Source organism: Panicum virgatum, chromosome 2N (assembly GCF_016808335.1).
Source record: "Panicum virgatum strain AP13 chromosome 2N, P.virgatum_v5, whole genome shotgun sequence".
Taxonomy (NCBI): Eukaryota; Viridiplantae; Streptophyta; class Magnoliopsida; order Poales; family Poaceae; genus Panicum; species Panicum virgatum.
Window position 1 is genome coordinate 57,181,308 of NC_053146.1, and position 72,089 is coordinate 57,253,396.

A 72,089-nucleotide genomic window follows, 5' to 3' on the forward strand; every position below is an offset into this window, starting at 1 on the left:
AGCGACACCGGTGTTCTCGCGCCCGAGAGCGCCGCTGCACCGCCGTTCTCTGTTCTCCCTCGCCGGAGGAACAAGGATATGATGTGGAGCTCACCCACGGGGACCTAGGGCGGCCTCCCTAGCTCGCTCTAGTGGTGGCTCCGCCTCTGATTTTAAGAATGACATTAAAGCTATGGAAAGAATTAATGGAGAAAAGTGGGAAAACTCATCTCCTTTACCATATTACCTCCTACATCGGTTATCTTGCAATAAGTTCTAACAGCTCAGCGATTGTAGCATTTTCCTATAAATGAAAAGTTACAACCAAAAATTTCAAATTCGGGTCGATATTTTCTATAAGAAAATGTGAAGTTTTATTTACATCTGGATCTGGTCCGTGCCTTCAAAGGGCCGCCAAGATAGTTCTGACTGAAACAACACCCTTCATTCCCACATGAGCATCGATATTCACACCAACAGCTTCACAACTTGGTATTGTGATAACCGGCGCGCCTAATGATCTTGGCTTGACTGTATAGCTTCCTCGTATAATCTCAACCAAATTTGGTTCATGAAGACTAAAAACGAGCGGTTTTCCCCTACAATTTATGAAGGGAACAAAAATTAAATAACTTAGGCGAATGCACTAGTAAGAAAATGGTTATTTCAATTCTTTGAAGTTCCATTACGTTATCTCTCCGGGAAATGTTCCTGGACATACCACGATTGGCTCATCCATATCGAAGAAGGTTAGTAAAAACAATTTGTTTCCATATCTCGTTGGTTCATCAGTTAACAAGATAGGTTCAATCTGTCTGTGCACACCGTCTGACTGAAGCAATGCAAGGTCCCGATCCGCATCAACAAATAGCAGTCTAGCATTAGTTTTACCACCACAAGACTCGGAGAAATAAGTTGGAACCACGACATTCACGGCAAGTGTCTTCACAACATGCTGACTTGTCCTAATAAGCTTGGTGCCTCCATCAGAGTGAACAATAAAACCATTCCCCTTATAGCTGAGTTTACTAATACATTAGAGGATGGAACATTGGAGAAGGCTACATGTCTTCACAAGACACAAATCTAGGGAGAGATATGTGAAGAACTTTTAAAGTGGAAGGCAAGAGGTTTCAAAAAGTGGACTACAACTAACCAAAACGAAGAGAAACACTGTGGGCATGGAAATTTAAAAAATGCGGCATCTATACTGAAGTACATGCCTTGGAGTTGATATCTCTAATTCTCAATAATTTTCGCGCACATGTAGGAAGACCAACTCTATATGGAGACCTTCAACTAGACCCACATTACACCAACAAGACCTTCACCTAGAGACCAATATGAGAGACCAACACTATATGGAGACTCAACTCTTTTATTCACCATAATTAATACAACACAAGACTCTTGCATTCTTTATATGACTACCCTACCCTGATACTACTACACTACATGGCAACCTTGCCTTCTTCTACTTGAAACCTTTGATGCCATGGTATGGCAAGAGGGGACGGGAACACCCCTATTTATAGGACTTTATGGCTCACATGGTCTTGCCATGTGTCCATCTTCTATACACTTCTTTGAAAAAATATCTCTATAATTTTCTTCATGCTTATCGAACCATACAAATATCTAGTTTCTGGAGTATTCCACATTTTACCATGAAGCATGACAAATATGGTTCATGCATATTATGTAATCTTCTAGAAGCTTCTCACAAGCATGCATTGTCATTTTCATCATCTTTATTTATTCATGATCAAAAGCAAAGTAACTTGATTGATAGGCCTTTTTATTTAGTGGTGAAATGAGTGAAGAAGTGTGTCTGTTGTGAAATAGCTAATATATATATGTAAGAGTTACCTTAATGTTTTATACTCCACATGATGGTCTCATACTTATATACAAGCGCCCCAATGCACCCAATACACCTCCACAAATGATAACAACATAATTTAAAATATGACATTTCTTAGACTTTGGAGCAATTTCAAACCTTAATAACCTAAGTGCTCCCTTTTATAGCTATGATATAAGAATATATTCCTTAGCAGTGTGAGCACTTAAGCATATTATAAAATAATTTTAAAATAGCAAAAGAAGTTAGAAATGGTTGAGACCTGGGATATATAGCAAATGTAGAAATTTGTAAATGCATGTGTAAAAGTTTTCTAATGAAATGAAGTCGTAACAAAGCAATTGATTCCTTATGTTTTACTTTTCCTTGATATTACTATTATGATCTTTTACAAAGAAAATACTATTGAATTATCATTATAGAGTGAAGAGCTCTTGAATTAGATAGAAAATCCGTATTTCCATCATAAAAATAACAAATATTTCACCAGCCAAATCAAGTTAACGCAGCAACGCCGCGCCCTCCAGATTTTCTAGTGTGCTATGGAAAAAGCACCAAGCTATGATTCCATAGGAGGTCATGGACCCATGTAGCTTCTATGTGCAGTAGCTTCGGGCTTGCAATATATTTGCTTGTAGTGTTGATGTGCTTAAGATTTTTTTTATAGAAAGGACCGAAGTCCCAGCCTTTGCTTAAAGGCATGCAGGACCGGGGTTCGAGCTCCGGCCGGCTGGCTATAGCCAATGTTCCAAAAGACGCTAGGCTCTGACCCATCGCCTAGAGCCTAGGTGTGCCTATGGAGGATTAGGCATTTCAAGACATTTTTCTAGGTGGCACGATGCATTACATATAATTTACCGTATACTCTAAAAGAAAAGGAAAAATAAAGAACTAGTGGGCCTTGAATTGAAAAGAAAGACTTAAAGCAGCCCAGGTGTTGGCTTGGACCCATCACTTCACCAGATTGAAATATCCTCATGGTTTTATTTGCTTCGATGCCAGGTGTTGCATTTTCTTTATCAGTGTTAGGAACCTGAATAAGTCAACGCAGAAGATGAGAAATGGGTTTTTATGTATTGCATTGCACTTTGGACTTTGGCTTCTATGTTTTCTAAAAAGTATGCCCATCACAACTGGTGCTGTAATTTGACTGGAATCGGCAATTAACTTACGTGAATTAATGCTATGCAGGAAATAAGATTTTTTTAAAAAAATCTGAATTATATAATTGTCGCTAATCTCACAATGAAAAGGAAATGGAAGAAAGAAATTTAAGTGCTGTTAAACATTCATAACATTAGGAATGTCAGGTTAACATCTTGAGCTACATCAATTATGTTAGGAAAAAGTCTAGATTACTCCCCTCAGGTATCATCAAACTTCATATAGACCCCTAAACTATATATTGATTCAATTTACCCCTAAATTATGTCATTTGGTCCAATATACCCCTTCATAAGGTTTATCTCTTTTATGATACAAAATTATAGAAATATTAATAAATAAAAATAATAATATATTTTTGACATACATTGTGATGCCCACTATAACCCTGCAAAATTATAAATTAAGATTCCACTTGCATGTGGAGAAATAAAAAGCATAAATTGTATTAGAAGGTAAATTGAACCAAATGAGATAGTTTAGGGGTCAAATTGAATCAAGACATAATTAAATGGGCTATCAAGACTTTGGCCATTCTTGAGGGGAGTAGTTTGGACTTTTTCCTTTGTTACTAGTATGATTAAAGCTAAGTCCCACATATTCTAACTTGAAGCAAAAGGAGAAATGACACATCTACACGCTTTATGGCTTAGAGATTAAGAGTGTTATAAATGGATCTGATAAGACTGCTAAAGATATTAGGGAGAAAATAACAACAATTTCAGTTAGCCTGTTAATCTTCAATGTTTTCAACAGATCCTCTAAATATGGATGGCATCCATCCACTAAAATACCGTCAAAAGATATCAGCTAACTTCATAAGAAAGCAAGCATAAGCAAAGCGGCTATAATTTGTAAGGATAGGTTAGAACTCCACTAAGAAACCTTACTAGTAGTCATCAATCACAATAGAGTTTTTCTGCTCACTTTGGTCTGGAACGATTCATTGGTACAAGCTTCTTAAGAATCTCATTTTGCGCATCCAGCGCTACCTGGAACAATCAAAGTATCATAACAACGTTTGCAGAGTGAATTTTTCTGGAAAACCACTGAAAAACTCTAAACACTACCTGGGAGGCTATCAGAATCGGGAAGGGTGAACATGACTTTGTAACCTTGAGGCTTGAGCATGCATAGTTAAACGGGTTATCCAGACTTTGGCTATACTTTGAGGGGAGTGGTTTGGACTTTGGACTTTGGACTTTTTTTCTTTGTTACTAGTATGATTAAAGCTAAGTCCCACATATCAGAAACTTAAAGCAAAATGAGAAATGACACATCTACACGCTTTATTGTTTAGAGATTATGAGTGTTACAAATGGATCTGATAAGACTGGGGAGAAAATAACAACAATTTCAGTTAGCCTGTTGATCTTCAATGTTTTACACAAACCCTCTGAGTATGGATGGCATCCATCCACAAAAATAGTGTCAAAAGATATCAGCTACCTTCATAAGAAAGCATGCAGAGGCACTGAGGCACAACAGCTATAATTTGTCAAGGATAGGTTAGAACTCTACTAAGCAAATTTACTAGTAGTCATCAATCAAAACAAATGATCCAAGCAAGAAATACAGAAAGTGCAAACTAGCACGCGGTTTTTCTGCTCACTTTTTGGTCTGAAACGATTCATTGGTACAGGCTCCTTAAGAATCTCATTTAGCGCATCCAGCGCTACCTGCAACAATCCAAGTATCGTAACAACATTTGCAGAGAAAATTTGTCCAGAAAACCACTGAAAAACGCTAAACACTTACCTGGGAGTCTATCAGAATTGGGAAGGCATCAATGAACATGACTTTGTAACCTTGAGGCTTGAGCATAGTCCGGATCGGTCGGTCTAGTTTACGAAACTGTAAGAAATTCAGCAAGACAAGCATTCTCTGTAATTGCAGAGACAAACGACAAAGTGTGACATCAGATTCTGAATCGACTGAACCTTCTTTGAAGCGCACTAGCCGGCTGGGCTTTCTTAGGTAATCGGAAAACCACCCTGCTGCTTCAGCTTCGTGGTACGCAGAGCCGGAGCCGGACCAGTCCCATACAGCTACACTGTCGATCGAGGCGTGCTCGGCAGCAAGCTGGATCTTCAGAGGGTCGATTCCTGGCGCTCTGATAGCTGCAAAAATGAAGTGCTCGAATAAGCATAAGTGCTATACTTAATTTTGTCCTCTAGGAGTCGCTCCTGAAGCAAAGAGAGTCTGGCGCCGGCTGCCAATCCTCCTCGGCGACGAAGGCCTCCTGCGGCATGTCGGCCTCGACGAGCGCGAGGCTGGGTTCCACCCTCTGCGTCACTGCCCGGCCCTTGGCGTTCACCTCACGCCGCTGCCCACCAGAGAGCTCGGCACCGCGCAATGTCCAGGCAGAGGCAGGGGAACGTGAAAGCTCGAGGAGGGCGGAAGAGCCTCCCTGCATGCAGCTATCTGCATATAATCGTAGCCGTGAATGTCCGATCCGATGGCTAGGAATACCCCAGGTGGACGGTATTTGAAATTCTGGTGGACGCCGGAATACCGTCCAACTCCGACGCCATCCTGACCTCCCCCGTCCCCGTGGACGCTCACGGCCGGCAAGCTGCCGCGGTGCCTCCTGGGCAGTTTCCATCGAGATTCTGGTCCGTCGGATGCGCGCGCATCGGCGTGGAGCCGCGCGTGGCGTCGCGCTCGCGCAGGAACCCCCTGTGCGGCGGCGTTAGCTCGCCGGCCCGCCGGAACGTCCACGCCAGACGGCACGGCCGTGCATGGCGTATACTCCCTAAGAGCGGCGGAACCCTCCTCCGGAATGGCCGGCGAGCTGCGCGCGTCGTAGCTCGTTCGTCGTGGGAGGCCGTCGCCGTGGAAAGTGTTGCTGGGCGGCGAGGAGCAGCGGGATATGTTCACCCGGGCCTAGGTCGTCGACGGGCTCACGCGGGACGTGTTCCAGCTCGCCTGGGATAGTGTGATACGGCCGCTGCAGCCGGGCGCGGCGGCGGCTGCCTGCCGGGGACGCGTGGCAGAAGCGGCCCGAGTTTCAGGCCAGGTGTGCGGTAGCTGCGCGACCTCAACCTGGAGGCTGCGCATGTCGGCGTCGAGTCACCCAGAGAGCACGACACGGGAGGAATCCATCGAGGTCGCCGTGGCGAGCTCCAGCGCGGCCGGCATGAAGGCGGCAGCGCGGCGGGCGGCGACCGGTGCGGGGCGTGGGCGGCCAGCACGCGTCGAGGCGCGGAAAGGTAGCGCTCGTCAATCTCGGCCGGTCAAGCTCGATCCAACGGTCAATATGGAACCAAGGGGCGGACGGTATTTTGTTTACCGTCCACCCCTGGTACTCCACCGCCCGCCTCGCTGCCATCATCGGCGGCAACCACGCCGCCGTCACCTCAGTCACGTGATACCGCGCAGAGGCAGGTGGTGCGCGAGGCTTCCGAGCTTCCGCCGGACTTGTCTCGCGCTCCTCTAACCTCTATACAGCCCGTCCCGCCTGGAACAGGAAGACGACCATGCTCGCCAATGCTGTCGCGCGCCAGCGACACCCCGGCGGGATCCGTTCGCGTCAACGGCGTGGAGGACGAGGACAAGCACATCGGCGAGAGGCACATCCGGGTGCATGATGTGTTCCGAGGCTCCAGGGAGACAGCGCCTGCGCCCGACATTGGAGGGTGTGATGCACTGATGCGCATCGCTGAGAGTCATTATTCATGAACAAATCCAGGGCAGTGGCTTCGAGGATCACGAACAAACTCCGATGAGATCGAGGGGGAGAGGTTGGTGGAGGTGGAGTGCGATTAGCGTGTTTGTCCTCTCCTCGACGGGGATAAGGCGCCGCCAATCATCGCCATCAATGAACGCCTACGCCATGGCGAACGCGGGATGGCGGCGCGGCGGACAACTTGCCTGCGCACCCCGCGGTCATGGGCTCGTAGCAACGAGCCGCGAGGGCACGCTGGATCGCGTGAGCTCCGGCTGCCGGCCGGAAAGGACGGCAGCAGAAGCGGCTCGGGTTCCGGGGGTACGCGGCGAGGATGAGCTTATTGGATAGATATTTAGGCCCAGGTAGAGAACTCCAGATTGGAAAAAGGGATGAGAGTGCACGGCCTGCGATCAGAGTAACAAGTGAAACTAGGAGCACCTCATCGTGGTTCTTGACCCTTTGGAACAGCAATCTCTCTCCTGAGAGCTAAGCGCCATCGCAGAGCTCGGCGCCGCGTAATGTCCAGGCAGGGCAAGAGAAACGCGAGAGCTCGAGGAAGGCGCGGAAGAGCCTGCAGCTATCCACATCTAATCGCGACCGTGTATACCCGATCCGACGGCTAGGAATACCCCAGGGGTGGACGGTATCTCAAATACCGTCCACCCCGGGCCTGGACGAGGAACGAAGTACCGTCCACTCCAGACGCTGTCTTGACCTCCCTCTGGACGCTCACGGCCGGTGAGCTGCCGCGGTGCCTCCTGCGCAGTTTCCATCGAGATTCTGGTCCGTCGGCGTTAGCTCGCACAGGAACCATGCGCGGCGGCGTTAGCTCGCCGGCCCGCCGGAACGTCCACGCCAGGTCGTGCGCCTGGCGTATACGCCCTCGGTGCCCGGCGGGGTGGAACCCTCGTCCGGAATAGCCACGGAGCTGCGCGCGTTACAGTTGATTCATGGAGAAAGACCGTTGCCGCGGACAGATGGACGGCAAGGAGAAGAGAAGCATTGCATTGGTAGTTGGTCACCCGGACGCTGTGTAGAGCATAGAAATTATTCCCTTGATGAACTACAAGTCTACAACAGAGTTTGAAGAAGACGGTAAGGAAACGAAACAAAAGGTAACACTCCATCTCCAGATCCAGATGCACTAGCAGGCAAGGCACAAATCAAAGCACATTGTAAAGTAAAACAAAGCATCGAACTAGGAGTAATTGGCTAGAGATGGAACCGACTCGAGAAACATATGCAGGGCACAGATCATATATTGCAGGGGATTTCGGAGGGGCTTCGTCCATGGCGGAAGTTTCCAAGTGTCCTGTTCCTGTCCCGCCGCCCGCATCGCGGAGAAGCCGAGATCCTGGCCTGTCGCTGACACAAACCAACCTCCGCATAGAGTTGCATAATATTCCAACAAGGCGAAGTAAATTCCTGATCGAGGGGGGCACTTGTGCTGACGGCAGGAGCGGGAGACGGGGAGAGGATCAGGCCCTCCACCACCCACAGGACGCGGGGAAGCTGCTAGAAGACGTCGGGATCCAGGCCGGGCAGCACCGTGCACGTACAGGCGGGAGGGGGGCACTAGTATGATTAAAGCTAAGTCCCACATATCAGAAACTTAAAGCAAAATGAGAAATGACACATCTACACGCTTTATTGTTTAGAGATTAGGAGTGTTACAAATGGATCTGATAAGACTGGGGAGAAAATAACAACAATTTCAGTTAGCCTGTTGATCTTCAATGTTTTACACAAACCCTCTGAGTATGGATGGCATCCATCCACTAAAATAGTGTCAAAAGATATCAGCTAGCTTCATAAGAAAGCATGCAGAGGCGCTGAGGCACAACAGCTATAATTTGTCAAGGATAGGTTAGAACTCTACTAAGCAAATTTACTAGTAGTCATCTGTCGGTACCATGTAGCAGGGATACCCACTCTTACTGCGGCAAAACAGGACCCGCGTAGTTATCCGTAACTGTGCGGAAAGGACGGAGTAGCCAGACCCCACGGGACAGGCTCTTCTCTCACCAGGCCAACGGCCGGGACCCGATCCCCGCCTGGGGATGGGTCCAGAGACGCCACGTGTCTCTAAGGAAGGGAAACTCCGAGCTGACAGCCGAGGCCTCGGACCCTCCCATAAGGGTCTGGGACCTCCTGCGTCCGTCCGGACCCCCCTTACCGCATGGAGGTCCGAAGCAGCCACGTGTCCCGGAGGCACGGGCTCGAGCGCGAGTCTTCCGCTGGGAGGCTCGCCCACCCACCGCATTTAATGCGGTGAGTTGAGACGTACTCTGTCGCCGTGGCACGCGGGACAACCTTTGTCAGGTCTCACTGTACACCGCGTATTACCAAGGTGCACAGTGCAGCCGCCTGTGCCGCACCCGCGCAGAGCCCGTCTGCGGCATTAAATGGATACGACGGCACGGTATTTTTCCATCATGCCGCCTACGCCGCAAGCTACACAGCCCGCGTAGCTACATGGCAGGCGACACCATCGGCTACGTCTGGCATCGTCCCCGACAAGACAGCGCCTGGACATGATAAGCGAGAGATCTCCTTTGCCTGCGACACCATAATGTATGAACAGTATGTTATTTTATACTACTTCGTTGGGCCCACCTGTCGGGGACCCAACAGCCATGTACGCGCCTCCCTTGAGATATAAAAGGGAGGCGCTCGCTGTGCACGGGGGACTCTCCAGACACACAAGCTCTCGCGAACTCTCTCTCGAGGGAAGGCAATACAACACACAGTGGACGTAGGGTATTACGCTCCGGCGGCCCGAACCACTCTAATCCCGCTGTGTTCATCGTGTTCTTGAGAGAGATCTAACTAGGACTAGCTAACCCCCGAGTACACACCCTCTGGGCTAGGGCGGGTGCCTTCCGCCACCCGGCTGTGGTTGCAGCACCACGACATTTGGCGCGCCAGGTAGGGGAACTTTTAGCTGGTCGCAGTTCATCTCTTCTTCGCCCCCATGGTTCGTGTGGACGACGTGGAGATGACGGAGGGTGTGGCGTCCTCCACGCCACACGCCCCTCGTGTTCCTGCTCCAGGGGCAACTGTGCCTGTGGAGCAGCCACCGTCGGCGGCGACGCGCGCTGCTCGCCGGCAAGAGTCAGGGCGCCCATCAAGGGCCCCCTCATAGGCTGCGAGCGGCGGAGCACTGGCAGCGGCTAGGGAGTTGCTTCGCAACCCCCCAGCTGAGGCAGCCTCACCAGACGCCCTGAGGCAGTGGCGGGACGACGTTGACCGTCTCCTCCACCTGGCTCAGGCCTCCCCTAGTTCTGCAAGGACTGGGCAATGACCTCCGCCCGGCAACGCGGTGGTACCTTACCGCCAGCGTCAGGGCAGTGCGCCGGCGTCCGTGCGCTCCCCCACCGTGAGGGGTGCACGAACAGAAGACCTGCGGGCGGAGCTCAACCGCCGGCGCGCGGGAGAGGATGCCCGCATCTCCGTCGAGAGGGCGCGAGAGCGCCGTCTCAACATTGTGGGCCGCAACCTCAATGCCGACTTGGATGTGGTGGCACCCAAGCCCCCGGTGAACGCCCGGATACAGCCAGGCGCACCAGTAACCCGGACTTGGCTCATGAACCTCACGCCTGGGACGATCCAGTCCTAGGAAGAGTTCTGTGCGAGGTTCACATCGAACTTCGCCAGTGCATACCAGCAGCATGGTGTGGAGGCACACCTTCACGCCGTGAGGCAAAAACCCGGGGAAACGCTCCGGGCCTTCATCTCGCGCTTCACCAAGGTACGGGGTACCATTCCTCGTATCTCAGATGCATCTATTATCACTGCTTTCCGCCAAGGGGTACGTGACGAGAAGATGCTCGAGAAGCTGGCGACGCACGAGGTGGAAAGCGTCACTACGCTTTTCTTCCTGGCAGACAAGTGTGCCAGGGCCGCTGAGGGCCGTGCATGGCACTCAGCCCCCAAGACGGAGACGCCAAGGCTGGCGGCTCCGGTGCTACCGCTCAGGGCGGTGGCAAGAAGAAGAAGAACAAGAACCGGAGTCGTGGGGAACCGCATTCTGGCGGACCAGTCGTTGCAGCAGCAGCGCCAGCGGCGGCGCCGGCTGCGGCAGCAGCGGCTGGGGGCCAGAATGCACATGGCAAATGCCCTCGCCCGCAAGGTGGAAGCGGAGGTTCATGCCCAGTGCATCCCACCGCTCGCCACAGCGCCGCTGACTGCCGCGAGATCCAGAAGCTCGCGAAGCGAGTCAGTGGGCGGCATGAGCAGTCCTCCAAAGACGGTTCACCCCCTCCTCGCCAGCGGGCCGGCAAGGAGAAGGCCTCCGACAGCGGGGCCGCGGCCGGGGAGAAGGAGCTGGGGTACCAATCCCCCGCTCGAGAGCTGAAGGGCGTCTACCACGACGACGACTCCGATTCCGACAACGGCGACCGCCGCAAGAAGCTGTACGTAATGTACGGCGGAAGCTGCGAGCTTGTCTCCCGGCGGGACGTGAAGACCCTTCGCCGAGAGGTCCTTTCGGTGAAGCCGGGGGTCCCGAAGGCGGCGCCGCACCAAAGGTGGATGAACACCACCATCTCTTTCGGGCCATCCGACTGCTCGGAAAATATGGCTGGAGCTGGTGTACTACCTCTAGTCACCGCTCCTGTCATATCCAATGTGAGGCTCTACCACGTGCTGATCGACGGTGGGGCAGGCCTCAACGTCATCAGCTATGCAGTGTTCAAGCAGCTGCAGATCCCGGAGTCCAATCTGACTCCCTCTCGCCCATTCTCTGGGGTGGGCCCACATCCAGTGTTCCCTCTGGGGAGCATCACATTGCCGGTCACGTTCGGGACCGAGGAAAACTTCCGCACAGAGAGCATTCTGTTCGATGTTGCGGAAGTGAACCTCCCGTTCAACGCCATCATTGGCCGACCGGCACTCTACCGCTTCAGGGCCATTGCTCATTGCGGGTATTTGGTCTTGAAGATGTCTTCCCCTGCCGGAGTCCTCACCGTACAGGGCGACCGCACCGCTGCCGTCGCTGCAGTTGAGAGACTGCATGCTCTAGCGGCAGAGGCTGCACGTTCCGAGGAGGATCCATCCACCTCGCAATCCAAGGCGCCTGCAAAGGCTCCCAAGGTCCAACCGTCCGATCCGGACCATGTTCCCGTGAAGACGGTGCAGATTGGAGCGGACTCCACCAGGACTACCCGCATCGCGGGGAACCTGGAGGAGAAATAGGAAGACGCGCTCATCGCTTTCCTCCAGGCAAATGTAGATGTGTTCGCCTGGGAACCGTCACAGATGCCCGGGATCCCCAGGAAAGTGATCGAGCACAATCTGAGGATCTACCTCGACGCCATGCCGGTGCGCCAGAAGCCTCGGAAGCAGTCTGTGGAGCGGCAGAACTTCATCCGCAAAGAAGTCTGCAAGCTCCTTCACGCTGGCTTCATCGAGGAGGTCCACCACCCAGAGTGGTTGGCCAATCCGGTCGTCGTCCCAAAGGCCAATGGGAAGCTTCGGATGTGCATCGACTACACCAGCCTCAACAAGGCATGTCCTAGAGACCCCTATCCTCTTCCACGTATCGATCAGATCATGGGCTCCACCTCCGGGTGTGACCTTTTGTCTTTCCTAGATGCATACTCTGGTTTCCACCAGATTCAGATATCTAGAGAGGATAGGAAGCATACTGCCTTTGTAACAGTAGATGGGCTTTATTGCTACATTGTCATGCCATATGGTCTAAGGAATGCCTTACCCACATTTGTACGAGCTATGAACAAAACCTTTTGTAATCTAATTAGAGATATTGTTGTGGTTTATGTCGATGACATTGTGGTCAAGACTAAGGTAGGGTCAACACTAGTGGACGACCTGTCCCTCGTCTTCGACCGGCTCCGCGCCACGCGCACGAAGCTGAACCCCGAGAAGTGCATCTTCGGCGTCTCAGCAGGGAAGCTGCTGGGTTTCCTGGTCTCACATCGAGGCATCGAGGCAAACCCAGCCAAGATCAAGGCGATCGAAGCAATGAGGCCTCCTGGCCGCATCAAGGACGTCCAGAAGCTTACTGGATCTCTCGCTGCTCTTAGCCGCTTCATATCGAGGCTGGCTGAGAGGCCCCTCCCCTTCTTCAAACTATTGAGGAGGTCCGGTCCATTTTCTTGGACCGAAGAGGCTGAACAGGCCTTCCAGGAACTGAAGCAGCACCTCACCTCGCTGCCAGTATTGGTGGCTCCAGAACCCGGTGAGCCGTTGTTTCTGTATCTTGCTGCGTCTGCGGAGGCAGTCAGCATGGTGTTGGTTGCCGAAAGGACGGAGCAAGCTCGCCAGGGGAACACCAGGGTCTCCCCGGCCAAGGATGGTGAGCCGGACCCCGGACACAGGGGCCCGTCAGCCTCACCCCAGCTTGAAGGTCCAGATCCCGCACAAGCGGGTCCGGAGGAGCCTCGTCCCAGTGGGAACCCAGAACTGCTGGGGGCCTAAGGACCTGATGTGGTGGATAAGGGCGAGCCGGACCCGGTAACTAGGGCCCGGACCGTCCAAAAGCCAGTCTACTACGTCAGCGAAGTCCTCCACGAGGCGAAGGCCAGGTATCTTGAGACGCATAAGCTTATCTATGCAATACTTATTGCATCCAGGAAACTGCGCCACTACTTTCAGGCACACCGAGTTGTCGTAGTGACCTCTTACCCGTTAAGAGCGATCCTGCACAACTCCAACGCCACAGGCAATATCGCCAAATGGGTGGCAGAGCTGGCTGAGTTCCAACTAGACTTCCAGCCACGCCATGCAGTCAAGAGCCAGATCCTGGCTGATTTCATAGCGGAGTGGACTCCTTTCCCAAGCAGTTCTGGGGGTCCGGTCGTCAACACGGGACCCCCGGGGCCGGAAATCAGGACACCAGTCTTCACCGAGCCCGACTGGACACTCTTCTTCGACGGGTCCGCCCGCGAGAAGTGGGCCGGAGCTGGTGTGGTCCTCATCGACCCAAACGGAGATCAGCTGAAGTACATGGTGCACCTTGAGTTCAAGGCCACCAACAACATGGCGGAGTACGAAGCTCTGATCTTTGGCCTGACGCAAGCCCTCTCATTGGGGGTCCGGCAGCTTCTGGTGAAAGGGGACTCCCAGCTAATCATCAAGCAAGTCCGAGGGGATTGCAACTGCAACAATCCCCAGCTCGCGGCATACCTCATACACGTGAGGAAGCTCGAGAAGGACTTCGACGCCTTGGAACTGCAACATGTTCCCCGCAAACTCAACTCAGCAGCAGATGATCTCTCCGCAAGAGCATCTACCTGGGCATCCGTGCCCGAGGGCGTCTTTGAAAGACGGCTGCTGAGACCTACCGCCCAGCCTGCCGAACTGGGCGAAGGGGATCAAGCTAGCACCTCGAAGCTAGCAATCCCGGCGGCATTCCACCTATGGTGCCCAACCTGGGCTGTGTGCTCTGTTGAGGATCCTGGTGACCTTGTAGAGCTACTCCCACCTACTCAGGAAGCTTCCGATGCATGGATCTCCGAGATCCGGGGCTACCTGAAAGATAACATCCTCCCTGATGATGATGTGTCCGCTCAGCGCATAGTCCGATTGGCTAAACGCTACGCGGTGGTAGAAGGGGATCTCTACCGCCGTGGCGCCAATGGTGTCCTCATGCGGTGCATTTCCCAGGGAGAGGGCCGCAAGTTGCTCGCGGAGATCCATGGAGGCGAGTGTGGAAGTCATTCCTCCTCTCGCACGCTTGTTGGCAAGGCCTTTCGGCATGGCTTCTACTGGCCAACAGCACTCCAGGATGCGGCTAAGTTGGTAAGGTCCTGCAAAGCATGCCAATTCCATGCAAAGCAAATACACACACCGGCTCAAGCTCTGCAGATGATTCCGCCCTCATGGCCATTCGCTGTGTGGGGTGTAGATATCCTGGGGCCATTCCCCCGGGCTGTCGGCGGGTACCGGTTCCTCTATGTCGCCATCGACAAGTTCACCAAGTGGCCGGAGGTTACCCCTGTGGTGAATATCACTAAGAAATCAGCAGTCGCATTCCTTAGGTCCATTGTGTGCAGATTTGGCGTCCCAAACCGCATCATCGCGGACAACGGGACCCAATTCAAAAGCAGACTCTTCCAAGAGTACTGTGAGGACATCGGCATCCAGCTATGCTTTGCGTCCGTAGCACATCCCCGCAGCAATGGACAGGTTGAGAGAGCGAATGCAGAGATCCTCAGGGGACTCAAGACCCGCACCTACAACTGCTTGAAGAAGCATGGTGCCAAATGGGTTGACGAGCTTCCGTGCGTACTATGGGGCAACCGGACCACACCCAGCCGAGCCACCGGGGAGACTCCGTTTTTCCTGGTCTACGGGGCTGAAGCATGCCTTCCCCCAGAAATTCGCCTGGGCTCACCACGGGTCCAGGCCTTTGACGAATCCATGCAGGAGCAGCTGCGGCGTGACGACGTGGACTTCGTTGACGAGCAAAGGTGGCGAGCAGCAATCCGAAATGCACGCTACAACCAGGCGCTCCGGCGCTATCATCAACGGTTCGTGCACAGTAGGGAGCTCCGGGCTGGCGACCTCGTCCTCAGACGGATCCTGAGTCGAGCAGGGCTCCACAAACTTTCCCCCAGCTGGGAGGGGCCCTTCAGGGTTACAGAGGTGTGCCGGCCCGGATGCGTTCGCCTCGCCACAGAAGATGGTGTGCCGCTGCCCAACCCATGGAACATAGAGCATCTGCGTAAGTGTTGGCGCTCCTTAAGTATCCATTTTATCCCCTGTTTAACTTTGATAATGGCATGAATTTAATATCAAAATCACTAACCATCCTAACCTCGGCCCAATTATTGGTCGTTTTCACGTTTGCACATATATTTTGGAGGTACTTCGTTTTTGTAGCTTTTTGACCAATTTTGGAGCATGAAATGGCAAGGCCCACGATCACGCGATGACACGAAGAATGACGAAGGCCAAAGCCCGAACAAAGGATCGAAGGCCATGATGATTGGAGGCCCATTCATGCACATCCACACTCCAATGAAGCCCAAAAGACAAAGCCCACAAGATAAGATTGAGATACTTCGGAGCTAAGCAAAACAAAGAGATATTTAAGGAAGGATTTTCCATCCTATCCTTCTCCTCGAAGAAATCTCGAAGATAACGACGTCTAAAGGGGTGCAATCGTGAAAGACATAAACTCTAGAAGATTCCAGGAGACTTGGGGAGAAAGTTGAGCACCAGCAGACGAAGGAAAGACCCCGGCCGGCCGGCCTAGGCTCATTGGGCCGGCCGGCCCAGGCCTTTTTTAGGTCGGTTCGACCTCCCCTTTGACCGAGGGTTCCCTGAGGCTATTTAAAGACCCCTCCCCAAGGTTCACGCAGAGAGCAATTCGGGAGACGACGCCAAGGAGCAGAGAAGATAGAGGGACACCTCTCGGAGAGCCGAGGGTCGTGCTAGTTGTCTAGGGTTTGCCCTAGCCGACGTGGGAACCTTGCAAGGAAGACCACGTCGGAGTTCTGGAGCTAGGATCATCAAGATCAAGGTAGGGCCCCGGTTGTGATCTTGTGATGTACTATCATTCATGGTGAAGTTATTTGTGTTTCCGAATGTTTAGCGACCATGTTCTCCTCTTTCGATTTCATTCTTTTCTTTGGGTTCGCTTCATCTTAGATCTATTATCGAGATAGATCACTTAGCATGATCTTGTAGTCATGGTGGCTAGAGGTTCATGGCGGAACTACCAAAGTGAGTTTGACTTGCTTCAGGGTATCCCGTTGAAAAGGGGGGCGTCGTGACAGGCCGTCTCCACAGAGTAGGTTGGGTATCGAGGGATCGGATTGGAGATTTTGAGTTTAAAGAGGCTTTTCATTGAGATTCACATCTATCTTACTTCACTTTATCTAGCTGGAACTACAACATATGCATGATCTAGATGATCTAGATTGGTTATCTCTAACTTTCTCCTGCTACCTTCGGTGTTTGTCGTGTTTTTAATAGATTAGATTCGTTTTCACCATCTCACACAAAGGAATCTCTATGTTAGTAGATTGTTTCTTGTCTCTTTGGTTCCGTGGATTGATAAACCTTGGGGGAATACTCTGAGGGAAAAGCTACACGAAACCGTGCGCTTGCGGTATATAAATCGGGGGCGCTAAGGAGCGTCAACAAGCTTTTCTGGTGCCGTTGCCGGGGAACCATCGATTTAAGATCCAATCTTACTTGCATTCGTAAATATTTTCTTGATTTTTCTTTTTGATTTTTTTAGATCTCTTATTTTTCTGAGCTAACTAAAAAAACGGATCTATTCCACGAAAATCAATCTAATCTAGAGTTTTCTTTATTTTGCTTTATTTTTCTTTTATGTTTTAGATCTTGTATATTCATCTTTTAGATCTCGTATATATTTTTTTCTTTTTCACTAACCCCTAACAGGAGATGGACGGGAGTCTCTCCAACAAACCCGAAAATTTTGTGGATGATGCAGAAAAAATTTATAGGCAAAGGAGACGAGAAGCACGATCAAGGAAGCCGGAACTAGTAGATCCAAAAGTTGAAGCCGGCGATTCATCGTCTTCACCTCAAGAAACTCCACCAACAAGTCCAAAGGAGGCGTCACTTCACCGAGGGATGGCGCTACCAGAGCCGGAGCGTACGATCGGAGAGCTATGCACTCCGGACGTTCGGGACTTGCCGATCCAAAATCTCGACAACATCGGAGTTTCGTTCGAGATCAAGACTTCAATCATAAGGATGGTGCAAAGCTCGCCCTTCACAGGAAAAGAAGACGCTAATCTACATCTTCAAGCGTTCCTCCAACTATGCCGCACCTTCGACATGCAAGGGATGACTCAAGATCAAATAAGAGCGAGGCTCTTTCCGTTCTCTCTACTTGGGAGAGCGCTGCAATGGTTTCATTCTCTACCACCGCACATGGTGCAAAATTGGGAGTCCTTGATGAAAGAGTTCATGATGGAGTTCTACTCGCCGGGCAAGTCCCAGATTCTGCGCAACAAGATTGCAACATTCGCGCAAGCCCCGACGGAGACTATTGCGGAAGCCTATGAGCGCTTCAACGACTACATCCGCGCCGTACCTCATCACAAGTTTTCAAGGGAGGATGTGGTCCAGAAGTTCTATCAAGGCCTCACTACTGTATCAAGGGGGATCATTGACGCATCGGCCGGAGGTTCTATCATTGAGCTCACGCCTACTCAAGTTTTCAAACTATTCAAGAAGGTGGCGGACAATGACGCATGGGCATCATCGGGGCGCCTGCAACCACTCCAAGCCGTGGGCGCCGCGAAGAGTGTATTACAAGTGGAACGCGAAGAAGTGCTAGAAGGGAAGATCGACTCGCTCATGAGAAGGTTGGAGAAGATGGAAGTGGAAAAGAGAGAAGCCCAAGCTATCAATTTGAAGGCGGCCGAAGCAAGGTCTATATGTGAAGAATGTGGAGAGTACGGCCATGTGCAAAAGAATTGCCCGGAGGAAGCCAAGATGCTCGATTACATGAAGAAGGGAGAATGGATTCCGCCGACCAACTTCCGCTACGGGCAAGGTAGACCCCAATTTAATGCAAGCTCTTCCATTCAAAACTCGGTGCCTCTTCGTATACAATTGAAGGAGTTTATGGAGGAGCAAGGCAAGATCAACAAGGACACCGTCACCAAGTTCAAGGCTATGGACAAGATCTTGGAGAACATTGATGGCAAGGTGACGGAGGTCGGGAGCTCTAACCTTCAAGTACTCAACATGATGAAGATGCTAGAAACACAAGTAGCCTAGCTCGCCAGACGCCTATCTAGCAACGAAGGAAAATTGCCCGGGCAACCTCAAAGTCCGGAGACGGCTAAGGCAATTCAAACTCGCTCGGGAAAGGAGACCGAAGAACCCGAACATGCAGCGGGAGCAAGGAAGCCTAAGCCAAGAGTTGAAGTGGAGACCATCATCAAGGAGAAGGCACCTACTCCTATGCCAGAGATAGTCACCGAAGAGCCGGAGTTTGAGCTAGATGATATAGACACCAAGATTCTACCGCCAAGGCCACGATACCGGAAAGGTAAACACGAAGATGTGCAATTCAACAAATTTGTTGAGATGGTACGCAGGTTGAGCATCAATATGCCGCTCTTGGACGCTCTACAAGTTCCGACGTATTCTCGCTACTTCAAAGACATCATGGGAAACAAGCGCGAGATACCGCCAAGCACTGTCAAGCTAACTGAGGAATGTAGCGCGGCAATCGCTAATGAAGCTCCAGAAAAGAAGAGGGACCCCGAATGTCCTACCATCCCGTGTTCCATTGGATCTCTTATGTTCGAAAGAGCACTTTGTGATCTCGGTGCAAGTGTGAGCGTCATGCCAAAGAATGTGTTCGAGAAGCTATGCTTACCGGAGCTGGAACCCACCGCCATGTGCCTAGAGTTAGCGGACAATTCTGTTCGCTATCCTTTGGGAATCGCCGAAGACGTGCCCGTGAAGATTGGAGAACACTTAGTCCCCGTTGACTTTGTGATTCTCGATATGGGAGAAGGGAGCAAGGCGCCTCTCATACTTGGGAGGCCTTTCCTCAAGACCGCAAGGGCAAACATCGACGTTGGCAAGGGGGAGATAAAGTTCGACATCAATGGCACCACAAGCGAATTCAAGTTTCGTCCACGCCTCGAGGTATGCAACATGATCAATGTTAAATATGTTCCGCCTCACCGCCATGTCACAGAGGAGAAGCCAAAGAAAGAAGAGGAGCCGAGCAAGAAGGAAGCGAAGAAGGAGATAGAAGTCGTCGCGTCCATCGCGACAAAGAAGATCGTTGCACCTGTCAAGAAGAAAGCTAAAAGCCCGCCTGTGAAGACCAAAAAGACGACTAACGTAGAAGACAAACCCGCACCAAGGATTGTGCGGAAGTGGGTACCCAAGACTGCAGCGCCATCATCGAGCGTTGGTCCGAAGTGAAGAAGAAGAAAGTCTAGCTATAGACTATAAACGAAGCGCTTTGCGGGAGGCAACCCGTTCGTCAAGTCAAGAATAAGCTGCCGGGAGGACAACCCGCGAAAGGTTTAGGTAAGTGAGTCAAGAATTTTGCTACCCAGGAACATGATATACTTTTGAACAATTGGTAGTTCGGTCAAACAATTCGATTTGGATTTTATTCGCTCGGTCATTCCAATGTTATTTCTTATTTTAAACCAATGACATGAGCCATCCTATGATTTATTTGCCTCTTCTTGAGAAATCCACATCCAAAATTCCATACCTATTTTTGGCGACCGTCCTCTCCATGACGGCCGGACCAAGTTGAGTTAAAACACACGAGTAGAGCCGCGCTATGTTACTTAAATTCTTGATGCGTAGGTTCACACAAACATAGAGAGAATTTTCAGTTTCATTACCATAGGACTAGAATTTTCCTAACCTTAATTATTCTCTTTTTTTCAAAATTCTCTCTCTCATTTTGGCAAAAATTAGAACCTAAACCCAAGACCCACGGTTGAATTCGAGATTGTTCGCTATCAATTCATGAAAGTGAACGGTTCCGGTGCAACCAAAATTAATGTAATCGGGAAATATTTTTCGACTTACAAATGTAAAGATGTTTCAATTCCCCTCTAATTATTCATTTAAACTCATTGCATGCTTTGAGTCAATTTTTGAAATTTCGAAGTTAGAGGAGGATTAAACATCTAAGCATCATTTGGAAAGGGTTTATGTGTTTGATTAACATCCATTGATCAAAGTGAGTTCACGGGAAAGAGTTGTGCTCTCTACCTACCACCACATGCAAATGATTCAATGGAGGGGGTAGCCATGCATGGGAAGGACAAGTGATTTTCAGCAAAGATGGCACCATGTGATGAATGATTAAGCATGGGACAAGGTGAATGACACAAAGTGGAGAAATAATGTTGCAAGTGGACATCAAAGGCAAAGAAGGAGTGGTTCACATGATTTGGGTGGTGCAAAGCATACAAGATGTACTGGACAGAAGCAAATAATTGCACCAGAAAGCCACCAGAGAAAATTGAAGTGGAGAAGAGGGAAAAACACCCTAGGTCGGCCGGCCCCAAGGCCCTAGGCCGGCCGGCCTGGCCCCTATTTATGCCCTCTGGTGCTCCCCTTTGGCAGGTATACTCCTCACTCATTTCCTTGCTTATGTTCTTCAAGTTCTTTGCCCAGAAACATCAGTTAGAGCCCTAAAAAATTCGTCCACCAAAATCTACTCCAAAAATCTCAGAAAATTCACTACAATTCCTAGTTTGCTCCACTCTTCGATATATTGTTCTCCCGCCAGCAAGAAACCCCCGGTGTGTTTGTTTTTGAGTGTGTGCAGCAAGGAGTCACCATGAGTGGCCTCATGAAGTTCATCGCCGGGAGGAGAAGGACACGTTTATCAACATCCGACGCATCGGCAAGTTCTTCGCGGAGGCACTCGGTCTCTGAGTCTCCGCGGAGCATGGAGGAAGACAACCCCGCACCGAGGAGCGACATGTTGCTCCTTGGTGGGATGAGAGACCCGAGAAGCTCCTCCATGAGATTCACCGAAGGGATGCCACCTCCTCCACGACGTTCGACAAGGTCATCCGCACCACCACCATACAAGCCCAAGAATTCAGAATATGGGTTTATTATATTGTCGAAGGAAGAAGAAGAAAGGCTCAAGTTCATGAAGGGAAGACTACGAGCAAATTATGATTTTGATGATGAAGCATTGGTGAAGCTGGGATTTCATCATGACATCTATGAGCTATTGGAGAACATCGGTTGGAAGTTATTTTCCGATGGTGTCACGGTTGATATGCAAGAAGAAGTGGCTCTTGAGATGTTCATGACACTAGAAAAATCAACGGAAATGGTGGATGGTGAAGAAGTTTCATGTCTGAAATTTAGGCTCAAGAATGAAGAGAAAGTAATCACCTATGGTGAAATAGGAAGCTTGCTCGGATTCAAAAATAATGCATATGAAATGGTGCAAGTTGAAGATGGAGAGCTTGATGAATTTTGGACAAAAATAGCAAAAGATGTCAACCGCCAAAGAAAGAATATAAGTAATGTTACCCTCCAAATATTCCACTCTTGGTTGAGCAAAAGAATTCTCGAGAGGATGAGAGAATCAAAGGTCACCGACCAGGAATTAAGTTGGATGTATGCTGCATTGGTGAAGAAGCAAGTAATTGATCCCACCAACATCATGGTTGAAAGTTGGCTTTGTGAAGCATCATCCGGCACGGGAGAAGTTGGTTCGGGATGTTATCTCACAATGATAGCCCGAGCAATGAATCCGAGGTTACGAGTGATCCAAAAATTTTATGTCCCGGGAAGAGATATTGGAATTGATCATTTGAGGCAAGGCCATTATATCAGAGGAGATGAAAAGAAGGGATTTACTATTTCTGAGATGGATATTTCCCTCCCCGATCAAAGACTGAAATTATTTGCAAGAGGGAGGACTGATTGGCGAGTTGAAAATATTGGAAAAAAGGTGAAGAAATCAAAAAGAGGAAGGTTAATTGAAGTGACATCGGCACAACAAGAAGACTTGGAAGTAAATCTTCCACCGCCAAGTTCTGCTTATTGGGGAAATGAATTTCAAGGTGCATCAAGTGGACAGGGATACCCGCAAGGATGGACAAGTCAATGGGAAGGAAGCCAAGAACAAGCATGGGGGCACGCTGCGGCGGCACCCCCACCATTTAGCAACTACGGATGCCCACCCTTGTCATATCAAGGAGAGATGCCCGACCCGTCATTTGGAGCACAATATTTTGACCTCCCTCAACCAGAACAAGGAATGAGAATTATGGGTGCTTATGCGAGAAGAAATATGGAAGATATAGATGCCATTCGGAGGCATACAACCCAACTAGAAGATGGAACTGCAGGAATTGCATATCAAATGGGACTTCTAGGTCTGGCGCCACCGGAACAATTTAATGGAGGAGCATTTCAGCAGTATTATGATCAAGGATACAACGCAAGAGCCAATCAAGGAGATTGATCGACGGCATGACCAAGAATAAAATGCTCGCACGTGTGGTTTGGATTTTCTATTTCTTTTCATTTATTTTCAGCATGTGTGCAAGCTTGTGTGTGCGTAGCGATTTTCTGTTTTATTTATTTCAGCATGTGTGCAATTTGTTTTCTTTTGTCTTCATCACCATGATAAATAAATGCATCACCCACGCTTTAATGTTATGGTTAGTAATGATGATAGAAAGTTTGTGCCATGTTAAAATATGATGATCGTTGCCGCTTTGTCTACTTTCTTGTGCTTGATTTATGCATGATTAAACTAATGCTCTCTTTAATATGATCTGAAAATTAATTAAATGCCGGCTAATTCAATTGTGGAGGTTATGATAAATTAGGACCCATATCTTTTATTCTTGCTCTCTTACTTAAGCTTGTCAAGGAAAATTTAATTTGGATTTAATTTTAAGCTAACCTTGTCAATGATACCTTTTGCATTTGCTCTACCCTTCTACAAGCTTAAATGATATATCATAAAAACCATAGAGCAAGAATTATTTTCAGGTGAATTAATTCAGGATTTATCTTCTTTGGTACGAGACTAAGAAGTTGACCATTCCGTATTTTTGCGTACCTATCTTTTGCTAGCCACTCTATCCATGCATTGTGAGTTTCTATACCGGGAACATCGCAAACCTCGCTGGATATCCACCCTTAACCAAAAACATCTTTTTGTGAAACACCTCCTTGACCACAACCTATATATTGAGTATATATATTTATTTCGACGGCAAAACAGTGGAATCAAGAGCAAAATTCAGTAAAACATAAGCTTGGGAAGCATCAAAGAATTCGCAGAAGAAAAATCCGAAGAAGTGGAGGCCTACAGGCAGTAGGCCGGCCGGCTCAACACCCCTAGGCCGGCCGGCCTGCCCCTTTTCCTCCTTTGTTGGCTTCAATCTTTCACGAGGAGATGCTCCCCTGAATTCCAAAGTTATGTCCAGAGAATTGATAAAGGTTTTGTGCACTCACTCCATCAAGTTATCATCACTTCATTGCTTGAGGACAAGTAAAAGTTCAAGCATGGGGGGAGGTGGAGTAAGTGCATTGTGTTGCCAGTGGTTCTGAGGAGTAAAAAGAATAAAAAGAAAGAGAAAGAAAGAAAAAAATGAAATAAATAATGATGAAAAGCTCCTCGGTTCCGTTTGCTTCATTAAACTCCGGGTACTTTGAAGATTATTCTATACTCAATTATTCCAACCATGTGCAATCCGATAACAAGGACTTCAGTCGTGCCTTGGGATCAACCGTTGCCATTTGCACATGTCCACCATCTAAAGTGTGTGTTCCATTCTCTCCCTCTCCACAAAGAAATTATTTTCCAATGGTCTATTTGACGAGTCTCGGTAAATCCATAAGAATTATTTCTTGTTTTGATAATATCTTGATTATAATATCTTTTGTTATGACTAACTTTTCCAGAGCTCTAGATAAAGCCTCACACATACATATGAGAGAAAGAAAGGAGAGAGTTCTAGCAAGTTTGAGAGACAAGATGAGCTGAGAGTTTCCATGAGCAAATTGCAATAAGGTTTGAATTATTGATTTTGGTTTAGCATTACTTATGGAACTTACTTTCTTACTCCTGAGACTTGTTTAATTTTGAGAGCATGTGCTTAATAATTGTGGGGAAGCATTTAACTTGTATCTACCTTCCACATTGAAAAAAGCTGGTTACAACTTGAACTATTAACTGCAAAATATTTTTTGGGAGCATTGTGTTTTCTCGTGTATGATCAAGTACAGGGATTGGACACTGAAAGGCAACGCTGATTTTTATCAAAGACTTACTCGAGGACGAGCAAGGTTTAAGCATGGGGGGAATGTTGGCGCTCCTTAAGTATCCATTTTATCCCCTGTTTAACTTTGATAATGGCATGAATTTAATATCAAAATCACTAACCATCCTAACCTCAGCCCAATTATTGGTCGTTTTCATGTTTGCACATATATTTTGGAGGTACTTCGTTTTTGCAGGTTTTTGACCAATTTTGGAGCATGAAATGGCGAGGCCCACGATCACGCGATGACACGAAGAATGACGAAGGCCAAAGCCCGAACAAAGGATCGAAGGCCATGATGATTGGAGGCCCATTCATGCACATCCACCCTCCAATGAAACCCAAAAGACAAAGCCCACAAGATAAGATTGAGATACTTCGGAGCTAAGCAAAGCAAAGAGATATTTAAGGAAGGATTTTCCATCCTATCCTTCTCCTCGAAGAAATCTCGAAGATAACGACGTCTAAAAGGATGCAATCGTGAAAGACATAAACTCTAGAAGATTCCAGGAGACTTGGGGAGAAAGTTGAGCACCAGCAGACGAAGGAAAGACCCAGGCCGGCCGGCCTAGGCTCATTGGGCCGGCCGGCCCAGGCCTTTTTTAGGTCGGTTCGACCTCCCCTTTGACTGAGGGTTCCCTGAGGCTATTTAAAGACCCCTCCCCAAGGTTCACGCAGAGAGCAATTCGGGAGACGATGCCAAGGAGCAGAGAAGATAGAGAGACACCTCTCGGAGAGCCGAGGGTCGTGCTAGTTGTCTAGGGTTTGCCCTAGCCGACGTGGGAACCTTGTAAGGAAGACCACGTTGGAGTTCTGGAGCTAGGATCATCAAGATCAAGGTAGGGCCCCGGTTGTGATCTTGTGATGTACTATCATTCATGGTGAAGTTATTTGTGTTTCCGAATGTTTAGCGACCATGTTCTCCTCTTTCGATTTCGTTCTTTTCTTTGGGTTCGCTTCATCTTAGATCTATTATCGAGATAGATCACTTAGCATGATCTTGTAGTCATGGTGGCTAGAGGTTCATGGCGGAACTACCAAAGTGAGTTCGACTTGCTTTAGGGTATCCCGTTGAAAAGGGGGGCGTCGTGACAGGCCGTCTCCACAGAGTAGGTTGGGTATCGAGGGATCGGATTGGAGATTTTGAGTTTAAAGAGGCTTTTCATTGAGATTCACATCTATCTTACTTCACTTTATCTAGCTGGAACTACAACATATGCATGATCTAGGTGATCTAGATTGGTTATCTCTAACTTTCTCTTGCTACCTTCGGTGTTTGTCGTGTTTTTAATAGATTAGATTCGTTTTCACCATCTCACACAAAGGAATCTCTATGCTAGTAGATTGTTTCTTGTCTCTTTGGTTCCGTGGATTGATAAACCTTGGAGGAATACTCTGAGGGAAAAGCTACACGAAATCGTGCGCTTGCGGTATATAAATTGAGGGCGCTAAGGAGCGTCAACAGTAAGTTTTACACCTAGACAGGGCAGGGAAATAAACTTTTCCTTTGTAATAAGATAGAGTTAGCGTGCGGTCCAGAGCGGTTGGGGGCCACCCTCGTAAACCCGATCTCTGGCATCCATCGCACCGTCAGCTAACGCGCGGCTCAGAACGGTTGAGGTCCGACCTCGTAAACCCGGCCTCTGGCATCCATCGCGCAAGCCATGTACATCAAGGTTGCAAAGGAAAGATTTTCTCCTAGTTCTGTCTTTGTGTCAAGTTAATTTTCGCATTTCGATTCTCGAAGACTGTCTTTGTAAGACTTCGCTTTTCTAACCCCCGCGGGGACCTCTACTCTTGTTGCTACAACTAAGATCTGCATTGAGCTGCTGGACTGCCGTACAAATCCGGACCCTCTTACTGCTGGAAAGGGGTCCGGACCCCTAGGGACCTACTCTGGAGAGCGGGTGCTTGTTTCCCGGGGTGGTACGGAGCCCTGTGTAGCCGCTTAGCTGGTTCCGTATTACCAAGGTGCACAGTGCAGCCGCCTGTGCTGCACCCGCGCAGAGCCCGTCTGCGGCATTAAATGGATACGACGGCATGTCACTTTTCCATCATGCCGCCTACGCCGCAAGCTACACAGCCCGCGTAGCTACATGGCAGGCGACGCCATCGGCTACGTCTGGCATCGTCCCCGACAAGACAGCGCCTGGACATGATAAGCGAGAGATCTCCTTTGCCTGCAACGCCATAATGTATGAACAGTATGTTATTTTATATTACTTCGTTGGGCCCACCTGTCGGGGACCCAACAGCCATGTACGCGCCTCCCTTGAGATATAAAAGGGAGGCACTCGCTGTGCACGGGGGACTCTCCAGACACACAAGCTCTCGCGAACTCTCTCTCTCGATGGAAGGCAATACAACACACAGTGGACGTAGGGTATTACGCTCCGGCGGCCCGAACCACTCTAATCCCTCTGTGTTTATCGTGTTCTTGAGAGAGATCTAACTAGGACTAGCTATCCCCCGAGTACACACCCTCTGGACTAGGGCGGGTGCCTTCCGCCACCCGGCTGTGGTTGCAGCACCACGACATCATCAATCAAAACAAATGACCCAAGCAAGAAATACAGAAAGTGCAAACTAGCACGCGGTTTTTCTGCTCACTTTTTGGTCTGAAACGATTCATTGGTACAGGCTCCTTAAGAATCTCATTTAGCGCATCCAGCGCTACCTGCAACAATCCAAGTATCGTAACAACGTTTGCAGAGAAAATTTGTCCAGAAAACCACTGAAAAACTCTAAACACTTACCTGGGAGTCTATCAGAATTGGGAAGGCATCAATGAACATGACTTTGTAACCTTGAGGCTTGAGCATAGTCCGGATCGGTCGGTCTAGTTTACGAAACTGTAAGAAATTCAGCAAGACAAGCATTCTCTGTAATTGCAGAGACAAACTACAAAGTGTGACATCAGATTCTGAATCGACTGAACCTTCTTTGAAGCGCACTAGCCGGCTGGGCTTTCTTAGGTAAGCGGAAAACCACCCTGCTGCTTCAGCTTCGTGGTACGCAGAGCCGGAGCCGGACCAGTCCCATACAGCTACACTGTCGATCGAGGCGTGCTCGGCAGCAAGCTGGATCTTGAGAGGGTCGATTCCTGGCGCTCTGATAGCTGCAAAAATGAAGTGCTCGAATAAGCATAAGTGCTATACTTAATTTTGTCCTCTAGGAGTCGCTCCTGAAGCAAAGAGAGTCTGGCGCCGGCTGCCAATCCTCCTCGGCGACGAAGGCCTCCTGCGGCATGTCGGCCTCGACGAGCGCGAGGCTGGGTTCCACCCTCTGCGTCACTGCCCGGCCCTTGGCGTTCACCTCACGCCGCTGCCCACCAGAGAGCTCGGCACCGCGCAATGTCCAGGCAGAGGCAGGGGAACGTGAAAGCTCGAGGAGGGCGGAAGAGCCTCCCTGCATGCAGCTATCTGCATATAATCGTAGCCGTGAATGTCCGATCCGATGGCTAGGAATACCCCAGGTGGACGGTATTTGAAATTCTGGTGGACGCCGGAATACCGTCCAACTCCGACGCCATCCTGACCTCCCCCGTCCCCGTGGACGCTCACGGCCGGCAAGCTGCCGCGGTGCCTCCTGGGCAGTTTCCATCGAGATTCTGGTCCGTCGGATGCGCGCGCATCGGCGTGGAGCCGCGCGTGGCGTCGCGCTCGCGCAGGAACCCCCTGTGCGGCGGCGTTAGCTCGCCGGCCCGCCGGAACGTCCACGCCAGACGGCACGGCCGTGCATGGCGTATACTCCCTAAGAGCGGCGGAACCCTCCTCCGGAATGGCCGGCGAGCTGCGCGCGTCGTAGCTCGTTCGTCGTGGGAGGCCGTCGCCGTGGAAAGTGTTGCTGGGCGGCGAGGAGCAGCGGGATATGTTCACCCGGGCCTAGGTCGTCGACGGGCTCACGCGGGACGTGTTCCAGCTCGCCTGGGATAGTGTGATACGGCCGCTGCAGCCGGGCGCGGCGGCGGCTGCCTGCCGGGGACGCGTGGCAGAAGCGGCCCGAGTTTCAGGCCAGGTGTGCGGTAGCTGCGCGACCTCAACCTGGAGGCTGCGCATGTCGGCGTCGAGTCACCCAGAGAGCACGACACGGGAGGAATCCATCGAGGTCGCCGTGGCGAGCTCCAGCGCGGCCGGCATGAAGGCGGCAGCGCGGCGGGCGGCGACCGGTGCGGGGCGTGGGCGGCCAGCACGCGTCGAGGCGCGGAAAGGTAGCGCTCGTCAATCTCGGCCGGTCAAGCTCGATCCAACGGTCAATATGGAACCAAGGGGCGGACGGTATTTTGTTTACCGTCCACCCCTGGTACTCCACCGCCCGCCTCGCTGCCATCATCGGCGGCAACCACGCCGCCGTCACCTCAGTCACGTGATACCGCGCAGAGGCAGGTGGTGCGCGAGGCTTCCGAGCTTCCGCCGGACTTGTCTCGCGCTCCTCTAACCTCTATACAGCCCGTCCCGCCTGGAACAGGAAGACGACCATGCTCGCCAATGCTGTCGCGCGCCAGCGACACCCCGGCGGGATCCGTTCGCGTCAACGGCGTGGAGGACGAGGACAAGCACATCGGCGAGAGGCACATCCGGGTGCATGATGTGTTCCGAGGCTCCAGGGAGACAGCGCCTGCGCCCGACATTGGAGGGTGTGATGCACTGATGCGCATCGCTGAGAGTCATGATTCATGAACAAATCCAGGGCAGTGGCTTCGAGGATCACGAACAAACTCCGATGAGATCGAGGGGGAGAGGTTGGTGGAGGTGGAGTGCGATTAGCGTGTTTGTCCTCTCCTCGACGGGGATAAGGCGCCGCCAATCATCGCCATCAATGAACGCCTACGCCATGGCGAACGCGGGATGGCGGCGCGGCGGACAACTTGCCTGCGCACCCCGCGGTCATGGGCTCGTAGCAACGAGCCGCGAGGGCACGCTGGATCGCGTGAGCTCCGGCTGCCGGCCGGAAAGGACGGCAGCAGAAGCGGCTCGGGTTCCGGGGGTACGCGGCGAGGATGAGCTTATTGGATAGATATTTAGGCCCAGGTAGAGAACTCCAGATTGGAAAAAGGGATGAGAGTGCACGGCCTGCGATCAGAGTAACAAGTGAAACTAGGAGCACCTCATCGTGGTTCTTGACCCTTTGGAACAGCAATCTCTCTCCTGAGAGCTAAGCGCCATCGCAGAGCTCGGCGCCGCGTAATGTCCAGGCAGGGCAAGAGAAACGCGAGAGCTCGAGGAAGGCGCGGAAGAGCCTGCAGCTATCCACATCTAATCGCGACCGTGTATACCCGATCCGACGGCTAGGAATACCCCAGGGGTGGACGGTATCTCAAATACCGTCCACCCCGGGCCTGGACGAGGAACGAAGTACCGTCCACTCCAGACGCTGTCTTGACCTCCCTCTGGACGCTCACGGCCGGTGAGCTGCCGCGGTGCCTCCTGCGCAGTTTCCATCGAGATTCTGGTCCGTCGGCGTTAGCTCGCACAGGAACCATGCGCGGCGGCGTTAGCTCGCCGGCCCGCCGGAACGTCCACGCCAGGTCGTGCGCCTGGCGTATACGCCCTCGGTGCCCGGCGGGGTGGAACCCTCGTCCGGAATAGCCACGGAGCTGCGCGCGTTACAGTTGATTCATGGAGAAAGACCGTTGCCGCGGACAGATGGACGGCAAGGAGCAGAGAAGCATTGCATTGGTAGTTGGTCACCCGGACGCTGTGTAGAGCATAGAAATTATTCCCTTGATGAACTACAAGTCTACAACAGAGTTTGAAGAAGACGGTAAGGAAACGAAACAAAAGGTAACACTCCATCTCCAGATCCAGATGCACTAGCAGGCAAGGCACAAATCAAAGCACATTGTAAAGTAAAACAAAGCATCGAACTAGGAGTAATTGGCTAGAGATGGAACCGACTCGAGAAACATATGCAGGGCACAGATCATATATTGCAGGGGATTTCGGAGGGGCTTCGTCCATGGCGGAAGTTTCCAAGTGTCCTGTTCCTGTCCCGCCGCCCGCATCGCGGAGAAGCCGAGATCCTGGCCTGTCGCTGACACAAACCAACCTCCGCATAGAGTTGCATAATATTCCAACAAGGCGAAGTAAATTCCTGATCGAGGGGGGCACTTGTGCTGACGGCAGGAGCGGGAGACGGGGAGAGGATCAGGCCCTCCACCACGCACAGGACGCGGGGAAGCTGCTAGAAGACGTCGGGATCCAGGCCGGGCAGCACCGTGCACGTACAGGCGGGAGGGGGACGGCAGGCGCCAACTGCTGCGGCTCGGAGGTGCTGTATCCCACCCACGGCGATTGATGGTGAAGAGGGAGGCGATCAGAGGGGCCCCCCTCGGCGGCATCGAGGTATTGCACTGCCTTGATGTCGTCGAGAAACGGCTGCACGGCTGCACCTGCCATTGCCTTATTATAGAGTAGTGCCGTGGCTCACGCCTCACGCCACCGAAGAGCTTGGTGCAATGGTGCCGCAGTGTCTAGGCTGGCAGGGGAACGCGAGAGCTCGATCGAGGAAGGAGGAAGGGCCTCGCTGCTCGCAGCTATCCACACCGAATCGTGGCCGTGTATGTCCGACCCGACATACCCCAGGGGGTGGACGGTATTTCAAATACCGTCCTCCCTGCACCTGGATGGCAAACAAGATACCGTCCACCCTGACGCCGTCCTGAGCTCCCGCGTGAGCACTCACGGCCGGCGAGCTACCTCCTGTGCAGTTCCCACCCAGGTGCTGGTCCGCATACAGCATCTGGGCTCGTTGCATGCATACCGAAAAGTTTCTGCATTTCTGAACTTTGGACAGACAACCACACCCACCATTTCTGAATGCCTGATGTTTGTTTCACATATACACAGCTGACAGCTGTTGCTAGCAACAATTATTCATTTAGCTGGTAGTCCTTTGCGCGCGCGCGCGCACACACAGTATGACAACAAACAGGAACAAGTTGTTACGTAATAGATACTCAGGCTGGAGCTTCATCAGGAAAAGAGTATGACTGCAGAACATAACCCGGGTTGCCATTCGCCAACCTTGATCATCCTTCGTTTGAATTTTGAACATTTTCTGATAGGGATTTAGCCCAAAGTACACCTATAACGATTGATGAAAAATATGGTCAGTCTTTGCTGAATTAGGCACTATTATGAACGTACTACTACCTGAGCATCCTGAAGTACCAATGCCAAAGATAAGATACCCACAATAGTCTGACTAGGAATAAAGACAAGACAGTTTGCAAGCGACAGCTACCTGCCGTTTATTTTAGTGACTTGGGTTCAGCACTTCACCGGACAGAAATGTCCGCAGAGTTTCCTGCCTTCCCCCACCAATCAGAGTTCCATCCTGAAAGTTCTTTACATACACATACCTGCCTTCCCCCATCATAAGTTGCATTAAGGGTCTACGTCAACATGAAAATGGTACAATGCAAGGAATACTAAAATGAATATTTTGAATGATAAATTTATAATAATATCTCATGTAAATATCTTAATAATATTAATATTGCTAACCGAACGACATCCATAATCCGTAGGTTCTGTCAAGTCATATATTACATTTGCCTATTAATATTAGTAGCTACCAATTTTTTTAGTAGATAGCTTAGAATACTGATCCAAATAATAAGAGTGGAGTACTTAAAGACAGATACTAAAGTAGGAGGTAAGAGATAAAACAGATTGCAATCATGAAGTATCTAAAAAGGGAGTTCACTAATGATGAGAGCATCAAATTATGGAACAGTTAAAAAGATAGCATCGTCATCACATTGTAGCTTAAGGTGTGGCAACAACTATGGAAACACAAAATGAGCTGCTCCCTGCTTCTTCCTAAGCATCGGCGTTTGGAACTGTAAACGTAATGACTGAGGAAGGACTGTTAGTTGTTGTTCTAGAGCTTGTTAATAGCACCATAAGAGCGACTCAAGTAGAGTCCGTACTCAAACCCCTATTAAAAAAATAGGGATCCAGATTTTTTTTAAAAAAAGATTTACTCAGCAAGATCGCTACTCTACTCGGATCCCTAGAGTAGGGAGGCCTCGGATTTCCTCCACCAGCCCCTTCTCCTACAGGTGGGAACGGAGATCTTGTCCCTTCCCACAGATGTGCCACCCCGTAACCGATGAATCCATGCAAAGATACGAGGAACAGCCTGACCAAGTGGCCACCGCTTGCAGATATGAACATGACAGCAATGGCGGTGCTTATCCGGTACCCCACCCCAAATTTGGCTAACCTTCTCCTTGCCAGATTTTACCCTCCCCAACTCGAGCTCGACCTCCATGCATCAACCCTTGCCTTCTCCACATCGCCGGCAGGCGCAAATATCTGGATCCGCCACTGATTTGGGGAAGCTGGCAGGAGCCCATAGCACCAAGCCCATGCGAGGTTCGAAGAGGTCGACAGTTGGCTCCAGGGTCGGTGAGCGGATGGTAGACGCAACAGCCTTGCATGCTGGCGCAATGTGGAACTATGGAAGAAATGCGAGATGGAGAGAGGAGGCAGGAGCAGCAGTGACGCAGGTGAAGCTGAGGAAAAGAAGCATCAAGCATGCACTGTTGGCTCGCATGAAGGGATAGCGGATAGAGAATGAGAGATGGATCAAACGAGAGAAAAAGAAGGAAGAAAAAAAATGTTCACTCATAGATAGGGCCCACCAAGTAGATGTTTGGTGGAGTTGTGGGCTAAATCTTAAGTCGATAAAGTAGCAGTCTCTATTTAAAAAGTAAAAATCTTTATTGTTGGAGTTGCTCTAAGGCATACAACAAATCTAATATTTGTCAGGAGAGAACCATATGTTCAATCAGCCATTAATTTTCTAGGTAGAGCAAGATATTTAGATAGGCTTGGGAATGTCATGTACACATCCATTGTCTTTGTCCGCAGCAGCTTCCTGGCGATGTTCTTGTTAGGTGAGACACGGGATAAAAAAAATATGTTTGGTATGAGGTTATTAATTGATATGCTATGAAAAACTAAATTTGTGTTCGTAGTATAGACTTTTTTGTGACGGTCTTTTCTTATCTTGACGGTACAAGAGATAGAGCAGGGAAGACGGTGAGTTAATGAGAGAATCGGCGAGAGAGGGAGAGCCAGAGAAGTAAAACATGTAGGGTCCATGAGAGATACATTGATTCCATACTTCACGCAGCTCTCCTACGCTACTACAGAAATAATTTCCAGGTACGTCCTCTTTTTTTCCCAGGGCAGATACAAATGTATCCCGCTCCTATAACAGGAGCTGGGTACTGTAGCGTTCGTCCGCCCCTGGAAATATATCTCTAGGGGCGGGTGACGGCACCACCCGTCCCTGAAAACAGCTTCAGGGGCGGGTGGTGCCGTCACCCGCCCCTAAAGATCAGATTTCCAGGGCCGGCCGATGCCATCAGCCGCCCCTGGAAATGCGCCCTATTTTCAGGGGCGGCTGGTGGCACCAGCCCCCCTGGAAAACTATTTCTAGGGCGGCTGATAATGCCACCTGCCCCTGGAAAGCACAATAAATATCTGGCCACCCACCATCTTCCTCCTCCCGACAGAATAACGCTCTCTCGGGGGAGGTGCTGTCCAAATTTTCCATGCATCATAAATAGGGGGGAGGTTTTAAACTCGATTTTCTTGAAGTTGGAGGCTCTAGGAGGTAAGTAGCATCTAATTCTATGTTTTTTCTAAGCTTTTGGGTTAATTTTAATGGTCAAATTGTGCTCTTATTCCTCTAGCTAGATGTAAATCTAAATTAGGTGGATTTAACATTTAAGCCACGAATTGCTTTAAATTTTTGGATAAATCTATGCTATTTTAGTTGGAGCACATGATTAGATAATTATTTGGGCCCAATCTTTAAGTTTTAACCTCATTTCGATGTGAACATATTTCCAAAAATTATAGAGGAGAGAGAAAATGATATGATTTCCCTCATATATTTATACACATGCAAGATATTTTTTTTCATCCTATGTTTTCACATGAATTATTATTTCTCTTATTTGAAATTATGTGAAATCCGAAAGAATAACAAAATACTTTCAGAAAACGCAAGACTTTAACCCTAGAATTAACCCTTGTTCAAAGATTTATTATTATATCAGATGACATAGTAAATTGACTTTATCCAATATTTACGCTTATGTGTAGATTTACTTGGCATATATTTCACAAATTATTTAAGATCTTGTTTTAATTCGTTTGAATCATGTATTGTTTTTCTATTGTTGGTGTTTAGAGATGGATAGAACTTGGATGTACAAAGCACGAAGGATGGATGCATATTTCCGTGGAGAAGTAGATAAATTCATTCAAGCTGTTAAAAATCATGCAAGAATTGAGAAGACACAGATAATACATTACCCATGCAGAACCTGCAAAAATCTGAGAGTATTCAGCAACACAACTATAATTAGATCGCATGTGTTGATTAGTGGTTTTGTAAACAACTACATGATCTGGAATAAGCATGGTGAAGAAGAACAACCTCAGAGAGAGAATTCAATCGATGAAATAATACAAGAGTCCGAGTTTAATATATTGTTTGATGCCTTTGATGATGCTGGCTGTGAGGATGAAGGTGTTGGTGGTGGTCATTTTGATGGTGTCGACGGGAGTCCAATAGATCTTGGCAGTGATAATGATAGCGATGAACTTGACGATGATGATTTTCTGAGCCAGTTGTTGCGTCACACTAAAGTGGAGCTGTTGGTTGGTAGTGCTAAGGGGTTAGAAAACTTCGAGACGGTGAAGAAATCAGCAGAGAAAAATATATATGAGCGGTCTAAAGGATGTCCGAAACACTGGACCATTTTTCATTTTGTACTTGAGCTGTTGACCCTAAAGGCTAAGCACAGCTGGTCAGACAGTAGTTTCAATGATCTCCTGGGTATGTTGGCCTGGTTGCTTCCGAAGCCAAATAAAGTGCCTGCGAACACATATCGAGTAAAGAAGCTTGTCAGCCCGTTCACAATGGGTGTGTAAAGAATTCATGCATGCCCGAATCATTGTATTTTGTATCGTGGGAATGCTTTCAAAGATTTGGACAAATGCCTTGTATGTTCTGCAAATAGGTGCAAAAACAATGCTGGTTATTGTGGCGGCGATAATCAAGGTCCAGGAGATAGGAACAAAAGAAAGAGGAAGGGTGCAGTGAATAGTGTTGTAGAGGCACCAAATACTACTTTAGGCATCTCTGAAAAGCAGAGGCGAATTCCGACGATGGTTATTTGGTACCTCCCGGTTGCCGACCACCTAAGACGTTTCTTCTCCAACACAAAAGATGCCGAGCTGATGCGCTGGTGGGATTCAGATAAGCGCAAGAAGTGCGATGGAAAGCTTTGACATCCAGTTGATGCTCGGCAGTGGAAGAAATTCGATGAGAAGTATTATCTGGAATTTGGAAAGGACCCAAGGAATGTTAGGTTTGCGTTGAGTATGGACGGAATGAATCCGTTTGGTGACAGGACTAGCACTCACAACACTTGGCCAGTGATCTTGACGATGTACAACCTATCTACATGGTTGTGCCAGAAGAGGAAATATCTTCTATTGTCCATCCTTATACAAGGACCCAAGCATCCTGGCATCGATATTGATGTTTTCCTTGAGCCTCTGATGCAAGAGATGGAAACTCTTTGGAAGGAGGGTATCGATATGTTTGACGGCTTCACACGACAGACTTTAATCTAAGAGCTATTATCTTCACCACCATCCATGATTACTAGGCTCTATTTGTCCTTTCGGGACAGGTCAAAGGTAGGACGGAATGCACGGTCTGCGTGGATGAGACCGTATCATCTTTCCTGGAAGGTTCTAGAAAGTTAGTTTACCTTGGCCACAGACGCTTCTTGGTGGAAGGACATCGATACCGAAGTAAGAAGTTCTACACATTTTTTGATGGCAATGCTGAATTACATTCTGCTCCAGTAAAAAGAGACGGGCACTATATTTTCAGAATGGTGAGGAACATCCAGGTTAGCTATGGGAAGGTGACAAAAGATGGAAAGAAGAAAAATAGAGATAAGGCACCAATCGATGGCGTACTATTCAAGAAACAGTCCATCTTCTACAAGTACTTGCCGTATTGGGGTGATCTTGAAGTCCGCCATGCAATCGATGGTATGCACCTGAAGAAGAATGTGTTTGGTAACACGATTGGGCTCCTTCTGGAGACATCAACAAAGACAAAGGATACTTTAAAGTCACGTCAAGACCTAGTAGCCATGAAGATAAAGGAGGATCTTCACCCTATTGATAAAGGAAAGGGAAGATATGAACTTCCCCCGGCTTCCTACAACTTAACACATGATGAGAAGAAGGCAATGTGCGAGAGCTTACGGGGGGTCAGAGTCCCAAGTCTATTTTTATCTAACATAAAGAAACTAGTCTCCATGAAATATCTATCGCTATGCGGCTATAACTATCACGATTGTCATGTTTTGCTGACGGTGTTCCTCCCTATTGCAATAAGAGCGATCAAGTGTTGGCGGTCGATTTCGATGATTTCTACCGTCAACATTCCTTCGGATTTTATGCTTTTGGAACCATATTGCTATAATTTTCACTAACATTAACAAGTTCCACAAGTTTTGGTGATTGTTTGAATCCAGGATCAACATGTGCAAAATTGAGCCAAAAATGGGTGAACCCCAGGCCGGCCGGCCTACCCCTGCAGCACCTCATCATGCAACTTCGTGGAGGGTGACTTGAGCCCAAGATCAAGTCACACCAATGTGGGTTTGGCAAATTTCACAAGATAAGGCCGAAAGGCTTGAACCAAGTAGAGTTGAGGTCAAATCCAGTGACAACCCGAAGAACCAGAGCCCAATTCAACTTGTGAAGCAGAGTGGGCCGTGGGAACAACGTGTCAGTGCAACATGAGCTAGAGCCGAGCCAGAGCCAGGCCGGCCGGCCCCTAACTATCACCGTTGGAGCTACGCAACCTCCACCGACTCCGAGAGAAGATCCAGAGCATCCACGCAAAGGCTTTGGCCACGTGGCCACATCCCCAGGCCGGCCGGCCCCACCTGGTAGCCTCTGCTGCTCTCCCTTGGCGTGGAAGACAAGCTCAACGAACTTATCTGTGTGCAACTGACGCTCAGCCCAGTACCGACTTTAGAATAGTATAAATAGAGCACCATACCCCTCTATTAACACACACCATTCCATAGAGAAGAGAGTCTCTTGTACACTCTTGTGTTGAGTAGGAAGAGAGTGAGGTGTGTGCTCTGGTGAAAGCCGAGCTGAAAGGAGTGGACTCGAGTTCTCTCGGTCTTACTCCACTTTTGTATCCACCTCAGGGGAATATACTTGAGTAAGTTCCTTGTCCCGACTTCAGTTTCTCGTTATCTTTACTTTCTGTCTTAGTTACTAGTTAAGTGCTTACTTAGATCTGCGGGATCCTGAGTCTGCATAAGTAGCAAGTTCTGCTTATTTGAGGTTGCTTCCTATCTAAGTACACGGTAGGAGCAAATATCTCGAGAGCTGTGGGCGTGGTGCCTAGGCTTGGTAGTTATCTCAGATTGTGTTCCACCCCACGGAACCGTTGTGGTAGTCGGTAGGTGGTGACAACCCTATCCGTCCTTTGTAGTTCACCATGTTTGGGTGTTTTCATAGCAGTAGTGCAGGTTGCTGTTGGACTCCCCTCTCATCCCTTTCTGAAGTCCTTCCTCTTCCAGCCGCCGAAGCAGATCAAGTCAGTAGTTAGCCCGTCAACTAGTCAGAGTAGTAGGTTATCTGTAGTTAGGCCCTCTTCCCGTTATCTTCTTCTCACTGGTAGTGTCCGGTTGAGGATCTCTAAGTTTGGTTGAAGCCTTACCATTCCTTGGATTCGATATCCCAGGTATACTTCCTGGTGAAAGCTACAATCGGTCTTTGTGCACTTGCGGAGTAATTCGTTAGGCTAAGGAGTGCCAACAAGCTTTTTGGCGCCGTTGCCAGGGAACAGTAGCAACACTAGGCTTAGAGCTAATCAGCCGTACGACTTTCCATCCATCCACATGGAGTTTTCTCCTAGTTATCCGGCAGTTCCATCTCGCGAGTATTTGGAACCGCCACCATCTTGCTACCCCATTTTATCCAATGGTTTCGAGATCCGTCCCAGTCTCGTAGCCATGGTTCGCGCACAGTCCTTCTCTGGAAAGAAGGACGAGTGTCCTTATGCTCACTTGCAAATCTTCGAAGAAAATTGCTTTCTTTTGATTATACCCGGTATGTCCCAAAACACCTTACGGTGGAAGCTATTCCCGTTCTCTCTGACGGGGGAAGCCAAGATTTGGTACAACCGGACGGCAAGGAGAGTCGGAGGAGATTGGATACAGCTGAAAGTTGAATTTTGCTTGTTCTTCTATCCTTTTTCCAAAGTGATTGCCCATCGGAAATAGCTGATATCATTCGAGCAAGGCGATGAATCACTTGGAGTAGCCTGGGCTAGATTTATGCATTTAGTAGACTCCGGGCCACCACATCAGATGCCGGAGAAAATGCTTATGCAACACTTCTTCTATGGCCTTAAACTGGAAAGTGCACATTTCATGAATGTGGCTTCCGAGGTATCCGTCATGTACAGGACAGTAGCTGAAGTCAGAACTCTGCTAGAGAAAGTTCTGAACAACACTGACTACACCGGTATCTATGACGATCCACCAGAGCCGATAGAGCAGCCTAGCGAGACACAACAGCTTCCAATCCTCTCAGCCACATCCTCTCCACCTCCACCATACATAGAGGAAATAACCGAACCACCAAAGTCCCTAGATCATGAGCCCTTCATCGAAGATATGCCCATGTTCGTACCCAATCTCTTCACAGAGGAAGAGTACTTGGAACTCGGTAATGCTGCAAGCATGCCGAAGGAACATAAGTGCATTTGCTCAAGATCTGAGGCATTCATTCCCGAAGTTTCGTTGCAGATAGAGGGTCTTTCTGCGATTATAAGTAAGGAATGGACAGAGGAAGCCGAGGCCAGCAGTAGCATCATTCAGATCTACTACAATCCTAGAGTGCTCCTTTGCACTATTGGGGATGCTGGACCACAAGAAATTTTTTACGACCCGAAGGTTGGGGTGAATGTGATTTCCAAAACCTTGGCAGATCACATTTCGTCTGAGCCCCTGGCCTTCTCGCGTAAGCACCTGAAGTGGATCGACGGCCAGATCGTGGAAAGTAAGGGAATTCTCCATGCTATGTTCCTGAAAATGGGACGTAACAAGGTTTTCCTGGACTTCCACATCTTCGATGTCCCGGAAGGTAAAGAGTTTGTCTTGATTGGTCAGCCAATAGAGCCCCTTGTCAACCCAAATGGAGACCAAGCAACGCTCGAGGTCAAGGTTGGCAAAGAGAAAGTCCCGGTCAGTCTAGTTCGCTCACGCAACACCATTGCTGAGGCTAGACCAGAGCAAGACCCATTGGAGGACGCAGTGAACATCAGCCAAGAAGAGCTTACTCAGCCCATTCTTGAGGAAGATGTCTCACATTTCACCCAGGAAACAGATCCGGCCAGCAAAAGTAAGCTCGACGGAGAGGAGATCCCGCAACCTCCTCTACCTGAGCTGAAGCCGCTGCCCCCTGGTTTGAAGTATGCATTCCTCTATGACAGCAGAGCAACGCCAGTGGTCATCAGCGACAAGCTAACAGAGAGTGAAACTCGGTGACTCGTTGCAGTCTTAGAGAAGTATCGGTCCATCATCGGATATTCTCTCCAAGACTTGAAGGGGATCAGCCCCAACCTATGCACCCATCGCATTCCAATGGAGCCAGAACATAAGCCATCACGAGAACATCAACGGCGGCTTAACGATGCGATGAGGGAGGTAGTCAAGAAATAGGTACTCAAGTTACTACATGCGGGCATCATATACCCCGTGCAAGGCAGTGAGTGGGTCAGCCCAGTTCAAGTGGTCCCGAAGAAGGGAGGTATGACGGTAGCCCGTAATGAGAGGAACGGGCTCATACCTCAACGGACAATGACCGGATGGAGAATGTGTATCGATTACCGGATGCTTAACAAGGCAACCCGGAAAGATCACTTCCCTCTTCCCTTCATCGATGAGATGCTTGAACGGTTGGCAAAGCACTCGTACTTTTGCTACCTCGATGGATACTCTGGTTATTGTCAGATTCCTATCCATCCCGATGATCAGAGCAAGACTACCTTCACCTACCCCTATGGTACGTTCGCCTATCGGCGAATGTCTTTCGGTCTATGCAACACACCAGCATCATTTCAAAGGTGCATGATGGCAATCTTTTTAGACCTGATTGAGCACATCATGGAAGTGTTCATGGACGATTTCTCCGTCTATGGCAAAAACTTTGATCAATGCCTTGAGAACTTGGAAAAGGTTCTCAAGAGGTGCCAAGAGACGCACCTAGTTCTCAACTGGGAGAAGTGTCACTTTATGGTCAGAGAGGGAATTGTTCTCGGACACAGAGTGTCTGAGCGAGGGATAGAAGTGGATCGGGCAAAGATCGATGTTATCGAACAGTTGCCACCTCCGACAAATGTCAAGGGGGTCAGGAGTTTCTTGGGTCATGTTGGTTTCTATAGGAGGTTCATTAAGGACTTCTCCCGTATAGCTAGACCCTTGACTAATCTATTGGCAAAAGACGCCCCGTTCAATTTCGACGAGGAATGCCTCGTGGCCTTTTATACCCTCAAGAAGGCACTCGTATCCGCACCCATCATACAGCCTCCCGATTGGAAACTTCCTTTCGAGATCATGTGCGATGCAAGTGACTATGCCGTAGGTGCAATGCTTGGTCAATATAGAGATAAGCAACACTATGCTATATCCTACGCAAGTAAGACATTGACCGGACCACAACTCAACTATGCCATAACGGAAAAGGAACTCTTGGCGGTAGTATTCGCCATGGACAAGTTCAGATCCTACTTAGTTGGTGCAAAGGTGATTGTGTACATGGACCACGCAGCAGTGAAGTACCTTCTAACCAAGAAGTATGCCAAGCCACGACTTATCCATTGGATTCTGCTCCTACAAGAATTTGATCTGGAAATAAGAGACAAGAAAGGAGCAGATAATTGTGTGGTAGACCATCTTTCAAGGATGCCAATACAAGGATCGGATCTCCCGATCAATGATTACTTGAGAGATGACACTCTCCTGAAGGTCACCTCATCCAGTCCATGGTACGCAAACTTAGTGAATTTCATGGTGATTGGATACATACAGACAAGAAGAAACTGATACACCTCATTAGATTCCATTTATGGGATAACCAATATCTGTTCAAAGTCTGCGCTGATGGTTTACTCCGCCGTTGTATCCCGTTATGTGAGACCCACAAGATTCTAGAGCGTTGCCACTCCTCACCCTATGGAGGACATTACGGAGCCTTCCAAACCCATGCAAAAGTTTGGCAAAGTGGATTATTTTGGCCAAACATGTATGGAGACGCAAAAGAATTCGTACGGCGTTGCCCAAGATGCCAAAAACACGGGAATATCAATTCTCGAGACGCAATGCCCCTGAAGAGCAATCTTCAGGTGGATATCTTTGACGTTTGGGGAGTCGACTTCATGGGTCCTTTCCTAATGTCAGAACAATGCGAATACATCTTGGTGGCAGTGGACTACGTGTCCAAATGGGTCGAAGCACTTCCTTGTGTTGCAGCCGACTCAAGGAGCTCCAAGAAAATGTTCCAGGAAATCATATTTCCTCGCTTTGGAGTTCCAAGAGTCATGATCAGCGATGGAGGCTCACACTTCATCGACAGAACCTTCAGGAAGTGCCTCAGCGAGCTAGGAGTAGACCTCCGGGTTGCAACACCATACCATCCCCAAACAAGTGGTCAGGCAGAGACGTCCAATAAGCAAATCAAGAACATCTTGCAAAAAACGGTCAATGCCATGGGGAAGGGTTGGAAAAGCAAACTACCTGAGGCACTATGGGCCTACAGAACGGCTTACAAAACGCCGATTAGTATGACACCGTATCAACTAGTCTATGGCAAGACTTGCCATTTGCCAGTTGAACTCGAGTATAAGTCCCATTGGGCTATTAAGAAGTGGAATATGGATCTCCAATCAGCCGGAATCAAGCGACAAATCCAGTTAGCTGAATTGGATGAATGGAGGGAGAAGGCCTACCACAGCTCTAAACTTTACAAAGAGCGGACAAAAACATGGCATGATAAGCGTATCAAGATCAAACAGTTCAAAGCGGGAGATAAGGTACTCCTTTTCAACTCCTGCGTTTGCCTGTTTGGTCATGGTAAACTTAGAAGCAAGTGGGAAGGCCCCTTCTTAGTGTTGAACGCCGCTGACCACGGTGCCATAACCCTCCAGGACGATGACGGGAATGTTTTCAAGGCCAATGGCCAGAGATTGAAAATATTCCTCGAGCCCGAAATTCCCGAGCTCGAAGAAGTAGATGTCTACGAGCTTACCGAGATAGAATAATCATCTACGGTCGTCGCCGTACCTAAAACGTGCCCTATCTTAGGCTAGATTCTTATTTCTATTTCTTTCTTTCCATTTCTTTCTTTCCATTTCTGGACCAAAACACCAAAACACCCAAGAAAGGAAAGGATCAGGAGGAGCCTCCAGAAGCCCGGGGCCCACACCTGACATGGTGGGACCGGCCGGCCTACCCTAGGCCGGCCGGCCTAGCTCTGTGGCCGTTTGGCCTCATCTTTAAGTGTAACGTTCCCCGTGGTTCAAACTTCCTGATCCTGGGTGTTCGGAGCTCGATGAGATGATTTAAACCGAAAGGCTCCCCTCTCTTCCTCAGTTCACTGCCATTCTCCATATCTCTTTCTGAGTTTCATTCCTTTCTCCGAGATCACCACCACAGCCTCGCAAACCTCTCCTAATACTCCCAAATCCGAAGCCATGGACACACCCACTCCCAAGGCACCCTCCAAATCCAACCAAACCAGGGCTTCATCGAGCAGCGTCAGGATTCTGGAGCTGGTGGAGATTGCCGCTTTCTCGCCATCGCCGCCGGCTGGCTAGGGGTGCCAGCCCCAGGCCGGCCGGCCTATGGGGGGCTGGCCGGCCTCACCCTGAGGCCGCCTGTCTCTCGGTTTGGTGGAGAGTTCGGTCTAGGGCCCGGTGTGGAGGGCCCTTGTGCGCTCCTGCACGCGCAGTCCGACGCGTCCTACCACAGGGGTTCTTTCCCCTAGGAAGGTCATGACAAAGTGTGCGGGAACGTCATCGGGAGGGGCACGTATCACGCAGGTCGCTGCACTACAGATGGTGCAGCAGGACTTGTCCACGTACTTCCCGAAGTACTCTCCCGCCAGCCCTAGCCCTCCACGCCATCGCGTGTCCGGGGCAAAGGTTGGCCGGGGGAAGGTGCTCACCCCTCCGTTGGATCTTCCGCCGAGTTCGGTGCGTCGCCACATCCAGCTGCCACCGATCCGTGGACCGATTGAGGTCCACGCCTACACCCACTCCGACGACGACGACGAGAAGGAGGAGGAGGAGCCCAGCGACATTGCCTCACTCCGCGAGCAGCTTGCTGCTCTCCGGCTATGCCTCAACAATATGGATGAGCGTGTAGCCGAGACGGAGATAGATAGGATGGAGTTGGGGGATAGGGTGGATACCCTTCGCAAGGCGACCGGGAACGAGGATCTCTATAGATCCCCGGATCCCAAGTAGGTGTAGGTTTAGATTAGTTTTAGTTTGGGCGCTTTTATTTCCTTTATTCATTTATTTTGTAATCAGCAGCACCCCCATTTCCATTTGAATAAAATAAAGTCTTAAGTTCTTTCCTCTTAATGTTTATGTGGTTGGTGCACATGTGTGTGCCAACCACACCCCCTGCTCTCACATTTCACTATTGTGCAACAAAATCAAATGAGGAAGGTGAACACAAGATGCCAGAAAAAATCGGACGAATTCCAAAAGAAACGCAAGCTGGGTGGCTCAAATCAGGCCGGGCGGCCTGAATCTTTGAAAATTTTCCAAAACACCCTCACTGGGGGCAGAGCAGACCGAGCCTGAACCTGTGCAAAAGGGCCATCAAGGATGGCCACAGGCCCAGGCCGGCCGGCCTCTCCTAGGCCGGCCGGCCCCACCTGTCGGCCATTCCCCAGCCCCTTCGCGTGCTCACGGTTTGCCACTCTTACTCCATGTTCCTTCCTGGTTTCGTTCAATTCCATTCAAAATCATGCCAACTAAAATCAAATAAAATATTTGAATGAAATGACCAGGAAGAGTTGAAATCTTTTCACAACCATGGTATGCTAAGTTTTATTTCTTATGTAAGTACCGAATTGCCTCCGGAACTCATGTTTAGGATCACTGGATTGTTTGCTTATTGCTTTCTATGATATAATGACATGAAGTTGTGTTAGTTCTTAACTCAAAGTCTTGGAAGTCTTCATTTCGAAAATACAAAACCAGGCAACACTCTTATGCTCAACTTTACCAATACCCATTCCAGAGCCATACTTTCGAATTCCAAACACATAGCTATCCTCTACATTGTGAGCTTGCTCAAATTTGGTGCCTCTGAAGGAGTTTAGATTGATTCATCTTCTTGGGATCATTCACGTACATGTCCATCACTCAGAATACATGAAATATGGCTGCAAAACAGCACTACACCCCCCTGAAAAGAAAGAAAAGGATGAATAACATTCATGCCTTGTCAAAAAGAGAGAGAGAGAGAAGAAGGGGAGGTGTAAAGTTCTCAACATGAAACCACCATGGAAATATATCTTCATTTCTCACTTGCACTTGACCCATAAGATGAGCATCTAGATTGCTAAGAGACACTAGGTTTGATCTTGCGATATAAATGTTAAGGGTATGCAAGTTACTTCACTTAGCTCCACATATAGAGGAGTTGTGAACGAAAATAGAGTGAATGAGTGACTCGAGCAAAAAGAGTATGCCTTGAATTTATTTAAAAACAAAAAAATCTTCCAAGTACTGCGAAACAAGAGCTAGTCATTATCTTCATCAATTTATTCTAGAGATCAATAGGTGAACATGAAGGTGTTAGCCACCTGGAATCCGAGGTATGAAAGGAAAGCTCTGAAGTAATTCTTATGCATACCTGCGTTCGTGAACCTCAGACTTTGCTTGATCCTCAGGATCTTTGTCGACTCCTTTTGCTCGGGACGAGCAAAGTCTAGGTGTGGGGGTGTGTTGGCGGTCGATTTCCATGATTTTTACTGCCAACATTCCTTTGGATTACATGCTTTTGGAACCGTTGTGGTAGTCGGTAGGTGGTGACAGACCTATCCGTCCTTTGTAGTCTACCACGTTCGGGTGTTTTCATAGCAGTAGTGCAGGTTGCCGTTGGACTCCCCTCTCATCCCTTTCTGAAGTCCTTCCTCTTCCAGCCGCTGAAGCAGATCAAGTCAGTAGTTAGCCCGTCAACTAGTCAGAGTAGTAGGTTATTTGTAGTTAGGCCCTCTTCCCATTATCTTCTTGCTGGTAGTGTCCGGTTGAGGATCTCTAAGTTTGGTCGAAGCCTTACTGTTCCTTGGATTCGATTTCCCAGGTATACTTCATGGTGAAAGCTACAATCGGTCTCTGTGCGCTTGCGGAGTAATTCGTTAGGCTAAGGAGTGCCAACATCAAGCCAGTATTCGCGAAGATGGTAATCACTCGGATGTGTTATTTCTTCAACAAAATTTCTCAAAAGGTGAGCAACGAAGATGAATTGAATGATCTCCAAGAATTTATTGGGGAGACTATGGCACAACTCGAGATGTGCTTCCCTCCTGGTTTTTTTGATGTAACAGAGCACTTAATGATTCACATGGTCGACCAGATACGTGCACTTGGCCCACTTTACCTTCATGAAATGTGGTCGCACGAGCGTTTCATGTCCATTCTAAACCGATACGTACTAAATCATGCTTACCCTGAGGGTTCCATGATCGAGGGATACAGTACTGAGGAAGTAATCGAGTGTTGCCTTGGTTACCTAAATGATAAAGTATCCATTGGTTTGCCCGTTCCACGCTTTTTTGGGAGGTTGGAAGGGGTTGGGACAGTTGGGAGGAAAACATTTATTGACAAGGATTTCAAAGGAGTGCAACAAGCACATTATAGCATCTTGCAACATCTCGCTATAATGACACCTTTACACAATGAACACTTGAGCATAATTTGTGCCGAATCTAATGGCCGCTCGGATGATTGGATCATGAGAGAGCACAAGCGTCCATTGACTGCATGGTTGAAGGACCTGGATCTACCAGATGGGAAGACAGTGGAAGAACAAACGATTAAAAGATTAGCAGCAGGCCCATCAAGCCAGGTCACATCGTGGCAAGGGTACGATATTAATGGATATTTATTTTATACTGCCGCAAAGGATAAGAAGACTGTATCCCAGAACAGTGGTGTCCGCATTGATGCCTTGGACGAGAGAACAGACCAACGTATAACTTACTATGGCGTCATAGATGATATATGGGAAGTGCACTATGATTTCAATATACAAATTCCGGTTTTTCGGTGTCGTTGGGTCAAACACCCTAGAGGTGTTGAGGTGGATGGCTATGGACTCACGATTGTTGACCTCAATAATGTTGGTTACAAAGATGATCTATGTGTACTTGCTTCATAGGTCGCACAGGTTCTGTATGTAGCTGACCCCGCAATGAAAGGAAAGCATGTTGTTGTCCCAGGAAAACAAGATATCATAGGGGTTGATGGTATCAACGATGTGGAAGATTATAATCAGTACAATGAAATGAACCTCTTCACAGACCTACCCCAAAAGATGAAGATTATAGAAGCAAGTTTAAGAAAAGATGACAAACCATGGGCACGCAAGGATGGTGAATCGAGAATTGCAATCGGTTAAATCAGTAGTTATTTCAAATCGAATTGCATGTAATCATATTTTTCTCTTGTATTCTGAATATTAGACCTATTAATGAACTATTTGTTGATATATTTTTCCCCGTGTTGTTTGAAAGAGTTTCATTATTTTTTTCAAATTTAATACAATCTAGAACATGGAAAATATCAATTTGTAAACTTAAGTTCACAGCCACACGTGTAATATATAGTACAATCTCAGAAAGTCACACTTAGCGATAGTAGACTTAACAAATTCATAGCCTACATTACATCATCTAAGGAATATTATTCTGAAGCAATAGGTACTGAACATAGTTAACATCACCAATCTTGTACCCCAGGGCATCGTCAATGAAAATCAATGCACGGATAAGACATTTGTCCTTTGCTTCGCTTCTACGAGGAAGTGCTTTGCCGTAGACGATGAACATTGGTTCCGCGAGAGGATCTGGCGTAGTTCGAAATTTATAAGAACTCTGATAGAGACCTTCCCTTGTATATACTGGTCCGTACTCAGTCGAATAATAACCCAACTGCTTCACGGCTTGACATAAAATTTCTTTTAAGCTCATTGCCGTAAATGTGTTACCAAATATATCATGCAATGGAGATGGAATGCAAATATCATTAACCGCTTTGCGCAATCAAAGAAACTATCATAATTCTTGAAACTAACAAAATTCACTTACTATGTCATATAGATTTTCTCGTGAAAGAGTCTCGCAGGGAGTAACAATATCTTGTTGATTCTATTGAAGTGCTTTGATTTTGAACCATGACAAATCTGGAATCAGATAACTATAATTCTGAAGTTCCAAAAGGCAGGCTTCTATGGCTTTTCTTTCATAAGTCATATGAACTGGTGATTCTTTTCCACTGGCCACTATTTGAATCATGGTACCTAAATCTTGTCTTGATGGTATCTCGAAAGAGATTGTCATTTTCTTGAATTGTTTGCATTCTGTGGTTACCACTTGAAGAGGTGAACCACGTAGGTATTGTAGAACCTCAGTAAGCCATTTAAACATATCGATACGTTGTATTAGAAGCAATGTAAATAAACATTAATAATTATTTTAATTACTGAAATCAAATATTGTGGATCATAGACAAAAGATGATTCTTACTATGCTTGGAGCTGGATTGTTCTGTTGAGAACATCGCCTTGGTGTAGTCCTGTTGACTCTGCTGAAAATGATACCAGGATTATGAGCCTAGGGCGGGTCGTAATCCTGATACGGCATACCATGACCAAAGCCACCACTTGCCATATGTGTTTCTAGAAACATGTGTATTTAATTTATTGAAAATGCACCAATAGAGTTTCACTACATCATTATAGTGTCTCCAATATATACAAAATTATATATACATATGCATTTTACTAAATTACTAAATCACTGACTATAATTACTAAATAACTAAAAATTCATAACATTTGCACTAGCTAATTTTACTAAATTACTAAATCACTAATAATATGGAATGGAACGAATGAAAAGAAAAGACAAGGTAAATATATACATATGTTTGCATTGAAATGGAAAGAACGGAAGAAAAAAAGTAAAATATACCTAACAGGGGTCGATGGAGGAGGCGGGAAGTGGCGGCGCTGGCTCCCGTGCCCGGGGCGAGGCAGCGGTGGCGGCAGGCGTGGGGAGGAGTACACACGGCGACGGCGAGATCCAAAATGGCTTCTGTGCACAAGTCCCCGGCTCTGTCTAATTTATATGGACGACAATTTCTAGGGGCGGGTGGTAGTGTCACTGAAAGGCCCTTATTTGGTTTTGGTAATTGAGTGACAACTTAGGTGGACTAATAAATATTTATGTTAAGATACACAGGAGATTAGTCCACACAAAGACACTAGTATGAGCAATATGTGCCATGGAGGAGAAATGGCTAAGGGTTGATGCTATGCTCATATAGTGTGATCGAGAAGCTCATTGCATATGAGACGTGACATGGAGTTATGTGACCAAAGTGGAGAAGATCAAGACAAGGCTTGGCTTGATGGACCGGTTGCAATGGAGAAGGGCAAGTCAAGGCTTTGAAGCGAGGGACCGCGAGGCGGTGAAGCTTGGGCAAGATTTGGCACCGATGGACCGAGGCAACGGTGAAGAGTGAGCAAGGTCAAGATCGATGGACCAAAGAGGTCATGTGATGATATGGAGTGGATCATATCATTCAAGAAAGATCAAGCCAAGTGTTGACTCATGATGATGATCAAAAGGCTTGATGGAGTTTGGTGCTTGTGTGTCATCAATATTTGGGAAGATGAAATGGAATGCGCAAGGCAAAGGTATGACTTGTAGGGCATTTCATTTCACCGGTCAAAGGTTGTGTAGAGAAGTGCATGACCGGATTTAGGATAGATGGCCGTACTATCAAGAGGGGTAAACTTGTTTGCATATCGGTTATCTAGTGCCACTTGAGCGATCTAACATTGCGATGTTGCTAGGATCGAGTGGCATGGTGAGATCAAGTGAAAATCCTTTGAAAATGTTTGTGAAATGCTAACACACATGCACATGGTGTTGAAAATGTGGTGAAGATGCTGGGTGAGAGTTTCCGCCGGTAGAAGAGCGAACTCAACACTAAGTATGTCAAAAAGGGCCGAACACCATTTGCGGATCACGGGGAAATCACTGAAGCACAATGGGAAGAGTTTGTTCAGCAAAAGAGCACCGAACAATCTCTAGTGCTAAGCAAGAAAAATACTGAGCAGGCAACGAGCAATGTACATAAAGTCCATCTTGGCCCGGGTGGATACCAAAGGAAGGCCGATCAATGGCGCCGTGAAAGAGAGGCTGCAATAGCCGCAGGGCAACCAGACCCTTTTGAAGGCCTTACTGAGCGTGCCATGTTCTGGCTTCAAGCCAGAAAGCCTAAGATAGTGGAAGGCAAGCCACATTTTGACAAACCCGAGACTGAAGCCGTCGCACAAAAAATGTACGAACTTACCGAGCTTCAGAAACAAGGAAAGTTCAGCATCAAGAGGGACAAGGACGTGCTTAGTACAGCCATTGGGACCAGAGAGCACGGAGGCCGCATCAGAGGCGTGTCCTCAAAGTTGACCTTTAGGGATGGTTTCGAGGAGGACCGCTCTACCTACAAGAGGCATGACCGCTACAAGGAAGAGATGATACAAGCGACTGAGAAAGTAGTGGAATCAAAGTTAGCAGAGCAACAATCAGTGCAAATATGGATGAATCCGTTGCAATTGGGGCAGCAACAATCCGGCCAGATGGTGACGATGCCCCCTCTGGTGTTAGCCCCAGCGAATATGGCTTGTGCTCAGAGCAGTGTTGCCTCAACCACAGCACAACCATATCCGGTGGATTGCATCACAAATACTACTCTATGCATGCTGCTCTATCCAATAGGCAGAGCTGGAAAGACGAGGAAAGTTGCCAAGGCGCACGTGGATCCTGTGGCGGGTTTATTTGATGGAAAACCAATCCCGCCCCTATATGCATGCGTGCGAGTGCAGGAGCTACTGAAAACAAGCTCCGAGGACAACGAGATAGACATCCCTACTTCGAATGGGAGGACCATGCTTGGAGAGTGCATTGGCATCACCATTCTGTGGCACAAACGTGATATCGTACTGCTTGTTTCACCAGAAGGGTCAGCACATCAGACTCGACCGGCTCCAAATTATGTATCGGCGGCCCTGTCACCACGAGCTCTAGCATCGCTGCCTCTGGCTCCAGCATCGCCGCCACAGGCTCCAGCATCACCGCCACCGGCTCGGACATCGCCGCCATCGGCTCCAGCTTCACCGCCCCCAGCAGCTCAAGCTTCACCGCCACTAGCAGCTCCACCTTCATCGGCCCCAGTAGCTCAAGCATCACCACCACGAACGCACACGGCACCGGCTCACCAACCACAACAACAACAACAACAACAACAACAACAACAACAACAACAACAACAACAACAACAACAACAACAACAACAACAACAACAACAACAACAACAACAACAACAAATACTTGGGTTCTCTGTCCATCGAGTTATACGGTCATACCAGAAGGAGGACTCAGATATTGTAAATAAATGGCACGCCGCAAACACCAAGCAGAGGTTAAAGGAAAAGTCAACGGATAAGGCACGGGAAAAGTCAAAAAAGGTTTCATATTCTAGTGCCACCAGATCACCGGGCGTTTTCGAGCCCCGCACTGACCATGACTTCATTAGGAAAATTGGGGTCGATGACATAGCAGATTTACCGAATTGCCCGAAAAAATTCGAGTATGGTAAAGATTTTCTACCCCACTCTTTGTTGCAAGACTGTCCAAGTTTTATGAAAAGGATGAACACTTGGTACAGAAGGGCATGTAGACTTCACCTCACAAGCCTTTGGGCTAGGTATCCTCTGGAAATTTTCGGATTACGAACTGTGGGTATCACTGATATCATGTTCGATTTTCAAGACATCCAAGAAAAGTTCCGCCTCAAAGAAATTAACGTAGAAATGAAAATACGCTGGTGCATGTAAGTGTCGCATCCAAATTCATATCTTATATTCAATGGTCTATACTTATATATGCATACATATCTAATTAGTTGTGATATTTCGTTCTACAGGATGATGCAACGACAAGCGGATAAGGCAGCTAGGAAGGTCGTGTTCCTTGACCCGTTAGCTATTGTTGAGAAGCGGCATAAAGGGCCAATGTTGTGGAATGACGACCACGATGAATTCAAAAACTATAAATCGCGCAAGGAAATTAATGAAGTGCGGAAGCAGGAACATAGAAAAATCATTACGATAGTTTCTACGTACATATCGCATTAGTTTCAAGAGTGGCAAGACAGGGATGTCATATGTGCACCATATAACTTTCGGTAAGTGTAGTCTCAATGATTTGGTATAACATGCACTTCCTTCAAATATCTGACTAAGAAATCATATATGATATTTTTGCAGAAATCATTGGATCTTATTTATGATCAAGCCAAAGCATGGATGTATTATAGTATTTGACTCTGCTGATTTCAATCCGAACACTTATAAGGAATTTGAGGGCATCCTCAACATGTTAGCAAAATTTTTATCCTATATTTCGACTTCATGCTGAATCTTGCATACATAAATAACTACTTATTTCTTTTATTTTTCTTAAAAAACAGGTCTTACAGGCACTATGTGCTCAAAGGAGGAGAACACCCCCCCATTAGGGAAAAAATATGGTGATGCGCACACACTATCCATGCCACAAGCAACCTGCAGGTTCCTTGTACTGTGGAGACTACGTGTGCGAGCACGTGAGGGAGTTCGGGAGGTGTTGTCTTTAACTTCTTTCTTGATTGAGGTCTTCATTGGAGTAAGGTAGAATAAAGAATAGGAAGCTCCAAAGTGGCAAAGAAATCAAGGTAGGGTCTTCCATTCTTTGACTTGCTTCTACCTAGACGATGGTGGTGACTGTAGCTTCTACTTGTTGTCGTTGGTGTTGCCTCCAGTTTTTTTTAACGTCCTCCAATGGATTGGGTAGAAAGGCTGGGTAGAAAGGCGAGAATAACAAGGAGGTGAGAGGTATAAAAGAGGAACCCAACTAGACAACTGATGTCATTGTAGGTGGAAGACCCACAATACACCAACAATCATTACAAAGAAGCGAATCAGACAAAGTCATAAAGACAAGCATCATCACGCAAACACAGAACTCCACCAGACAACACATAGTCAAGGGCAATGCTAAACGTTGTTAACAGAGTTAGAAGGGGTATTCCTAAGCATGTTTATCTTTTCTACCTTCGTCATTGATGAGATGTGCCTCCTTCAACTTGACCAGCATTGACTCCATCTTCGTATTGTTGTGATAGTGAGAGTGTCACAATCTTGCTCAGGCTTGATTCTTTGGTACTGCTCTGAATTCTTCATCCAACATGAGCGTAAATGTGAGCATGTCATATAGTTTCCAATTGCTTCGACTTGACTCCACATGATGAATTAGCAGCTCTGTTCTTCAGATGACTTGGATGTTCAGATGACTTGAACAGGCATTAGGATACATGGCATGGATCATCTAAGTATTTTTTTTGAATCCAGAAGAGATACTTTGGACTCAAAATTCAAGGGATGAATCCAAAGTGGCATTTATTTGAAAAGAAAGGAGAGGCACTGAGCACATTGCGAATAAAGCAAAGGAAAGATAGGTCAAAAAGGTATCATCATATCAAAAGGAGATGAGCTGGATGAAATTGGAAAATCATACATCAAGGGAGAGGTATGATCAAAATCAAGGAGTGATCCAGGAAAATAGATAAATAGACAAGGGTTGAGGATCTAACATTTGCAAAACAATGAAGTGCAAATAAAAAGAGAGTCAGGTGAGAATGGTGAGTTATTAAGGCTGACTGAGAAAAACAAATGGTTAAGGAGTGAAAATATTCACCAAAAGGATCAAGGGTAAAGTAGTGTAACACCCTAATTTAAATTCCAGCATTTGATAATAAATTTAATTGGCTTTATTTAATTTTCTAAGGTTTATTATAATTAGTCTTGCATTTAATCTAATTTTGTTTCATAAGTAATTAAAATTTTCTCTAGGTTTGAAATTGTTTGTGCATTCATGATGGTGCATGGTTTTTATTTTGGTTGAGTGCATAGGGTTTGAATTCAAACTTGTGTTTGAAATTCAAATAGTTTGAGTGTGTTTGGAAAAGAAAATATGAGAGAAACCAGAAAAGAAAAGAAGAAAACAGCCCAACACCCTAACCAACCCAACCCGCTCAGGCCCGCATCAGCTAAGCCCAAAACCTCCTCTCCACCCAAAACTGGCCCAGCAGCCCAGTTGGCCGGCCCAGCCTTTTCCTCCTCTCTCCCTTCCCCGCACGGGCCAGCACCGCTTCCCTCTTGCTCTCCCTCCGCGCGCTCAGCCCGGCCGCGTCACGCACGCGCTGTAAGCATCTAGGCCCTCAAGGTATGTTTCGGTGATTAATGACAACCATTATTGTGACTAATGAGTTTGTGCAGCTTAATAGATCATTATCGCTCATTTGGTCATATGTCAAAAGAGGCCCCTAAATTTCATTATTCAAAAAGGCGATCTCGGTATTCAACTCTTATATATGTCAAGACTAAGGATCTTTCTAGTCCTAAGTGTCATAAGGTTGAGAAGGACACTTAGGTTAGTATAGGTTTTATAGTTTTGTAGTTATCGCACTATTAAGAGGGGTTAAGGCTAAGTAACTTGAGCATGGACATGGTCATTTGAAAATGGATGCACACAATGGTCACTCAGGTTTCTAGAAGTTCAAATAAGTGGTTCTCAAACTATATCTCAAGAATATTTGGATTTCATTCAAGACTCAAATCAGAAAAGACAAAATCAGAAAAAGTCTATACACCGGTTTAACCGACGACCTCTATTTTCTATACGTCGGTTAAACGAAGTCAGCAGAGTCTAGACAAGTCAATACACTGGTTAAACCGACGTGTTTGAATTTAACGTCGGTGCATTAGTCCAGAGTTGGTTTTTCCAGGGTATTTCAAGTTCTATACACCGGTTAAACCGACGATGTTTGAAATGGGACGTCGGTGCAATTGACCAGTGAGATGGTTTTTCCAAGGACTTCAGAAGTTGTACTCACCGGTTAAACCGACGATAGGTTTGAGTTAACGTCGGTGCAGTTGTCCAGAGACTTGATTTTTTAGTTGATCAGTGGACAACTACACTCACCGGTTAAACCGATGATACGTCGGTTAATCTGCCCAAGTTGTAACGGCTAGTTTTCAGAAGGGGCAGTTTACATTCATCGGTTAAACCGACGATGACTATTGGAGGTACGTCGGATTAACCGGCGCTACGCAGTTTTCTGGCAGCTTTTCTCCAACGGCTCTATTCGTGTGAGCTACCTATATATACCCCTCCAATGGGTCATTTTGCTACTCTTGACACCAGGCAACATCCATACACTCAATACTATAGTCAAGAGCCACCTTGAGCTTCATCATTCACATACTTGTGCATTCAATCAATCAAGAAGCAAGATTAAGGACTTGAGTAGAGAGAAGCTAGTGTGCATCCGTTCTTGGTGATTGGTTCTTGCTCAAGTGAAGGCCTTAGCTTGTTACTCTTGGTGATTGGCATCACCTAGGCGATCTTGGTGATCGAGGTGTTTCTCGCGGAGCTTGCCAAGGATTGTGGGAGGCCGGAGAAGAAGATTGTACGTGGCTTGATCTCCACCACGCCGGGATGGTGAACGGAGACTCTTAGTGAGCGCCCTCGTCTCGGTGACTTGGGAGGTGACAAGACTCTTTGTGAGTGTCACAACGTGGATTAGGGGTGTGTGCCAACACATCGATACCACGGGAAAAAATCCGGTCGTCTCTTGTTCACTCTCTTTATTCAAGCATTTTCTTTCATGTAATTCATTCATGTGCTTGACTTAGAGATCATAATTTAGCTCTACCTTGCTAGGCTTTACTTCTCTTTTTATCTCTCTTAGCTTGTGTAGTAGCTTAGTTATCCGGTTGGAGAATTGGTGCCTTACTAGCATTGCATAGGTTAAGGTTGCTTTACTTCGTTTTAGAAATTGAAAAAGGCCCAATTCACCCCCCTCTTGGTCAATCGATCCTTACAATTGGTATCAGAGCCTCGTTGCTCATTTGGATCATTAGGCTTCATCGCCTAGAGCTATGACCAAGATGGGTGGTTCGCCTCCTCACTTCGAGGGCAAGAACTTTGCCTATTGGAAAGTTCGCATGGCCGCATATCTTGATGCGATTGCCCCCGAGGTGTGGTTGGCCACAAAAACCGGGTTCACCGGAACTCCCTCCACGGAACAATTAAAATGGAATGCCAAGGCTAGAAATGCTATTTTCGAAGCCATTAGTGAGGAAGTCTTTGCTAGAGTTAATGGCATGGACTTAGCAAGTGATATTTGGAAGGAGCTCATTGAAATTCATGAAGGCTCCACTAAAGTTTGTGAGCAAAAATATCACTTGTTTAGAGCTAAGTATGATTCCTTTAAAATGCTAGCTCATGAAAATTGCAATGATATGTATTCTCGCTTGAATGTCATTGTCAAGGACATTAATGCACTTGAAATATCCAAAATTGACAGTGCCTCCATCAATCGCAAGATTCTCATGCTCCTCCCGAAGCCCAAGTATAACATCATCAATGCTATGCTTCAAAAGGAGAATCTTGACACAATGGAAGTGGGAGAACTTGTGGGCGAAATTCGCGGTCATGAAATGAGTATCCTTGGTATGTCCGAAGAGCCAACTTCAAGCAAATCAATTGCTCTAAAGATCAAGGCAAACAAATCCCGCAAGCTCAAGATGATCAAGCAAGAATCAAGCTCAAGCGATGAAGAAGATGATCATCATGAAAGCACATCCGATGTTGAAGAAGATGGAGAACTTGCTCTCATGATGAGAAAGTTCACTCGCTTGAATGACAAGATCAATAAGAAGGGCTTCAACTTTGACTCTAAAAGAAAAATGTTCCGGCCATTGGATGTCAAGAACAAAATTTGCTACAATTGTGGAGAAAAAGGTCACATCCGTCCAAATTGCCCCAAGACGGACAAAAGAGATAAGGACAACAAGAGCAAGCATCACCATGATTCAAGTGATGATGATGAAGAAGAAAGGAAGAACAAAAACAAGAAGCTTGGGAAGAAGAAGAGCCATGACAAAAAGACCAAGCTTTTCCCAAAGAAAAAAGGGCACACCAAGAGAAGCTTCTTGGTGGAAAAACAAGAATGGGTGACCGATGTCTCATCAAGCGAAGATTCAAGTGATGAAGAAGACATAGTCACCATCGCTCTCACAAATGAAGAACCATCACTACCTCCACCTCCAATGTGCCTCATGGCCAAAGGTAACTCTAAGGTATGTGAGAGTGAAGATGATAGTGATGATGAGCTTGACCCTAATGAGTTTGCTAACCTCATTAATGAGTATACATCCGTTATCAAGAGGGAAAAGGGCAAAGTCAAGGTTCTTGAGAGCACTCGTGCTAAGTTAGAGCTTGCCCACTCCGATTTGCTTGGCAAGTACAATGACTTACTCAAAAAGCACAATGAGTCACTTGTACTTGCTAAGCAAGTTGAAGAGAGCCACAAAAAGCTTAAACAAGAGCATAGGGAGTTGGCTCACAAGTACCAAGAACTTGAATTTGCCTATGAAGCAATTGACCCAAGTCTTGAGAACTTTGCTCATGAAACTATTGAGAAGGTCAATGCTTCTACTTCATGTGATGACCTACTCATTAATGCAAATGCCACTAATGCTTTGTCCGAGCTTGCACCTTCTAGGGAAAAAGAATTGATGGATCAAGTGGCAAGCCTCAAGAGTAGTGTGGAGAAGCTCTCAAGAGGAGAATACATCCACAAGGAGATTCTCTTCAACAATGCCTGTGACTATGGCAAGAGAGGTCTTGGTTCATTTCCGGAGCCAAACATAGCTACTACTCCTTCTCCGGAGATCAAGATTAGCTTCATCAAGGAAGTTGGTTCATATTGCCAACATTGCCAAGTCACCGGTCACCACACTAGGGAGTGCACTTTACCATCACGTCCTCTTCCTAATTTACCCAAGAATTACTCATCAATGTTTCAAAATAACCATTTTCTCTTGAGTAAAGTGAAGGGCAAGGTGAAGGCCAAGTTCATTGGCAAAATTGCTAAGGAGTCAAAGAAGAAGCTCCCCAAGCAACTTTGGGTCCCAAAAGCTCTTGTCACACATGTGCAAGGCCCAAAGCTTGTTTGGGTTCCTAAAACTCAAAAGTGAATTCTCATGTGTGTAGGTGAACTACAAAGCCGGTGGAAAACATTGGGTACTTGATAGCGGTTGCTCTCAACACATGACCGGCAATGATAGCATGTTCACCTCTCTTGAAGACCCCGGCGATCATGAACATGTCACCTATGGTGATAACTCAAGGGGAAAAGTTTTAGGTTTGGGTAGAATAGCAATCTCTAAAAATTTATCTATTTCTAATGTTTTGTTTGTAGAAGCACTTAGTTTTAATCTCATTTCTATTGCTCAATTGTGTGATCTTGGACTAACGTGTACCTTTGACAAGAATGGTGTTATAGTAACTCTTGAAGAAGACAAGTCAATGGTATTCACGGGGTTTAGGCATGGCAACATCTATTTAGTGGACTTCTCTTCAAAGCAAACAAGCACCATGACATGCCTCTTCACCAAGTCTTCTCTTGGGTGGCTTTGGCATAGAAGAATTACTCATATTGGCATGAGCAATCTCAAGAAAGCCCACAAGAGAGGGATGATCACCGGCTTAAAGGACGTCACTTTTGACAAGAACAAGCTATGTAAAGCATGTCAAGCCGGGAAGCAAGTTGCAACACATCATCCCATCAAGACGATGTTGTCAACCTCCAAGCCGCTCGAGCTACTTCACATGGATCTCTTTGGTCCAACTACATACAAGAGCATTGGTGGTAACCTCTATTGCCTAGTAATTGTTGATGATTTTTCACGTTACACTTGGGTTATGTTTCTAGGCGATAAGGGTGAAACTCCGGAAATCTTCAAGACTTTTGCAAGAAGAGCTCAAAGGGAGTACAACTCCCCAATAGTGAAGATCTGGAGTGACAACAGCACCGAGTTCAAGAATATGAAGATTGAAGAATGGTGCGATGAAGAGGGCATCAAGCATGAGTTCTCCGCCACCTACACGCCTCAACAAAATGGAGTGGTGGAAAGAAAGAACAAGACACTCATCACCCTAGCAAGAGCAATGTTGGATGATTATGGCACGTCCGAGAAGTTTTGGGCGGAAGCAATCAACACGGCGTGTCATGCATCCAACCGAGTGTATCCTCACTGACTCCTCAAGAAAACTCCATATGAGCTCATCACCGGGAAGAAACCAAATATATCCTACTTTCGAGTCTTTGGTTGCAAATGCTTCATCTATAAGAAAAAAAGGCTCGGTAAGTTTGAAAGTAGATGTGATGAAGGTTTCTTTCTTGGTTATGCATCAAACTCCAAAGCATATAGAGTATTCAATCAAACCTCCGGGTTAGTTGAAGAAACATGTGATGTGGAGTTTGATGAATCTAATGGCTCCCAAGAGGAGGTTGTTGGCTATGAAAATGTAGGTGATGAGGAGATTGATGAAGCTTTGAAGAATATGTCCATTGGGGATATCAAGCCGGAAGAGGTGCATGAAGGCAATGATAAAGAGGGAGGACCTTCCTCATCTACACCAAGCACCTCCAAGGCACCCCAAGTGGATAAAGATCAAGACAAAGATGATACACAACCTCAAGAAGATGTGCCAACGCCAACACCCCAAGTCCAAGAACAAGAAGAGCAAAGTGTTCCACCACAAGTCACCCATGATCCACCCCAACAAGCATCCACGCAAATACCGCTAGTGAAGCATGGTCGCATCTCCAAGGATCATCCAATTGGTCAAATCATTGGTAGTCCTTCAAAGGGAGTAAGAACTCGCTCTAAGCATGCTTCATTTTGCGAACATCACTCGTTTGTTTCTTGTATTGAACCCACTAGCATAGAGGAAGCGCTTGAGGACTCGGATTGGGTGATGGCCATGCAAGAAGAATTGAACAACTTCACCCGCAATGAAGTTTGGGTCCTCGAAGCTCCTCCGAAAGACAAGAATATCATTGGCACTAAGTGGGTCTTCCGAAACAAGCAAGATGAACATGGGGTGGTGGTACGCAACAAGGCAAGACTTGTGGCAAAAGGGTTTTCTCAAGTCGAAGGTTTGGATTTTGGTGAAACTTTTGCTCCGGTCGCAAGACTTGAAGCTATCCGTATCCTTCTTGCTTACTCTTCACATCATAACATTAAGTTGTATCAAATGGATGTGAAAAGTGCATTCTTAAATGGCGTTATTAACGAACTTGTTTATGTTGAGCAACCTCCCGGGTTTGAAGATCCGAGGAATCCCAACCATGTTTATAGGTTGCACAAGGCACTCTATGGGCTAAAACAAGCTCCAAGGGCTTGGTATGAGAGGCTTCGTGACTTCCTAATCATGCAAGGCTTCAAGATCGGGAGGGTGGACACCACGTTGTTCACAAAAGACGTCAACGGGGATCTTTTCATTTGTCAAATTTATGTTGACGATATTATCTTTGGCTCAACTAATGATTTACTAAGCCATGAGTTTGCTACCATGATGTCTAGGGAATTCGAGATGTCCATGATTGGCGAATTGACCTTCTTCCTTGGTTTTCAAGTCAAACAAATGAAGGAAGGGACATTCATCCATCAAGAAAAGTATACTAAAGATATCCTGAAGAAGTTCAAGATGGATGAGTGCAAGCCAATCAAGACACCCATGGCAACTAATGGGCATCTCGACTTTGGATGTGGACGGTAAACCAATTGATCAATCCCTCTATCGTTCTATGATAGGGTCTTTGCTTTACCTTACCGCATCTAGGCCCGATATAATGTTTAGTGTGTGCTTGTGTGCCCGCTTTCAAGCTAACCCAAAGGAATCACACCTTTCGGCGGTGAATAGGATCCTTCGGTATCTCAAGCACACCCCTAGCATAGGCTTGTGGTACCCCAAAGGCGCTAGTTTAGATCTCTTGGGATACTCGGATTCGGATTTTGCCGGAAGCCGTGTGGATCGCAAGAGTACCTCCGGGGGTTGCCACTTGCTTGGGCGTTCTCTAGTTTCTTGGTCGAGTAAGAAGCAAAATTCCGTGGCCTTGTCCACCGCGGAAGCAGAATATATAGCGGCCGGTGCATGTTGTGCCCAAATCCTATATATGAAGCAAACCCTTTTGGACTTTGGTGTGAAACTAGATAGGATCCCACTCCTTTGTGACAATGAAAGTGCCGTAAAAATTGCCAAGAATCCGGTTCAACACTCTCGCACAAAGCACATTGATATTCGCCATCACTTCTTGCGTGATCACGAAGCCAATGGGGACATTTCCCTTCAAGGTGTGAGATCCGAGGAGCAATTGGCGGATATATTCACAAAACCTTTAGACGAGAGTACCTTTGTTAGGCTAAGGAATGAGCTTAATGTGTTAGATGCGGCAAACATCATGTAAGTTGCCATGACATATAGAAAAATGCATACATATAGGACACTTGTCTAACCATGGTAAGATAGTGATGAGCAAGGGTTTAGCTAGAGGTGGTGGTCCACTTGTTTTCCTCTAGGCTTGTAGAAAGGCTCATCATGAAGAAGCTTCCCGTGGGTTCAAACTTGACAAGTAGATCTTAATTTCTTGTTATGCATTTCTTGTCATATAGATGTACACTTCATGTTTATTTTACTTTCGCATGTGGTTGTAGTTTGCATTATCATTGCATGCGTAAGGGTCACAAAGGAGATCACTTGATGAAAATGAGACTTGTTTCATATACAAGATCTTAATTCATGAAAAGTGAAAAGAGCAAAGTGTTAGGTGCGTTATTGCCTAGTGAGCAATGTCATGATGAGTTTGAAGCTTTCTATCTTCAATATTCCTATGACATGGCTCATACATTTTATTTGGCGCTTTGTCTCTCTTGCGGCTTTTCCTTGTGTTTGAAAAGAAAATTATTTAAGCTAGTATGCTATCCTATTTATTTTGAGGGGTAAAGTCGCCTATGCAAGTCCATTAACTTGAGTTTATTTGAATCTTATAAGTTTATTGGACTAAGCATAGAAGAGTGAGCTGAGTGAGGGGTTTTCGGCTTCACCGGTTAAACCGACGCTCAATGGATTAATACTCATCGGTTTAACCGGCGTTACTAAAGTTGGGTCTCAGCTCAGGCAATTTCAGGCGTTTAACCGACGTATACAAAAGTCAGAGCATCGGATCAACCGGTGATCATAAACACATATCAGACCAAGCAATCAACCGGTGTTAGCAGCGTTCAACCGATGAGTACAAAATTTAAATCATCGGTTCAACCGGCGTTCAGTTTCAGATCTGCAGGAGTCTCGGGTGAACTGCACCGACGCAATCAACCGGCGCTCAAACCCTAGGCGTCGGATCGACCGGCGTTAAGAAAATCTGCGGGGTTCACCTGTCATATATCTCTCTTGCCCCCGCGCCGCCGGCTTCACTTCTTCTTGTTTCTTTCCCGACTCCACACCGCCGCCGCCTGATCCGCCTCTCCCTCGCCGCCGCCTCGCACCTGAGTCAAGCCGCCGCCACTCATCCACGCCACCGCAGCCGCCCGTTCCACGCCGTCGCCGTCGCCCGCTCCACTTGCCGCCGGCCCGAGCCACCGCCGCGCGCCCTCATCGCAGCACCGCCCGCGTGCGCCGCCCACCTGCGCCGCCCGCCCGCGCCGCCCCCCACGCGCTCAGAGCCGCAGCTCCCACACGTCGAGCAACCTACGCAGCCGCGCCGCCTTCGCTTTCTCACGCCGCAGCCACCGCCGCTTCACGCACGCAAACTGTTCGAGGGTTTGCCCGCGCCGCTTTTCGCACCGCTCGCGCGCCTCGTTCTTGCCTTTGCCAGTAGAGATGGGTCGCGAGAAGAGGAAGGGAAAGGAAGTTGTGGTCGAGAAGCCCACTCGCAAACGGACTCGTGCAGAGAAGGAGGCCGAGAGGGCCGAGATGGTGGCCAAGGCCGCCGTGGAGCAGGCGTCAGGCCGTGCTCGCCCGTTCGCGATCAGGGATCCGCCAGCCAGGGGCAGGGCCAGAGGCCGAGGTATGGGCAGAGTCAGAGGTGCCAGGGCCACCAGAGCCGCGACAGCAGCAGCAGCAGCGACAGATTCAGATGGTTCTGACTCAGAGGCAGCACAGTCAGAGGGGCAGAGTTCTCCACAGCAGTCGTCTGAGGGAGGTTCCCCGCCAGCGACAGAGCGTCGCACTGGACCGAGGACTCGGGGAGGACACCAGCCACAGGAGCCCCGCAGGTCCGCAGCAGCAGCAGCAGCAGCTCACAGAGCCGAGGCCCTAGAGGCCGAGTGCGCATTGTTCCGTATGGACACTGTTGTGCGTCTGGAGCCAGGTGTGATGCTCCAGAACTTGACCCGAGCCAATGCGGCCAAGGTCAAGAGGCTCAGGTGGAGTGTTGAGGAGGAGGTCTGGTTCCCAGTGACCCAAGACAGCAGAGTCGACAGGAGATTCTGGACTCTGCTACAGGCCAGCTTCTACGAGACTTTCCAGCGGAGGGGCCACCGGATCTTCCCGCACAGGGTTCTTGACGGGTCTCACTAAGGACAGCCGCAGGGGGAGCAGACGTGAGAGCACACTTCGCTCACTTCAGAGGACTGCCCAGGTTGCTAGAGATGGAGCAGAACCGTTATATCGAGGACTGGGTCAGAGTGTTCTACGCCACAGCTTGGATAGCACCCGAGCGCAGAGCCGTGCACTTCATGTTTGGAGGGCAGGTTTTTGGTTTGTCGAGGGCGACCATTGCTGGTATACTTGGAGTTGACCTGGTCGACGTCTCGCTGCACGAGAGGGTTTACGGGGACTCAGATCCACCCCGCAGGGCGATGGTTGGCGGGATTGCTCCTTTTCACGAGGCGATCTCTCAGTGCTTCCGCCAGCCGTTCCCAGCCTCTTACGCCAGAGTGCCGAGCTTGCTGACTCCAGAGGCATACGCTGCTCACATGGCACTCCGGAGGACTCTGTTACCGAGGAGTGGCTACCCAGAGGGGTTCACAGGTTTGCAGCAGCTCTTGCTCCTACACATCCTCACTCACGAGCCATTTGACATAGTTGACTTTATTCTGGCTGAAATCGAGGATGTGATCACTGATGGGATGGGTGTGGTGCGACAGTTTCCTTATGGGCACTGGATCAGTTACATATGCTCTATGATAGTGCCAGCAGAGTCACCCATCAGCGCCCCTTACCGTCACGACGAGGCTCCCAGGTTCCCTGTCTACCGACCCACAGCTCCACAGGACAGGAGGGGCAGACACGCAGATAGAGCTGCGATGGCACGACTGTCACCGGAGGTACAGGCACGAGTGGCAGAGGAGGATGAGGCATGTGGCGGAACCACCCAAAACTACTGGGCCCCGGGTGCACTGATCTTTGTTGCTAAGCAACTCTGACCCAAATTGGCACTCACCGGTAGTTCCTCGAGTGAAGCCTCGATAAAAGCCACGCTATTCCCGGATCAGCAGACAACACTCACACGAAGGTGAGCCCAGAGATTACAACACAGAACATTGCATACATCTCAGAGTGATTGCAGCGAAAAGGAAATTTATTACAAACCAAGTTCAGAGTAACAAAGTACCACGGAGTTCCAACTACTCAATTATTCAAGTCTCATTGTTCAGCGGAAGCAGTAAGATAACTAGCGAGATAACGTGACGCATCGGTAAAGCCCGTACGAATGCGTCACTCAGCGGGAGGGTGATTAGCACCAGCTGAAGGGCCATCCCACTCAACAGACCAACCCGGAGGCAGAGTACAAGGCCAAGTAAGACTCGCAAACAGATCTTCAAAGTTAGTACCTGAAAAACAGTGCCACAAGCAAGGCTGAGTATACTAATACTCAGCAAGACTGACCCGTCTCCGGATATAACATAGTCCGATAACTAGACATGCAAGGCTTTTTGGTTGGTGGGGTTTGTTTGCCAAAAATGCCGCTAAATGTTGATCCTTACTTTCAGGTTTCACTTAGCCAGATTCTAGTGGAATTAACCATTCTAAATTTGCAACTAACTCTACTCAAACATGGTAGAGCAACCATTTAACCAACCAGCAGTATTATCATCATCATATTCCACTTGTTACTCTATGTGACCGAAAGCATTAAGCAATCTCATGCCGTGAGAGGCGGACGATTCTGAATCGAATTTCAACCTGGCCAGGGGAACCTAGACCACACGCATGGGGATTGACTTCGCTCCCGCCCACGCTACTTTTCCCCTTTCTTTCCAGTCCGTGGATCCGGAACACCCTCCCCGACTACAGAGTCCGATCACTCTGCCCCCGTACGTCGCGACATAAAAATAAACCCTACTTCTACCAGGAGGGTGCGAGATCGTTCCACTCGCCGGTCCAATCAGGTACTTAAGCTTACCGATTACCATATTTCTCGGTATGTGGCTAGTACTTTCAAACGCTTAACGAAATGAGCCACACACCTCGACCTTAGCCATTTTTTACTACACCAGCGGGGTATCACAACTACACAACCCCGCCCGTTGTCCTTACATTTCAACAGGAATTAAAGTCAGTACAATTCTTATTTGCTCGCGAGAGGCAGAAAACCACTCGACTTCTACCGTACCTATTTAGCATGGCAACTAGTCGATAGAGAGATCCGGTATCAAACATAGGTTCCTATGGATCATGCATCTAGGGTTTTCGATCAACGCCTAGAGAACTTAAATGTAGAAAACCAACTATTACCATACATTAATAAATAGATAGCAGAATGATAATTCGGAAAAATTAGTGGGATTATGCTCCGGGGCTTGCCTTCTTGGGCACTGTCTGGCAGAAAAGCTTCTGGGGCTTGGCCCAGGTCTTGAGACAAGTTAGTACAGTTCAGATTAACCTCCTGCTCCGTACGAGAGTCCGCGGGCACCAGTTCGTAGTCTCCGTCCGCGAGGTTAACCGTTTCTATATGCAATGCAAGATTTTGAGTTATTCAGGGATACAATTTCTTTCCTTCACGATAAAGTTGTAGTCCAACAAAAGTTACTTAAGTAATGATTTCAATAGTTTATTTCATTGGCAGTCATTTATAGAGTAGTAAACCTAACTACGTTTCTTCATGAATGAGTGGGGTTTTGGGTTTTCATTTTTAATTTCACACATAGCATGCTTTCATTCTTTCTTAACAACACAACTACTAAAGAGCTAGTGATGAAACACTAAAGTAACTCAGATCCAAACTTGAACATTCATGGTATAAATTTCAGCATCTACCATAGAGCAAAAACTATAACTATTCATGCAAATGGATTACTCTAGTTGCTTCATCTTTTTGTACAGAATGTTCAACATGGGTTCTGGTGCTGCAAATTTTATGGGAGCAACTTCACAGCATATACTCAGCACTGAAATTTTTCCAGATTTTATACACTTATACAGCAGAGGAGATAAAAAGAATACAAACAGCAAGCTATTAACAAAGATTAATTCTACAGAAAGTTTTACTAAGGATTTGGTTCTCAAATTTTGACCAGAGGCTAGTCCTGAGTTAAACATACTCCATAAAATTTTTCAAGATTTAACTCACTATGATAAATTAGTTATTCAGTTAACTTAACATGAGTTTGCATAAATTTCTCAAGATGCATTTGACCAGTATTGCATCTGAACTTTTTATCACAGGTAGAACATACTCTAAAAAAGATGCTAAGCATGATTATTCAACAAAGCAAAACTCCGTAACTGCAGCTCAAAATTTTTAGACAGGAACATAGAGCTAAAAAGAGACTCCAGAAATAAATATAGATTTTTCTGAGCATAAGAACTATATATGAGGAATTAAGTTGATTAAACCAGCATAAATCATGGTATATAGCACACGAACTCTAATAAATTTGAAATTTAGAGATTTGCAGGGATTCAGTGGCACAAGTCTGTAGTAAAATTTTCAGAGCAAGGTCATGTGTATATTTTCCTGAATTAAATCGAAAAAGCTAACAACAGATTAGAGAATCTTGATTGTTCTAACATGATAACTGTTTTGGGTTGGTGTCATCTTTTTACTGTGATCTTAGCATTCCATTAGTGATAACATATCCAAAAATCAAGGTCATTTGATGGGTAGAACTTCATGAACATGCATAAGGTGGTTTTCTTATTCTTTTCCCTAGATTAAATTCGGTTGAGTTTCTGCAAATGTGAATGTTACAAAATTTGTAGATTTTGTTACAAGGATTCCAGATCAGTTGAGTTTGCATTTTTCTTATTTTTCTGTGATTTGTTTCGCATTTTAGAAGTTCACTGGTATACACTGTAAAACTTGCAGAGACACCCTTGAACGAAAAAAAGAAATTACAACCGGGTCCTTCGCCGGCCTTCTCCGCCGTGGCATCTTGCCGGTGGTGTTCTGCGGTGCAGGGCTTACCGGGGCTGCCACGGGGAGGCGCGTGGGGGAGAAAGGATCGAGGAACACCTACCCTGGTCGTCGTTCGAGCGTTTGGAGCACAGGTTCGAGCTCGTCGGCGTTGATGGCGGGTCGGTTGTTCGGTTCGCCGGCGCTGGAGGTGAAGGAGGGCTCGGGGTAGTGGAACAGGGCATGCACGAGCACCGCGTGAGCTCGTGGATGCTACTGGGGTAGCTGTCGGGCTCGGTCTTCCCCGGAGCTGGCCGGTCCGCGGTGAGCCTGAGCTCGCCGGCGGCGGCGCAAAAGGGGAACGGCTTCGGGAGGGGGTTTGGATTCGATTCCGCGCGCGTGGAGCTTAACTGGGAGGTGGCGAAGCTGCTGCGGTGGTCGGAGGGGGCAATGTGGGGCTGGGCTAGCCGGCCCGCGCGAGCTGGATCTCGGCGGCCATGGCGGAGCGGCGGGAGGAGGAAGAAGGGGAAGAAGGGGCGCGACTGTGGGGTTCTGGGGGTCTTTATAGGCCAAAGAGCTCCTGGGTGAGGAATGGAGTGACTGGGGGCGGTCGATTTGGCCTGGGCGAGTCGACGGCGAGCGGGCGGAGCGGCAGCGGCGCGGCGCATGGCTGGGGGTGTCGTGGCGGCTCGGGGAGCGGCCTGGGACGCGTGTGGGCGTGGGAGGGCGCCAAGGGGCGGGCCAGGTGGCGTGGAGAGGTTTCCCCGGGTCCATTTGGCCGCGGGCGCGCGGTGGACGGCGGCGTACGGCGGGCGGCGCGAACAGAGCAGGCCGGGAAAGAGAGAGATGGAGATAAGGGCATATTTGTGATTTCTGAAATTCCAGGGACCTCTCGGTAAACAAAAATTATCTCCTAATTGGAGGGCTCAAATGGAAAAGTGTTGAATACCACTTTTGCATAACTTTTCAAGATCTACAACTTTTGTGTTATGCAAATTTTCATTTGAAACTCACATTTTGAACTATTGGTACATTTGCATATTTGCACAAAAGGACTTTAGTTTTATTCAGTTTTTGAATTGATTTTTGCTGAAGTTCAATTTAGCACATGTCAATTGGAACACCTCCCATGAGCCAACTAAATTTTTGTGCATATTTTTGAATTAACTTTTGAATAGCTTTTCACCCTTTTTCTTTCTCCTTTCATTTCTTATGCAATAACTGGTCTTTTATTTGAACCCTTCTCTTGAATTATTTTCCCAAATTTTCTTTTAACTTTAACTAAGGTGTATTGATTGGATTTAAAAGTATTGACACCTGAGATGTCACAAGGCACTCCCGGGGGAGATGATGAGATTCACTAGTCTGAGCTTGAGTCAGACTCCTCCGAGGACGTAGAGTACTTTCCTCCAGCTGCCCCAGCCAGTCACGACCACGAGGCAGGAGGGTCCGGAGAGCCAGCTCCTCCGACTTCAGCAGCTGCTACAGTCTCTGAGTCCCAGGTGACTCAGCCGTCCGAGCTCACTGCACTACTACAGCAGCTCGTGACTCAGCAGAGGGAGGACCGACTTGTTCAGGAGGAGGCCAGGAGAGCCCATGAGGCTCAGATTGCGGCTATTCAGAGAGAGGCAGCCCGAGAGCGTGCAGCGACAGAGGAGCGTTTTGTCGGCCTCATTGACAGAGTTTCACAGAGGACAGACGCTCAGTTCCAGCAGATGCAGCAGGGCATGATGGCGATGTTCGGGATGATCTCCCAGCTTTACTCTCACACTGGACTCGCCCCACAGCAGCAGCAGCAGCCCGGACTTCAGGGTGTTGGAGCACCTCAGCTTGCAGTCACATGAGCTCCTCCTCCAGTCCCTACTGCAGCTCCAGCCACTACAGCGACACCGGAGACCACGTTCTCGATGTCCGCACTCTTTGGATCTGCCGGTCGTCCGCTCTTTTCACCACTGCCAGCGACCACACTCTTTCAAGACTCATCGTCAGCAGTTCAGTCGGTCGCCCTCCCTACCTCACTTCAGGCAGCACCTTCAGGGGGAGGAGCAGTAGAGGAGTCCCTGCTTCCACAGTCGACGCAGCCGGCAGCCTCAGCGGTCACTTCTTCAGATGTTGATACTTCTTCTGCTGGCCCGGTTACGACTTCTACGGATCCTCTACCAGGCAGTGCCAGCACGAGAGCCTCCACGACAGTCACTCCCCCAGTGAGCTCAGACCCAGACCAGCAGCTCCCGTCTGTCACCGAGGGTGAGGGTTCTCCGTCCGACGACGACGACGACGACCCGGACCGCTTCCTCGCCGTACCACGACAGCACGACCCGTTAGGGGGAGGGTAGAGCTAGAGAGAGCTCGTAGTTATCAGGACTTTGATTCTTTGTATCACATTTGGTGTTAGTTCATGGATATGTACTTTTGTCGCTTGAGTATGCCGTGCTTTGAGACATATCTATGGATTTCGTTTGAGCCGTTGAGCTCTTTGGTCCTTTTTTTCGAGTTTGCTTGTGTTTATCTTGCTTTATCTTTCTCGCTCTCTCGTTATTTATGTTTGTGTTGTCATCAATCACCAAAAAGGGAGAGATTGTAAGCATCTAGGCCCTCAAGGTATGTTTCGGTGATTAATGACAACCATTATTGTGACTAATGAGTTTGTGCAGCTTAATAGATCATTATCGCTCATTTGGTCATATGTCAAAAGAGGCCCCTAAATTTCATTATTCAAAAAGGCGATCTCGGTATTCAACTCTTATATATGTCAAGACTAAGGATCTTTCTAGTCCTAAGTGTCATAAGGTTGAGAAGGACACTTAGGTTAGTATAGGTTTTATAGTTTTGTAGTTATCGCACTATTAAGAGGGGTTAAGGCTAAGTAACTTGAGCATGGACATGGTCATTTGAAAATGGATGCACACAATGGTCACTCAGGTTTCTAGAAGTTCAAATAAGTGGTTCTCAAACTATATCTCAAGAATATTTGGATTTCATTCAAGACTCAAATCAGAAAAGACAAAATCAGAAAAAGTCTATACACCGGTTTAACCGACGACCTCTATTTTCTATACGTCGGTTAAACGAAGTCAGCAGAGTCTGGACAAGTCAATACACTGGTTAAACCGACGTGTTTGAATTTAACGTCGGTGCATTAGTGCAGAGTTGGTTTTTCCAGGGTATTTCAAGTTCTATACACCGGTTAAACCGACGATGTTTGAAATGGGACGTCGGTGCAATTGACCAGTGAGATGGTTTTTCCAAGGACTTCAGAAGTTGTACTCACCGATTAAACCGACGATAGGTTTGAGTTAACGTCGGTGCAGTTGTCCAGAGACTTGATTTTTCAGTTGATCAGTGGACAACTACACTCACCGGTTAAACCGATGATACGTCGGTTAATCTGCCCAAGTTGTAACGGCTAGTTTTCAGAAGGGGCAGTTTACATTCATCGGTTAAACCGACGATGACTATTGGAGGTACGTCGGATTAACCGGCGCTACGCAGTTTTCTGGCAGCTTTTCTCCAACGGCTCTATTCGTGTGAGCTACCTATATATACCCCTCCAATGGGTCATTTTGCTACTCTTGACACCAGGCAACATCCATACACTCAATACTATAGTCAAGAGCCACCTTGAGCTTCATCATTCACATACTTGTGCATTCAATCAATCAAGAAGCAAGATTAAGGACTTGAGTAGAGAGAAGCTAGTGTGCATCCGTTCTTGGTGATCGGTTCTTGCTCAAGTGAAGGCCTTAGCTTGTTACTCTTGGTGATTGGCATCACCTAGGCGATCTTGGTGATCGAGGTGTTTCTCGCGGAGCTTGCCAAGGATTGTGGGAGGCCGGAGAAGAAGATTGTACGTGGCTTGATCTCCACCACGCCGGGATGGTGAACGGAGACTCTTAGTGAGCGCCCTTGTCTCGGTGACTTGGGAGGTGACAAGACTCTTTGTGAGTGTCACAACGTGGATTAGGGGTGTGTGCCAACACATCGATACCACGGAAAAAAATCCGGTCGTCTCTTGTCCACTCTCTTTATTCAAGCATTTTCTTTCATGCAATTCATTCATGTGCTTGACTTAGAGATCATAACTTAGCTCTACCTTGCTAGGCTTTACTTCTCTTTTTATCTCTCTTAGCTTGTGTAGTAGCTTAGTTATCCGGTTGGTGAATTGGTGCCTTACTAGCATTGCATAGGTTAAGGTTGCTTTACTTCGTTTTAGAAATTGAAAAAGGCCCAATTCACCCCCCCTCTTGGTCCATCGATCCCTACACGCGCCCCTCCTCTTCTAGCCTAGCGAGCCGCTTCCGCACGCCTCCCCGCTCGCGTGCACGGCCCGCCTCCCGCGTCCCCGCTCGGCCTGCCCCGCACACGCCCGAGCCCAGCGCACCGCGTGCTCGCCTTCGCTGACGAACCGGGCCCGCCTGTCAGCTCCGTTGTTCCCGCCGAAATCGCCGCGCAGCAACTCCTCGCCATGATCCCCGCCGGCCTTCCTTCCCGAACCCAGGCGCCGAGATCCCCGGCCTTGCCCTTTTTAACCACCCGCGTAGACCCCTGCACACCCACCTCACCACACCATCGCCGCCACATCCCGCAGTGACCTGCTCCCGTGCGCCGCGCCGGACCCGCCGCTCGACCTCGCCGCCGACCACCCTGCATCACGCATCCGCCGTCCCGAGCCCTCGGTGAGCCAGACCCCGATCCTCTCTCTCTCTTGCGCTAGACCCTAGAGCCCGTAGACCACCCCAGGATCGGAACGCTCGCACTCCGGCGAGCGCCACCGCACAGACCCGCCACCGCCACCGCGCACGCCGCTCCGAGCCCCGAGCCGCTTCCCTGTTGCCCCCAGTGGTTTACGCATGTCGCGCTCATGCTCCTAGGCCAAACCGCAGGACGAACCGAGCCCTGGTGCACCGGATTGGCCATCTCTGACGAGTTCTCGGTGAAGCGCCGCCGCGGGACCTGGATCTCTGGCGACCCAGCGCCG

At 48.0% G+C, this 72,089-nt stretch overlaps 2 pseudogenes; both read right to left on the reverse strand.

The window, feature by feature from the left end:
- Positions 1 to 3,930: 3,930 nt before the first annotated feature.
- On the reverse strand, positions 3,931 to 5,423 carry LOC120662801 (annotated as a pseudogene).
- Positions 5,424 to 8,261: 2,838 nt separating this feature from the next.
- On the reverse strand, positions 8,262 to 27,844 carry LOC120662802 (annotated as a pseudogene).
- Positions 27,845 to 72,089: the final 44,245 nt, after the last annotated feature.